The 72,089-nt window shown below is 37.5% G+C and overlaps 3 protein-coding genes and 1 long non-coding RNA gene across 15 annotated transcripts in view; 2 read left to right on the top strand and 2 right to left on the bottom strand.

Annotated features, from left to right (window-relative positions):
- The first annotated feature begins 26,927 nt into the window (after positions 1 to 26,927).
- LOC117624065 (ABC transporter G family member 15-like) lies at positions 26,928 to 37,955 on the top strand. 2 transcript variants are annotated; one of them, XR_004585281.1, is made up of 10 exons: positions 26,928 to 27,487; positions 33,717 to 33,796; positions 34,848 to 35,309; positions 35,603 to 35,719; positions 35,915 to 36,046; positions 36,162 to 36,446; positions 36,541 to 36,813; positions 36,915 to 37,022; positions 37,130 to 37,238; positions 37,346 to 37,461. XR_004585281.1 is itself a non-coding variant. In XM_034355189.1 (9 exons), exons 1-9 carry the CDS (start codon positions 27,139 to 27,141, stop codon positions 37,700 to 37,702), a joined length of 2,163 nt encoding a protein of 720 aa, XP_034211080.1. In that variant the 5' UTR covers positions 26,933 to 27,138; the 3' UTR covers positions 37,703 to 37,955. The 2 variants fall into 2 exon arrangements, 1 of the variants encoding a protein (XP_034211080.1); XM_034355189.1 differs by lacking the exon at positions 37,130 to 37,238 and having other exon boundaries at positions 26,933 to 27,487; positions 37,346 to 37,955.
- Positions 37,956 to 41,140: 3,185 nt separating this feature from the next.
- LOC117624066 (protein TRAUCO) lies at positions 41,141 to 44,970 on the bottom strand. The gene is made up of 2 exons (XM_034355190.1): positions 43,613 to 44,970; positions 41,141 to 41,701 (listed from the first exon to the last, which is right to left on the bottom strand). Exons 1-2 carry the CDS (start codon positions 44,655 to 44,657, stop codon positions 41,436 to 41,438), a joined length of 1,311 nt encoding a protein of 436 aa, XP_034211081.1. The 5' UTR covers positions 44,658 to 44,970; the 3' UTR covers positions 41,141 to 41,435.
- Positions 44,971 to 64,987: 20,017 nt separating this feature from the next.
- LOC117626671 lies at positions 64,988 to 67,281 on the bottom strand. 6 transcript variants are annotated; one of them, XR_004585606.1, is made up of 4 exons: positions 66,908 to 67,281; positions 66,689 to 66,753; positions 65,360 to 66,468; positions 64,988 to 65,269 (listed from the first exon to the last, which is right to left on the bottom strand). It is a non-coding gene; the product is annotated as an uncharacterized LOC117626671 (long non-coding RNA). The 6 variants fall into 6 exon arrangements; XR_004585607.1 differs by having other exon boundaries at positions 65,360 to 66,015; XR_004585611.1 differs by having other exon boundaries at positions 65,360 to 66,010.
- A 2,107-nt stretch (positions 67,282 to 69,388) lies between these two features.
- LOC117624104 (NAD(H) kinase 1) overlaps positions 69,389 to 72,089 on the top strand; it is an 11,714-nt gene continuing 9,013 nt past the window's right edge. For 2 of the 6 annotated variants that reach the window (XM_034355238.1, XM_034355237.1), the window contains exons 1-3: positions 69,389 to 69,708; positions 70,723 to 70,876; positions 70,970 to 71,089. In XM_034355238.1, coding sequence (XP_034211129.1) covers positions 69,682 to 69,708; positions 70,723 to 70,876; positions 70,970 to 71,089 — 301 coding nt within the window. In that variant the 5' untranslated portion in view covers positions 69,389 to 69,681. The remainder of the gene's footprint in view (positions 69,709 to 70,722; positions 70,877 to 70,969; positions 71,090 to 72,089) is intronic. The other 4 variants (XM_034355240.1, XM_034355241.1, XM_034355239.1 and 1 more) reach the window with 3 other exon arrangements.

Raw genomic sequence — 72,089 nt, 5'->3', positions numbered from 1 at the left:
AAGGATGGATCTAAAAAAGATCTTGTCTTTTGCTTCCCTTTGGAGTTGTTGGGTTGCCTTCATTTTTCAATTTTTCATTGAATTTAATGGGTGATTAGCGCGAAGCTTAGGAAGATACATGTGGAGTGTGACAAAAGCACTTCTGTTTGGGTCTAAATTTTGCACGCCCAATCCAAAATTATTGGCCTACAAAAATAAACAATTTCGGGCTCCATGTTTTGAAGAAATTAAATTATCAGTCCAAAATTGAAGAGGTCCATGCCATTTTAAACAGCCACCAAAGTTTACCTTGTGTTTGGGCCAAAACTCTGCACGCCAGCCCATTTTTTTTAAGAGACCTATGAACAAAATATTTGGGCTTTTTGCTACGGGGATCTGGAGTCAAAAACCAAAAAGCTGAAATAGGCCCAGACCCTTTTAGCAGATTGTGAATTTTTAGCCTTATTTTAAATAAACATCATTAACCATTTTGTTAGAAAACTCACTCTACCCAAGGAGGAAGCAAGTCAGCAAACACTTTCTGAAAAAAAAGGTTTCTCTCAAATCCCCACGTGACTTTCAGACCTTGGAAAAATCAAAAATTTCAACTAACACAGGGGAAGTGATGGGAGTTAATAAAAATAGATCTTACAGGAAGACTGCTCCATTTTCAACCAAAAAAAAGATTAAAATCCCTTTCTATATGCAGAGAAATTCTGCACCAGTGCAGGTGTCATTTCCAAGGGATAAGCAGACTACATTTTTTAGAGATAAGTAGAGAGCAAGTGAGTTGTTCATCAGGAAAAGCAAACTAACCATCATGGCAGATTGCATTCTTACAAAAGACAGTTAGAGAGTAAGAAGGGATTAGTTTTTCTTTCAGAAAAGCAAGGAAAAGACAACCATAGGAACTGACTGTTGATGGCTTTCCTTTGCCAAAATAGAGAACTTCCCCTTTTTTGTGGCATTTAAAAAGAAAGATCTTTTGAAAAGATTTGCCGCCCATTATTGAAAGATTAAAAACCCCACTCCAGCATTTCCTATAAAACAAGAGAGAGAGTGAACAGATAAAGGACAGCAAAAAAAAAATCAATCAAGACAAAAACTCTCAAAGTCATAACTGACAAACTCAAAATGATCAATTGATCTCAAAAGCCTCCAAAAACTAGAGCAGCCAAAGCTCCTTGAGCCACAAGAAACAAGTTAGCTAGAATTCGAAACTTTGATTTCAGTTCAATTTAGAGAAACAGTTTTACAAAACGAGATTTCTTTCGTTACAAATTTGATTCAGCACAAGACAAGTCAAGCTGAGTCTGGGTTCTCACAACATGAAAACCTCAACAAATTTATAGAAAGCCCCGATCAAGCAGAACAGGTACTATAGTGCAGCCCCAGCTCAATGATCGTCGAATCCAGCCACTTCTGCCCCTTTCATACCAAAGAGGCTCCAATTCTGTCCGTTCAAAAAGCCTTCCAAGACTTGAAATAGATTAAAGCTTTGCCAAACTCAAATGTTGGTATTGATTTACAACTGAACTTGTCAGTTGAAGGTGTTGATGATCCAATCCAGCACAAACACACCCAATCCAATCCGAATCAGAAGCAGCTACCCAGACAGAAATTGAAGTCCGACGTCCTATTGGCTTTTTCTCTTTCTAAGCTTTGTAATAGACATTTCTGCCTAAAATAATTTATTTTCTTTTCGTTTATTCAGGCCAAAACTACCAGTTTTTTACCCCAAAAAAAAAAATGAGATTGAATTGAACTGGAAGTTTGTACCCTTTAACATGTTATCAAGAAACTTTCTCGTGCTTGGAACATTACAGAATCTTTTTCCAAATCTTACCAACAGAGCAGGATTGAAAAAGTGATAGCCAATTGACTTGTGTCTTCAACTTTTTGGTAAAAACCAAGCCTAGAGACTGGTGCATTTCTTCGGGTTTAGCATTTGAATTGCTACCTACCATTTGGTTTCAGCAAGTGCATTAGTTATTCAGACTAAAAACAAAAAAATAACTGACAGATAACGACGAAAAAATAGTCTTGTGTCTATCCATCCATTGGAATATGAACGAGGTAATTTGCAGAGAGCACGTGACTACCTAAATCACTATTGAGTTTCTAAAAGTTTAAAAAGAAAAGAAATAGAAAAACAAGAAAATAAAGTCACACAACCTCTGCTGTATAAACAGAAAGCCACATATTTTGCACCCATCATTTTTCATCATCGACTTAAACAAAGGGTTATTTACTCAAATTAGAAAGGAAAATGAAGCTTCACCTCATACGTACATCAATCGGCCAAAGTCTAAACAGAGAATGAAAAGTCAGGTAAGTTTTTCTTTAATTTTTAGTTTGACAGCAACATTTATGACCAAAAGGAAGATAAAAATATTGATTTCATTTTTGTTTTTCTAGCTGAAGTGCATGGTATCAATTTCAGTGGGTCAGAAAAGATTCTTGGGAGGATCATCATATTTGGAGTGATTATGTTTACCATTTCAAAGGGATTTGCTGATATATCTGCAACTAAGAACCTCCAACTACCATCCATAGAAGATATGTTTGCATTAGGGCATGCAAGATTGTTGGATGTTGACGTGAGTCTCCTAATTAATTAAGGAGATTTATTTTCTTGATTAATTAAGGGATTTTTACTTTCTTATTTTTATATAATTCATAAATTATTGTATAATTGGGAGATACTTTTCTAATTCTTTATTGTATCTAATTCCTTGTTAAGTACCCTGTAAACTCTTATATATACCTCCTTATGGAGAAAAATAAGATTAACTTAATACATTCAAACCACCTTGTCTTGAAACTTAAGAATTTGTTAAGAAGTTGTTTCCATCATTATTTTCCAGTCTTGATGTTTCCAGCTTCCAGTGTGATACGTGCGAATTGGCTAAGAGCCATTGTGTCCCATTCACATTAAGTTCAAATAAGAGTTTGGTTCCTTTTTCTCTTGTTCAATCTGATGTTTGGGGACCTGCTAAAATTGCCACTCCTGCAGGGGAGCGATGGTTTGTTACGTTTTTAGATGATTGCACACGCATGATTTGGGTTTCTCTTCTCAAAACTAAAGGGGAAGTCAGTTCCAGGTTTCAACAGTTTTATCAAATGGTGGAGACTCAGTTTTATGCTAGAATTTAGGATCTTCGTTCTGACAATGGCGGAGAATTTCTCAATCATGATCTTAACCAGTTCTTACAAGATCATGACATTATACATCAACGCTCATGCCCTTTACTCCCCAACAGAATGGGTGTCTAAAAGAAAGAGCAGACATTTATTGGAAGTCGTTCATGCCTCTCTCTTTGGTGTCAATATGCCACAATCTTTTTGGGGCGAAGCCGTCGTCTCTGCAGCATACCTTATCCATCGGATTCCCTCTAGTATCCTAAATTTTCAAACTCCACTTCAAACACTTCACCACTATATCCAAACACCTCCCACTCCAAACATGGAACCCTGAATTTTCGGCTATGTTGTATTTGTCCACTTACATGATCACCAACGAAGTAAATTGGATCACCGAGTCGAAAAGTGTGTTTTCATTGGCTATGCACCTCATCAGAAATGATACCAGTGTTATCATTCTCCTAGTCAGAAAGTCTATACTTCTATGTATGTTGTGTTCCGGGAAAACGACAAATTTTTCAGCTGCACAGGAGGAGTATTGTGACACCAACACTTCTCAAATTTTCCATTTTTTTCCTCCAGAATCATCCCAATCTAAAAGTGACCGATTGAATGTTGAAAGCGACCGGTCACCAATGACTTGCCTGAAAACGACCGGTCGCTTATGACTCTGCCAGAAACCGACAGGTCGCAGCTTGGAATCGATCGATCGCTCCCCGAAAACCATCCTTAGCCTGATCTGTCGTCTCCTTGTTGTCCAACTTAGGAGGAGGAAACTGATGAGATTTTGCCCACTCCGGAGACTTTTTCAGCTCCAGTACCACACCAATCACATGTTGAGGATGTCATTCAGGTAACATCTTGTCCTGAAACTGATAACACTAATGAAATATCCCATGATAATTTGATTTCAGAAGGCACAGAGCCTACATATCAGCTTCCAGATAGGAAGAACCGTGACAAACCTCGAGTACAATATGAAGCAAATCTTAAAGCTAAAAGGAAATACCCCATGTGAAGCAAATCTTATATATCTCTCAGCAAATTATCAGAGTCACGTGTGCACTATGTGAAGCAGTTAGCCGACATATCTGCCCCCAACAGTATAACTGAAGCATTAGAAGACCCAAAATGGAAAAAAGCTATGAATAAAGAAATGCGAGCTCTCCAAAAAAATGTCACATGGGAACTCATGCCCTTACCTCATGGAAAGAAGACGGTAGGATGCAAGTGGATTTATACTATGAAAGTCAAAGCAGATCGATCCGTTGAAAGATATAAAGCTAAATTGGAGGCGAAGGGGTACACACAGAGATATGGGATAGATTACGAGGAGACCTTTGCCCCAGTAGCCAAGATTAGCACTATTAGAGTTCTATTGTCTCTAGTAGCAAATCTCGATTGGCCACTACATCTGTTTGATGTCAAAAATGCATTCTTACATGGACACTTAGAAGAAGAAGTATATATGGACTTACCATCAAGATGTAACTTAGCTCATGACAAGGGGAGTCAAGTTTGCAAGCTCAAAAAGTCATTATATGGGTTAAAGCAATCCCCCAGGGCATGGTTTGGCAGATTCACTAAATCCATGAATTTTTTTGGATATATACAGAGTAACGCAAATCTCACTTTGTTCTTAAAGCGTGATGGAAGAAGACTTACTACATTGATTGTTTATGTGGATGACATAGTCGTAACTGGAACAGGAGAGCAACTGAAACTGCAGAAGTATTTGTCTAAGGAATTTGAGATGAAGGATTTAGGTGATCTGAAGTACTTTCTAGGAATTAAAGTAGCCAGGTCCACAACTGGTATATTTCTGTCTCAAAGGAAGTATGTATTAGATCTGCTCACTAAAACAGGAATGCTTGGATGCAAACCTGCTGATACACCCATCAAGATGAATCACAAGTTATGTGAAGATATGGATCAAGAACCAACCAATAAGAAACAGTACCAACGCCTTGTTGGAAGGTTGATATATTTAGCCCACACAAAACCAGATATTGCATATGCTGTGAGTGTGGTTAGTCAGCTTATGCATTTACCCAGTGTGTCCCATAGGAAAGTAGTTGATCAGATCTTAAGATACTTAAAGTCAGCAACTGGAAAAGGATTAATGTTCTCAAAAAAAAGAGATCTCGAAGTTGTTGGATATACAAATGCTGACTGGGCTGGCTCGATTACTAATATACTCTCTATTTCATGTTACTTCACTTTTGTGGGAGGTAACCTAGTCACTTGGTGGAGTAAGAAACAAAATATGATTTCTCAGTCTAGTGCTGAAGCAGAGTATCAAGGAATGGCTCACGGAGTTTGTGAATTACTATGGATCAGAAGACTATTGACAGAATTGAGTTTCAAGCAAGAAAAGCCAATGGAGTTACATTGTGATAACAAGTCAGCCACTAATATTGCCCATAATCCAGTTCAACATGATCGAACTAAACATGTTGAGGAGGATAGACAATTTATCAAAGAAAAAATTGAGAAGAAGATTACCCGCCTACCATTTGTAAGATCAGAAGATCAATTGGCAAATATCTTAACCAAAGTTGTTTGTGGAAGAGTATTTCATAACTCACTTACCAAGTTAGGCATTGGTGACGTATATGCACCAACTTGAGAAGGAGTGTTGACGTGAGTCTCTAATTAATCAAGGAGATTTATTTCCTTGATTAATTAAGGAATTTACTTTCCTATTTTTATATAGTTGATAAATCATTGTATAATTAGGAGATACTTTCATAATTCTTTACTGTATCTAATTCCTTGTAAAGCACCCTGTAAACTCTTATATATACCTCCTTATGGAGAAGAATAAGAATAACCAAATACATTCAAACCATATTCATATTTTAGCATTGGAATGGGTGGTTTCGAAAAATCAAGTATTTACTTTCAACCTTTATTTTATTTGCTCAAATCTGTGCCACCTACCACCCGCAGCATAGGTGGCACGGATAAGGATCTTGACAAGGATCATTATTATAACCGCGATGAAGATGCATATACTGGTTTTGATGCTCGTTCATAGGAAGCAGATGACTTAGATATCCCTCATGGATTTGCTGGTGACAATGAGCGCCATGTTAGTGTCAAGCCGATACCCAACACACTCTCTGCTTGTTTTATTTATATATCTTGTGTTGCATGCTGCCCGTTCTAACTCATAACTCATGCCCCGCCTTCCCTTTGCAGGTTGTCGATACTATTGGGAGCATGGTAGACCGCATACCAGGCGCTTTCCCTAGCCTTCCCGCTGCTATCATTGATTCCACACAAGATGTCGACAAGGTATCCGTTGCTTGCTTTTCTTTTCTTTTTTTTCTTTTGCTCGCACCGGCGCATGTTATGCTTCTTTCCACCACCTATCTTTCGATTCTATCTTCTCGCGTGTTTTCGAACTCATTCTTTATCCATCATTTCATTTTTTTTCTCCCTTCCCTTTTCTTTTTTTTTTTTTAGGTTGGGAGTGCCACGCAAGGCGCAGAGGGTACGCTTCCTGCACTTCCTCCTCTGGAAAGGCCTGGCGCAACTACTTACACGGTTCTTGCAGCGCTGGTTCTACCAATGATACATGAAACCTCCCGAAGCGAGACACCTCTACTTCGAAGGGTATCCCCTATTCTGCGGAGTATTCAGTCCCCCCATCCAAGGGCCCTGAGCATTCTATTTTACCACATCTCCCAGCAACGTTGCCCTGCAGTGAGATTACTAATGGTGATTGTTAGATTGGTGGTACCTCTGTCGAGAGCGCTCTCGTGGGGCATTTACTAGAGAAGAGCTTGTCCTGGCTGGATTGGGAAAACAGTTTCATTGCGTTCAAAGCTTTCTTCGACAGTGGTGTCAAGATCCTCAGGTCCATTGATGAACTCCTTCCACTTTGCCATAGGTTTAACAGTTATGTGACGTTCCGGGGTGCTTTTCTGTATCAAGAGACAATTGAAGTTTTGGGCAGATTCATGGATAGGTATGGGGGCTTTATGGAGAGCACATGGACTGTCTCTACTTTCTCGAGAAGTGCGGCCCTCCGGGGTCTTGGCTTGGTGCTTCATGGGATAGATACGATGCAGCTCCTAGACATTATAGATCATAGGCTTCTTTGTTGGCGGGACGCAATCTGCGAAGCCATTACTTTGGGGTTTCATGTGGATTTTCTTCTAGACTTGCTGAGGAACCCAGCACATGCTATTTTTGGGGTGCGAGCCATTTTGAACCTGATGAGGTAAAAGCTGCAGCTGACACTTTGAACCTTAAGCAACGAGAATTAAAGGACTAGCATCGGGAATTGCATGCCTTTCTTCTTGCAAGAGGAGTTTCTGTCGACGGTGCTGAATGTATGGCAGAGGCAACGGCTAGGCTGTCTCATAAGGCTTCCTTTGTTCTCTTTAGGCATATGCCGTAATTTCAAGGTACGTACCTTTTCTGCATCTTTTGTCGCTGTTTCTTTTCATTTATTTATTAACAGGCAACTTCTTCTAGTGCCATCTCATTTTGGCACATATCCTTACTCTATTTTGAAGTTTGTTTTTCTTTGGCTCGGGGATCGACTCAATTGGCGCATAGTTTCCCTATTTTCTAAAACCATAGGGTGTATTGATCTTAGGCATGTATAACTTCATTTTGCTCAGGCTATATTTCTTTTGGATACCCTAAAACTCATGTTGTCGTGACTTTGTGATGTAGTTTTGTTATGTCTGAATTACTGGAATGCTCACGATCGGACGGTCCGAAGAGTTTGGTCTCGATCTGACGGTCTCAATCCAACACATGTCTCGAGAGTTTGGTCTCGATCTGACAGTCAGATCGCTCACAATTGGACAATTATTGTAAAACGCAACTTTAAGTTATTGAATCAGAACATCCTGGACTCCGATTCACGATCCGCGAAATCCTACACGACTCTAGAAATTTCTATACCAACATATATTAAATCAGAGTAGATCCAACGGTCTGAACGTGCCAAACCCAGATAACGCCTAATATGCGATATCTTATCGACAATCAAACGATAACCAAATTCAAATCCGAACACACCTATGCGCTTGTGACCACTAGGGGATCGTATTGGGACACAATGCCCCTTTGTTACAGTGCCCATGCGCATCCACACGCACTGGCAGCGCGTGGGTGTCCAAAGCGATAACACTTCGCCGGAAAACCTCAAAATTTTGGCCCAATACTCCTACTCTAGGTTCAGGACATCGATTGGAGACACTTTTGTTCTTGGGCATCCCCCAAAAAGTGATAGGAAGTGGCCGAAATTATGATCCCAAAATCGGCCGAAATCCAATTCGAAAATCAATCTACCTAGGCTCAAATTGATGAAAACCTACCCGACTATCAGCTACATCATGAAAATAGGTGAGCAAGCATATCTCACTCATCGGAATTGATGGCCGGATAACTGAGAACGAAGTCAGAGAAATTTGAGCTTAAAACCAGCCGTTTCTCTTCGTTTCTTGGGTGAAAACACGGCGGCAGGTGGCGGGAGTTGGCTGGGGTTGGAAAAGGATTGTGGCCCTGTCATTTTGATACCGGCCCCATTAATTTTGGTGGGCAGAGTAAAGAACTGTCGGCCAAAACGTGGCCGACTGGCCCTATCGTCACGAGAGAAGATAGATGTCGCGAGGAGAGAGAGAGAGAGAGAGAGAGAGAGAGAGAGAAAATGAGGGTTTCCAGATTTTTATCAAACCCTTTTCTCAAAAATTACAGTTATGCCACTGGGGGTATTTTGATCGTATCTTTTTTGTTACAACTCCGATTCAAGCCCACTACGTGTTTACGAACTCATCTCATCGTGCTCTACGCAACAGTACAGTCGAAATTCCCAAATCCTTTATGGTCAAAAAGTTAACTTTAAACCTAATAAAATATTATAGGGGCAAAATGGTCTTTTATCTAAATAAATTAATAATTAACAATATTTAGGACCGGGTCGTTACAGAGCAATACTCATATACACATACATATTAATATTATAATAATAGCATACATGTATACATGTATATATGTAATATATATTATATTATATATTAATGTACATATATACACGTATATTATTATTATAATATACTCATATACACATACATATTAATATTATAATAATAGCATACATGTATATATGTAATATATATATATAAGTATATATACATATATTTGTATATATATTATACCCAGGTATGTATTATAATATACATATACACACGTATATACACATATACATTATACTATATGTATATATATATTATAATATACATATATACATGTATATACATGTATATAATTATTATTATAACATATCCATATATATTATCTATTATAATATACATATATATATATATGTATATGTATTATACCCATGTATATATTATAATATATAGATACACCTATTTACACATATATTATATACATGTATATACGTATATATATATATATATTATAATATATAATATATATATACATATATTATACATATATTATATATACATATGTATTTTATAATATATATATAATGACAGGACCCAAACCAAATTCCACTTTGGAATTCGAGTCGAACCCTGTGCGTGTCCGACACTTGGCGAGTGTCGGGCACAATTGACCTAATTGCCCTTCTAATTGAAATTTTAACCTTGACTCCTGCCAAAAATGCGGCAGAGTCTCCCCTGTAATTTGCTCAATCCCAAATTTTCACCTGTCAGAACGAACATAATATCCATACAACCAACTGCCAGCACTTCAATATACAAGCCAAAAGTTCCAATCTCACTCTAGGGCAATATATCAGAGCAATTCTACTAGTTTACAGAGAAATGAACCTTTTTACCAACCAACACTTTTGTAACAATGAAGCGAGGAAGGCGAGATGGCCCGGTGGTGGATTTCCTGTGCACGCTAGAGCCTGGGGGCGCAAAACATTTGAAAATGTGAGTGGACAAAAAATAAAGGTTCATAAAGTATCCTAAGAATATACTAACCCCCATTGTAAAAATAATTAAGTAAAACTGAATATATACTCTGTATTTGAAGTATACTAAGCTCATGGCATTCACATGCTGAAATCAAGGTATTTATATATCTATATAAATATATATATATATATGAACGTATTCAAGATAAAACTTGCATGAAAACACTGTACTCAAACTTGCATAAAAGCAATGTACTCAAACCTTGCTTAAAAGCACTGCAATCAATTACAACTACCACTCGGATGTACCCCTGTAATTCCGTCAATTCCCCTGGCAGGTCTCGGCGACACACAGTCTATCCGAGCCGCAAACTGGCAGGATACAGGGGACTATAGTCAGCCTGATCCGCTGGCAGGTCTCGGTGACACAAAGTCAACCTGAGCCGCAACTGGCAGGATTCAGGGGACCGTAGTCAGCCTGATCCGCAATCCTGGCAGGTCTCGGTGACATGAAAATCCTGGCAGGTCAATTCGAGCCGCAAATCCTAGCAGGTCTCGGGACACCAAGTCAATTAGAGCCAAACCCTGGCAGCCGCAAATCCTGGCAGGTCTCGGGACACCAAGTCAATCCGAGCCGCAAATCCTGGCACTCACGGTCCGAGTGTCCCCGAAACTCGTGAGGCAAATGTCAAGTGCACTGACAAAACTGAGGGTAAACTGGATGTCCATAGACATCAGCATAACTGAGGGTAATAACCATAGTTGGGTACATGGTGGTTTAAAATATATAACATTTCTGGAAAATCTGCTGAAGAACTGAATTTTTATTAAATCAAGAACTCTGAGAAAATATAATATATAAATATTATAATATTTCTGAAAGATCTGATGAATAACTGAATGTTTATTAAGTCAAGAACTCTGCTATCATCAGAAAATATAAGGTTTCTAAAAATCTGATAAATCTATGCATTTCTGTTAAATCTGAAACTGTACTGCCACTTTGTCTGATATAAATCTCAGACTCTGCTCTCTATAATTCTTTAGCATAGTTAACTAAGCAGTACAAAGATAAAGACATTTGGCTTCACAAACCATACTAGGAAAATTCACAATCAATTAAACTTATTCAAGATCAAATATTAAAATTCATTTATAAAATCATTTATAAAAGAAAAGTCCACTCACTCCTGGTCCGAGCTCGCTAGACCTCCTGAAGGTCTCTCCTGCGGGCCTGCCTGGTCCCATGTGCCTTACTCGACAAATTTGGAGAAGAATTGAGGGAGAACGAGTGACTTGAAGTTTCGGTGCAATTTTCGACCAGCGCAGGTCACGTCGCCGGCGGGGAATGGTCGGGGAAGGAAGAGGACGTCTTCCCGGTCGTTTTGGTACCGACCCCGTCCACAGCCGTGGCCGGTGGCCGGAGTTACGAACTAAAGAAGGAGGAGGGGCGGAGAGTTGCAGGAGAGAGTGAGGGAGAGAGAGAGAAAGCTGGTTTTTATAAATCCAACTTCGAAATATTTACAATTATGCCACTGAGACTCTTTTGACCATAACTCTCTCGTTACAACTCCGATTTGGGCCCACTACGTGTCTATGAACTCATTTCACCGTGCTCTACGCAATGGCGCAAGTGGAATTGTCAAATTCCTTCTCGATCAAAAAGTCACCTTTTTCTTAATAAAATATTACGAGGGCAAAATTGTCTTTTCGCAAAATAAAATATTCCTTAATTATGAATTTTTGGTTTGGGTTATTACAATCTACCCCCCTTACAAAAATTTCGTCCTCGAAATTTACACGCCTGTCACTTGAAGAAGGGAAGGGACTGCTCCTGCATCTACTACTTGGGTTACCACATAGCCTTTTTCACTGAAAGCTAAACACTTCCCATTTCAAAATCTGAACTGATTGTTTCCCACAAGTGAAATCAGCCTCCAATTCTGCTGATTACTTGTCTAACACATGAGATGGATCGGATTTTTCTCTTCGGAGCATGGGAATATGAAAAACATCAAGTCACTATGATAGATCTGCAGGCAAAGTAAGCCTGTAAGTTCCTTGGCCCAGCCGCTCTATAATCTCATTGGGTCCGATATAGCGAGGACTTAGTTCCCTCGCTTCTTCAAATCTCACTGCACCTTCCTAAGGTGATAAATTTGAAAAATACCAATATGAAGATCTCTCTTCTACTATCTGCATAACTACTTGTCAATCCTGGGCCACTTGAGTCTTTTACTGATTAATCCAATATATTTCTTTATTTTCTACCAAACTTTTAGATACCAATAATCCTTGCTTACCGTTTCATCTTCATCCTAAGGTGGTCTATACTATGTCTCGTATAAGGCATCAATGACAAACTTGAGATTTGCGATCCTGAGGATGATCAGTTCGTCTGACAACTGTCATTTGAGGCACACTCTAAAAGTGGTAACTTCTCATCCCAATCACCCCGAAACTGCAGTATACGAGCTTTTAACAAACCTTCTATAGTCTGAATTATTCTCTTAGACTGACCATCTGTCTGGGGGTGAAATGCAGTACTAAACTGCAATTGGGTCCCAAAAGCTTCTTTTAACTGTGTCCAAAACGGGAAATAAACTATGGGTCTCGAACTGAAACAATAGGAACTGGTACTCCATAAAGTCTCACGATCTTATCTGTGAAAATCTTAGCCGGTTTGTTCAAACTATACTTGGCTCTCACCGGCAGAAATTAAACAGACTTGCTGAATCGATCCCTAATTTCTTACACTCCATCCTGCTTACTCTGTGCTCGAGGAGGTTGAACACAACATCCATCGTAAGTTACTCCTGCTTCCCTTCAGAAATCGGAAGTGGTTGCAAGAACCCTGATGATTTCTGTCGCTCAGCTATCACTTGCTAACAAACTCTGCTATTTCTTTCCTCATAAGGGGCTACTAATAGAATCCCCATTTTGAAACTTCATTCTTAGAATCATATAATCAACCTCCACTCGCAGTGTGCAATTCCAAGGATCCTAAAATTGAGCTGCGGGTATTCGTGCTCTTAGCATTGATCTTCCCTTAAAAGTGGCTAACAGTGCTTCCTGATTATCCATATCTAGCCCAACTTTGAGTTTCCTCAGTCCTAGCATCACTGATAAATATCTCCCTCGGAGATAAGCTACTGCTCTTGAGGATTTCATGCTGAGTGTATCTATGACCACATTAGCTTTTCCTTGGTGCTATTTGGTGGTGCAGTCCTAATCTTTTATCAGCTCTGACCATCTTCTTTGTCTCAATTTTGATTCCTCATGTGTGAATAACTATTGTAACCTTTGTGATCTGTCAAGATCTGGCATATTTCCTCATAAAAAATACTGCCACCAACTTTTCTAAGCCAAAATTATTGTGGCCCGTTCCAAATCATGAATAGAATACTTCGATTCATGCTTCTTCAGTTGTTGAGACGTATAAGCGCTCACTCTACCATGTTGTATCAGCACAAACCCCAATTCTTGTTGCAAAACAACACTGTAGCTCACGAAGTTCCCACTAATCTCTTGGAGTACTGAAATCGAAGCAGTGGTCGGCCTGTTCTTGAGTTTAACACAACCCTTTTCACACTTATCTGACCACGCCAATTTAACTTCTTTCTTTGCCAAAGAGATGAGCGGTGTTGCCATGGTGGATCACCCTTCCACGGAGCGACAGTAATACTCGGCTTACTTAGAAAACTCTGTACCTCAGTAGCACTGATCGGCAGTAGCCAAATTTACTACTGCTTCAATCTTTTGAGGATCAACAAAAATGCCCTCAGCAGAAATCATGTGTCCCAAGAAAGTCACTCTGTCTACCCAACATGGACACTTGCTGAGCTTGGCATAAAGTTGCTTCCTTCTCAGAGTCCACAACCCAACGTTTAAATACTTCATATGTGCCTTCTGTCTCTTAGAATACACCAAAATGTCATCTAGGCACACAGTCACGAAGCGATCTCAATAATGCCAAAACACTCTGTTCAAGGGGGTCCAAAATGCAACTGGCACATTCCTTAATTCTTATGGCATGACCAGGAACTCATAGTGCGCATACCTCATTCAACACGCTGTTTTAGGCACATACTCCTTTCTAACTCGTAACTGGAGATATCCAAGCCTCATATCACTTTTTAGAAAATCCCTTGGCACCCTTTAGCTGATTAAACAATTCCTTACTGTGAGACAATGGACATCTATTTCCACACTGTGATCTTGTTCAGCTATCTTGAGTCCATGCATAACCTCATGATGACATCTCCTTCCTTAAATAACACTAGAGCACCCCAATGAGAAAAACTAGGCTGAATGAACCTCTTCGCTATCAACTCCTGCAATTGAGTCTTTAACTCCTTCAACTTGCTGGTGCCATTCTGTACATTACCCGAGAAATAGGCTCCATTCTTGGAGCGAGCTCAAGAATAAACCCGATCTCCCAATGAGAAAGTAACTCTGAGGTACGGTATCTGGCCAATCAATCTAACCCTAAGATGACATCCAGTCAACCATGCCAAAAGGGATTAAATCTGTAACTACAGTAGGTAATGCATATGCTTCCTGCTGGGACATGTTATACAGTCTATCTGTGGCCCTGGAACTTCCACCACGTCCCCTCGACTGACTGCTGTCTCGATTGGCTACACTGATCTGGGCCCACCACTAGACAAAGCCTCCATAAACTGTGGTATCTCCTGTAATCTACCCTGCATACTTGTTTCGATGCAGCAGTGATCTTTCTATGCTGAGGGAACAGCGGCAATCCTTTTGAAAAGATCTAGACTGTCCATAGTAATATCCTCCAGTAGTGCCCTTACTGGCAAGGCCCGGAATAGTACCTACCACACCTGGCACATTAGGGGCGACTCCTCCTGTTAGATCCTGACAACAACTGTCTTCCAATACTTCTGGCTACACCAGCCCTAAAGCGGTTTCCAATACTACTACCTTGGCTGGTACCTCCACTGGAACTAAATCCAGGTCGGTAGCCTCCATACTTGCGGCCACTCGATGATCTGGAACTATAATTACCAATGTAGTTACCTCTCTTAGACACTCCCTGACTAGTATCACCTATGTCAAAATGCTGTGTACAGAATTCACCCCGTGGTCTGTCCATTATCTGGCTGGGGCAGACATCACCAGGTCACCAAAGTTAATCAACCACTAACTGATCATAATACCTCGTATGGAGGCCTTTAACCCCATCGTAACAAGGTGATACCTCTTACTTTCAATCTTTACTAGTGAAAAACAATACTTAAACGGTTGAAACTTTTTCTCGTACTCTGATCCAGTATTATCCCTTGTCTAGCTGCAAAAACTCTTGCATCCTCACATTCTGTAGACTTATGGATAGTACTGACTATCAAATGCGGCTCTAAAATACTTGCCACGTACTAGTTAAAGGATCCTGGTATCACTTCTTAACCGAGTCCCACCAATACCCTACTATTCTGTGGAACAGCCATGACCTCCATGATCTGCTCCATCCTTTCAATTCAATCCTCCTTTACTGCTGGGTACCACCATTATCAAAATTTGTAGCCCCCCAATTCTCTTGCTTGATCCGCATCTCCCACAAATGGATTCTCTGGGCTGCCCAGTCCTGGCTAAAGCCTGAGCTAACAGCTCCAAAGTCTACTGGACGTTAGGATCTCCCTGCATACTAGGTACAGCAGGTACGGCTCCTGACGACCCTCGAACAAAAGACTACTCTACCGGTTCAGATACCGGTGCAGTTCCTGCCCGATCTGGGAATCTCATCCCCTTACGTCGAGGCAACTGTCTAGTTTCTCTACGGACACCACCACCATTAGGGCCCAATTTGAAAAGAAAACGAGAATGCACAAAGTGCATAGTCTAAAGGAAGTGAAACCTTGCTCTGATACTAAATTGACAGGACCCCAACCAAATTCCACTTTAGAATTCGAGTCGAACCCTGTGCGTGTCCGACACTTAGCGAGTGTCGGGCACAATTGACCTAATTGCCCTTCTAATTGAAATTTCAACCTTGACTCCTGCCGAAAATTCGGCAGAGTCTCCCCTGTAATTTGCTCAATCCCAAATTTCCACCTGTCAGAACAAGCATAATAACCATACAACCAACTGCCAGCACTTCAATATACAAGCCAAAAGTTCCAATCTCACTCTAGGGCAATAGATCAGAGCAATTCTAATAGTTTACAGATAAGTTAATCGTTTTACAAACCATTGCTTTTGTAACAAGAAGGCGCGGAAGTCAAGATGGCCCAGTGGTGGATGTCCTGTGCACGCTACAGCTTGGGGACGCAAAACATTTGAAAATGTGAGTGGACAAAAATAAAGGTTCATAAAGTATCCTAAGAATATACTAATCCCCATTGTAAAAATAATTAAGTAAAACTGAATATATACTCTGTATTTGAAGTATACTAAACTCATGGCATTCACATGCTGAAATCAAGGTATTTATATATCTATATAAATATATATAAACGTATTCAAGATAAAACTTGCATGAAAACACTGTACTCAAACTTGCATAAAAGCAATGTACTCAAACCTTGCTTAAAAGCACTGCAATCAATTACAACTACCACTCGGATGTACCCCTATAATTCCGTCAATTCCCCTGGCAGGTCTCAGCGACACACAGTCTATCTGAGCCGCAAACTGGCAGGATACAGGGGACTATAGTCAGCCTGATCCGCTGGCAGGTCTCGGTGACACAAAGTCAACCTGAGCCACTAACTGGCAGGATTTAGGGGACTGTAGTCAGCCTGATCCGCAATCCTGGCAGGTCTCGGTGACACCAAGTCAATCCGAGCCGCAAATCCTGGCAGGTCTCGGGATACCAAGTCAAGCCGAGCCGCAAATCCTGGCACTCACGGTCCGAGCGTCCTCGAAACTCGTGAGGCAAACGTCAAGTGCACTGACAAAAACTGAGGGTAAACTGGATGTCCGTAGACATCTGCATAACTGAGGTAATAACCATAGATGGGTACTCACGGTGGTTTAAAATATATAGCATTTCTGGAAAATCTGCTGAAGAACTTAATTTTTATTAAATCAAGAACTCTGAGAAAATATAATATATAAATATTATAATATTTCTGAAAGATCTGATGAATAACTAAATGTTTATTAAGTCAAGAACTCTGTTATCATCAGAAAATATAAGGTTTCTAAAAATATGATAAATCTATGCATTTCTGTTAAATCTGAAAATGTACTGCCACTTTGTCTGATATAAATCTCAGACTCTGCTCTCTATATAATTCTTTAGCATAGTTAACTTGACAGGACCCGATCCCAATTCCACGTTGGAATTCGAACCAAGCCCTGTGCGTGTCCGACACCTGGCAATTGTCGGGCTCAAATGACAATTTCACCCTTCCTGCTACAGTTACTCTTAAAATTTCCTTTGGACTCCTGCCGAAAATTCAGCAGAGTCTCCCCTGTATTTCGACCAAACCCAAAATCTTCCACCTGTCAAATAAGCAAATAAATTCACCCAACGGCCAGAATACATCCAAACAACCATTCACCAGTTCATGTTTCTCACTAAAACTAGATATCAGAGCATTTTCTACTAATTACAAGATTTCAAGAACTTTTACAATAAAATCCTACGTTTCTTGGCGGTGCGGAAGCTAAGAGTGGCCCGGTGGTGGATCCCTGCGCACTTCTACAGCCTGGGGGCGAAAAACAAGTTGAAAGTGTGAGTGGATAAGTAATGTTCTTGAAAACAGTTTATAATCATAATAACCCCCAAGGTAAAATAATTTAATAAGTAAAGTTAAGGTTTGACTGTGTTTAATATAAGGTATTCATCTAAATATCTATAATCGTATGTATATAAATTCGTAAAACTGAACAATTATATGGAGATATAAAACATGCACGAATAATGAGAAAACTGATATAAAATGATTGAAATCAATAGTTGCATGAAAGTGCTCAAATTCCTTTAAAACTATCACCTATTTGCACCCCTGTCAATCCGTCAATTCCCCTGGCAGGCCTCTGGAGACACGCAGTCTATCCGAGCCGCAAACTGGCAGGATACAGGGGACTATGGTCAGCCTGATCCGCTGGCAGGTCTCGATGACACCAATTCAGCTCGAGCCGCTCTGGCAGGATTCAGGGGACCGTAGTCGGCCTGATCCGTAATCCTGGTAGGTCTCGGGGACACGGAGTCAGCCGAGCCGCAAATCCTGGCAGGTCTCGGGACACCAAGTCTGTCGAGCCGCAAATCCTGGCACTCACGGTCAAGTGCACTGACTGAACTATAAACAGACTGGATGTCCGTAGACATCGGTCCGTCTGAGGGTAATCACCAAATAAAAGGCGGGTACATGGTGGTTCTAAAACAACTATTTTAGAAAAACCTGATAATTATCTGTAATCTGTATCACAAATCTCAAGTCTGCTGCTCAACTAAGTAATATAAAAGTAAAGATATTTTACGCTACAATTCATGGTCGGAACACATGCAATAACACTTATTCAAGATCCAATACTGAAATTTATTCACTTATTTATATAAAATCAATATAAAATCATTTATGTAAACTCATTTATATAAATCATTCATATAACTTATTTATATAAAATCCTTTATGAAAGAAAGTCCACTCACTGCTAGTCCGAGCTAGCTGGACCTCTTGAAGGTCCCTCCTGTGGTCCTGGCGGGCCTCTGGTGCCTGATTACCCATAAAGATTAAATTAATAAAACTGCTCGACTGAATTGGTCCGAGCTAGCTGGACCTCTTGAAGGTCCCTCCTGTGGTCCTGGCGGGCCTCTGGTGCCTGATTACCCATAAAGATTAAATTAATAAAACTGCTCGATAAAAGAATTAAATTAAACACCCTGCCCCCGCTTCTAGAAATACATGCACTTATTTGGAAGTCACTCCTATGCCCATTTTAGTCTTTCAGAGAAGTAGAACGGCCTTGAAAGACCCGAAGTTTTACTGAGCGATAAACTGCCAGACCGGTCGATCCGGAACCCCGTGGGGTCCACGATCACCAATGGCCAATCTGGGCTTCTCTAAAGGTTTCTCACGGAAAAAGAACCATGTTCCGCGAATTTGGTCCGAAACGGACGATCGGATTGGCCAAAATCGCGTTATCGCTTAAAATCCAAACCTAGCCCCAGGGTTCGCGATTTCGGAGTATCCGGGACTCCGATTCGCAATCCGTCAAATCCTACACGATCCTAAAATCATGTAGAACGATATATCCAAAATTGAGTGCGATCCGACAGCTCGACGACACTGCACCCCGGGATCGCGTAATATGGAAAATCCGTTCGGGGCTCAAACGGACTCCAAATCGAGATCCCCAAAATCCTACGCGCTCGTGACGACAAGAGGATCGCAAAACTACACAGGGTCGCCTCACCACCCTTACCCACGGGCAGCCACACGCACGGGCAGATTGGGTGTCCAAAGCGATTACGAGTTGCCAGAAAAACTCGAAACCAAGACTCCAAACTCCTATCCTAGGTAAAACACCCCATTTGGAGTCACTTTTGTTCTTGGACATACCCCAAAAAGTGGCCGAAAATGGCCGATCACGGTGGCCAAATTTCGGCCGATTTTCAAGTTGAAAATCGAGTGTTCTAGAGGTGAAATCGATCAAAACCCATACATCCATCAGTTAGAGCATGAAAAATAGCTGAGAAACCATACCTTACTCGATCGATTTGGTAGAGAATTGAAGGAGAACGAAGAGCTGGAAGTTCAAACTGAAAATCGGCAGAAAATGGCAGATTCCGGCGAGCTCCGGCCATGGCAAGGGTGGCGACGGCTCGGGGAAGACCGGCGGGTGAGTGGTGGTTCTTTTGGTACCAACGGCGGAGATCGGCTCGGCCTGTGGTGGCCGAGGCGACGTCGAGAACGAGCGGAGGTCGGGGGAGGAGTCGCGCAGGAGGAGAGAGAGAGAGGAGAGAGAAACTGACGGGGGAGAGAGAGAGAGAGAGAGAGAGAGAGAGAGAAGAGATAAAAATCTGACTTTTTTCCAAATTACCATTTTGCCCTTCGCGGTATTTTGACCGTATTTTCTTCGTTACAACTCCGATTCGAGTCTACTCCGTGTCTACGGACTCGTTTCGCCGTGCTCTACGCAACGGCTCAAGCGGAATTGCCAAATTCTTTCTCGATCAGAAAGTCAATTTTTCTCCTATTAAAATATGCAATGGCAAAATTGTCTTTTTGCTAGAATATATTAATCCTACTTTTTAGATATTTTGTTAGTTTTTGATATTTTGTTTTGGGTTATTACATAACTAAGCAGTACAAAGATAAAGACATTTGGCTTCACAAACCATACTAGGAAAATTCACAATCAATTAAACTTATTCAAGATCAAATATTCAAAATCATTTATAAAAGAAAAGTCCACTCACTCCTGGTCCGAGCTCGTTAGACCTCCTGAAGGTCTCTCCTGCGGGCCTGCCTGGTCCCGGGTGCCTTACTCGACAAATTTGGAGAAGAATTGAGGGAGAACGAGTGACTTGAAGTTTCGGTGAGCACCGTCGGTTCATGCGCGATTTCCGGCGGGGAATGGTCGGGGAAGGAAGAGGACGTCTTCCCGGTCGTTTTGGTACCGGCCCCGTCCACAGCCGTGGTCGGTGGCCGGAGTTACGAGCTGAAGAAGGAGGAGGGGCGGAGAGTCGCGGGAGAGAGTGAGGGAGAGAGAGAGAAAGCTGGTTTTTATAAATCCAACTTCGAAATTTTTACGATTGTGCCATTGAGAGACTCTTTTGACCATAACTCTCTCGTTACAACTCCGATTCGGGCCCACTACGTGTCTATGAACTCATTTCACCGTGCTCTACGCAATGGCGCAAGTGGAATTGTCAAATTCCTTCTCGATCAAAAAGTCACTTTTTTCTTAATAAAATATTTCGAGGGCAAAATTGTCTTTTCGCAAAATAAAATATTCCTTAATTATGAATTTTTGGTTTGGGTTATTACATATATTGTATATGTGTATATACATACATATATAATATACATATATACACGTATATACATGTATATTATTATTATTATTATTATAACATACTCATATATATTATATATTATAATATGCATACATACATATAAATATATGTATATGTATTATACCCATATATATTATAATATACATATATACACCTATATACACTTATATATATATATGTATGTATGTACGTTTATATTATTTAAAATATATAATATTATTCTAATATACTTATATACATATATATATATACATATATATATATATATTATATGTATGTATATATATTATATATATTATAAAATACATATATACATATATATAGATATTTTTGAAAAAATAAAAAAACATTCTAGTCCTAGTCCAAGCATACACCATAAGCAGGATAGGTGTTATCTAACTTAGACCAAGCCAAGCCAAGCCAAGCCAGTCCCTAAGCATAGTCCATGCCAAGACAGTCCTGTGTACCAAACGAGCCCCAGGGGACTGGGCTCACCAGCACACATAGCAGAATCCTTAATACTCGTGCGTCTGTGCATTGCCAAGATCCAAAATCCACTTTCATAAACTAATATATATAATAAAACATAATATTCTCAAAATCCAATTTTCAAATATCCAGAGGTATCCCAAACCCATATATATATAATAATAGTAATGACAATAATAATAATAATAATAATAATGCTAAAAATAGTACTCCCTGGAAATCCCATAATCATATCTTCCGTAACTCAAAATATTGTAGTACGGACAGTAACTCTCAAAAGCATATACTCCAAACCCCACACATTCATAACCTCAAACCAAAATATTAAATACCAACCGATTTGGTTTTCACAATCATAATTGAGTTCCAGATTTACACAGGAATTCTCGTCTTTCAACATCAAATCATGCATCAAAACACACCATCCCCAACGCTTCATTTTATATCAATATAACAGCCAATAACCACAATTAAACAATATTAAAATCTCAAAATTAAAGCACTATAAACGTACCTTTCAAATGTTCAGAGAGTAATGCACCCTAAAACAAATGTCCAAACACTACCAAAACTCGTTATACAGCCTCAACCGCGCATTTAAGATCAACCTTAGTCCCTGGGACTTAACGTGGACCCGCCACCTTAGAAAAGTCCTAAGGCTCTTCCATTACTTTCCAAAGGACGGGACGGTCTCAAAAGAGCCGTGGTCAACGGTTTGGTCAAATTTTTCATTTTTGGTCAATGGGCCCGCAGGGCCCACAACCTCCTATTTCAAATACGAAAGTTCCTAGAGGTCCAACATGGTCTACTGAACACGTCTTGAAAGTTTAGTCTCAATCGAACTGTCAGATTGCTCTGAATCGCATGATCGGACGGTCACAAGTTTACCAAACCTTAGAATCATTGATTCGGAGTATTCGGGACTTCGATTCTAGATTCATAGGTTCCTACACAATCCTAGAGGTAAAGAGAACAACATACTTAGAATTGGAGCCAATCCAATGGTCCGAACATATCGAACCAGGATATCGCCTAATAGGCATAAATCCGTTCGACTGTCATGCAATAACCAAATTCGAATCCGAGCATATCATTGCGCTCGGGACGACATGGGGTGTTAGATATATGCCCTAGAAGCCAATATAAAATGGATAATTCTAATAAAATAATATATAATAATCAAAAGGGCAAGAACATTGATTTATATACATAACGTACACAAAATAACAAGTCCATGGATTAAGATATAAATGGAAAGTGGTCTAAAGAAGTTATATATACAAGACCTTTCCTTACATATAAATATCGTATCCTAAAATGTTTCTGGACATAGGATCACCAATTGGAATGGTGACCGCAAAGACTGGTACACATTAAAGACTGGTACACATTATGTCTGCTCAATTGGGAGGATGATTAGTCTCAAGTCATTCGTGTAGAGATACTGAGAGTAGGTGCTCTATAGAAGATGAAGTCCACTGAACACGATTTACTCTAGAATTCTTGTATGGAAGTCTTACTCACAAGTGTCAAACAAAGAATTCTAAATTGTGATAATGCAAATTAATCCTTAGACTTGAGACATCACAGTTGTCTTGTGTATATGTTGTTTCTCTTTGAGAGCACTATACGGTCGTATCAAAATGATGTGACTTAAAGGTGTTCCTCAGGATTCTCAGCGTGTATGCAGAGACAGGTGAATGTACAACAAAGAATCTCTACTCTTAGTAACAAGAGAGAATACTCTAAAGATATGATTCGTGAATCTTTGGCCAAACCATTGGATGGAAATTGAAACAAGAACATTTGGAATTTCATCAAATTGAATCATATAATCTAGACATGTCATATTAGGGATTTTGACACAAGTTTACCATATCCCAAGAATATGACATAGAGTATTGAATTAGAGAATGATCAAATTGCATTGTAATCACAAACTGACTAGGTTCTCTAAATGAATTCTTTTTAGCTTAGGTAGCCATGACATACTGCTAGGTGTCACTTATGGCTTGTGGAAGCCCTGTAAGGACTAACCATAATTAGCTTTCACCAATAGGAAGAATTGTATGGAGGGATACAATTCACACTTGATTCAGAATAAATCATTCATACCTACTTCCTCGCTAATTAGAACCTATGATCGCACACTGAAAAGAAATCGATTGAGAAATTATGAAGAGATTGAATGATTTTGTGATTGGGTCAAAGTCAATTTGAAAGTCAAAGGTCAAAGTCAAAAGTCAAAGGTCAAAAGTCAAATGGTTGACCTGACACTTGATACGGTCAACTAAGGATGACCTGGACTAATACTCGTTAGACAAGTGAGTGATTGAATTAGTCAAGTCACTAGAGTAACAAAATTGATTAGATTAATTTAATTATTCAATTAAAGTTATGAAACTTTAATTAAATGTCCCATATGATTTGGAAATTCAAAAGGGATTTGACCATATGGACTTAGGCACATATGTGACACATTATAGGATTAATGTGTTGGACCAAGATAGCAAAAGATGACACACAAAGGAGGGAGGGGGTGTGTGTGTGGCTATACTAGGGTTTGGGGGCATTTTTGTCACTCTTGTGACATTTTTGATCCTATAAGTGTCTAGCTATGGAATCCTATCATCCTGGGGTTTTCAAGTTGGTGAAATTGGAAGAGAGAAAACATCAAGCTCTCTCTCCCTAACCCCTTCAATCTATCACATCAAGTGAGGGTTCTAGCACCACTCTTCACTTGTTATCTACTCATTCTCTCATCCCATTCAATCCTTGGTGAAGAGTAGCTTTGGGGAGGTGCATATCTTTGTACCTATTTGGAGAGCTACAAGGTGGAGAATCAACATCAAAGGGAGAGCCAACAACAAAGGGACCACTTCCTCTACTTGAACACCATTCTTGGTTTCAAGATTCGCTCCAAGGGTATGAACATCTTATCTTTCTCTCAAATAGAATTTAGAGAGTCTTTGGTGCACACTGTCATAGACTTATAAAGATTGGGACCAAATGAGACTTGCGTGAATCCCTAGTTTATTTAATGCTTCCACTCTTACTTTGATTTCATATTAGATATGGCTTGCTAGGTGATTTATAATCTCAACACTACTACAAAAAGTGTAGAACAAAATACCGTTGTTGTGTTTAGAAAGACGATGTTAACATAAAACCGTCGTGGATAAGTAGCATAAACACCTAAAAAATAGAGATCCGCTTGGGTATTTTTAAAACACGATGCATCGAACAAAAAAAGCAACGTCTTATTAAAAAGGTTTTCTTCGGACTTAAACTCTGACCCCAAAAAAAACTATAGCAGGTATGAAACCACCGACGTAAAAGTTAAGACGACGGTCTACCAAAACAGTCGTCTCATAAATAAACACAACCAGCTGCTCTTAATCAGCGTCGTATAATTTAAACGGAATTATCAATTGTAGATCGTGATGAGAAGATCAAACTTTATACCTAGGTCAAAAGCATGTAGAAGTTACTCTCTTCTCTTGGGGTCATGTTAGATAATGCTTGATAAAGCAACGAGCTTGGCCAGCTTGGGCATGTGAAATTAAAAAACGTTACAAGTTCACCGTGCCACATGCCCAATTATACTCTTGCTTGGCATGACATGAATATCAAACCTTGCGCACGCACCACAAGTCGAATGAGGATAATATAATAAATTAATAGTTTTCTAAAAATTAAATAATAATAAAAAAAGAACATATGTCCTTTTTTTCTTTTTCTTTTTTAAAGAAAGCGATAGATTGTATTTATAATTCTTGCCTAAAGCCCATGACACAAGGAACAATACAAATAAACCACATAGGATTAATACAAATACGGAAGCACGGTAACTACAAATGATTAATCCAAATAATACAAATGAGTCCACCGGTAACAGTAAACGCACAAGGTGTACCTTCACTCATAGCCACACATGGCCTAAAGAAAGATGAGCCTAGGAAAACCAGATGTATACCTCAGTGCACCAAACTACAACTACAACCCCTTTAAGTCTCACAAGTGCAAATACAAGTGGAGATTGCAAACACGCAACAAACTTAGAAGGAGTTGATGCACTTATAACAACAACAACAAAAAGAATTGCAACACAAAACAACTAAATAAGAGCCAATCTGCTACCACGTTGTCACCAAGACAGCCAAACAACCACCACCAAAATTAGCCAAGACGGAGGAGGGTCTAGAGGGGATAGGCAAGTAGTAGAGATGGAGAGGAGAGGGTAAGAAGGGGAGGGAGGGGAGGAGGAGAGAGATGAAAGCCACCGAGCCCAAGGGGGAAGACTCAAACAGGTTATATCGTCAACATAAATCCTATTTTTATGAAATACAATTATTCATTTTCTCTTTCTTATCGTTAAAATTTAAAAATAAAATGGCAAGAGTAAAGTCAACAATTAATATTCAAACTAAAAGAGCAAATAACTTAAACGAATGATGCCACCAATGAAGACTAGAAAAAGTCAGGACCTTGACTTAGAAAGGGAATAAATATGGTACAAATAATATTGTTGATGACTTGAACAAAACGAGCAAGGGTGTGCAGGAAGTGTGGTGCAACTTTTCTCTGTTGTAGCGGTAGTTTCGTCGTTCCTTCCCATTATCTAATGGGCCACCTCTATGTTTTTCTCAAGGTGGACGGGGTTGTGTTGTGTTTTGAATGACGCGCCTGCTTTGGCCTTCGGACTTGGCATTTGAACTAAAGTCTCAACCACCCTTCTCTCAAATATTTGATTACATGATACTGCGAACTCAAGCTAATTAATAGTGCAGTTTCCTGATAATTGTTAATGTAAGGGAGAAATCTTTCAAGAAACTAAAAACAAAAATATAACTCATCACCTGTCAACACTTAGCAAATGGTAAAATAATAGTCAGTACAATAACAGTGGAGTCCAGATTTTTTTTTTTTTTTTTCCTTCCAAACGGTGTTTTCAGTGTCTTTTGTTATGAAAGGGATATTTGCTAATTTTTATGATAACAAGTTTCTCATATTGTCTGCTAAAAGAACATGTATAATCTATATACTTGACTTTTCATATAGATACATGATACATCTTTTCTTTTCCTTTTTTTCCAAAGTGAAACTTACACACACGGGTATCATGAGGTTTGAATTCAGAACAACTTAGGAGCACACCAAAAGTCTGAGCTAATTTAACTAACATCCCATTGGTAGATACATGGTATCTTGCTGAAATAAATTTGTTCACACTCCATTTGTCTTCTTCTAGACTAAGGTTCGAAGAGGTGCATGTACATCTCACAATACAAGAGCCATTTTTTTTTTTCAACGTCTTATTACAACTTTCTTCACTCTCATGGGTCATGGACATCTCTTATGATAGTATTAATGGTAGTTTGGTGAGCACACTTACTACATACTTACGATAGTAACTCTCTCACCAGTTCCAAAAGCAGGTGTCAATCGACCAAAACTTCAAAGGCATAGGACCACCTTGCATGTTTCTCTCTCTACATTTTCTGCAATTTGTTGGCAAATTTATTCACTCCCATATGGAATATTTTACTCCAGGAACAAATATATTCATGTAGCGACCGCCTTTTTATATCACTCCGGCCAGTCACCTTAGCTATATATGCTAGCTAGACCGCCTTCTTTCCTTTCTCTGCCGTTCTGTTTATATAAAACAAAATTTGTAATTGGATATTTGCTATCTATGGAGATAGAAGAGCATAATAATGGTGTTTGTGTGGATTCAGAGAGGAATTTATCAGCTGGTGGAAGAGAAGATATTATTGGTCATCTTCATCATCTTGGCATGTATTTGGTGTGGGAAGATCTGAGTGTTGTGCTTCCAAACTTTGGGAATGGGCACAGCAGAAGACTGCTTGATGGACTGAGCGGGTTTGCTGAGCCTGGTAGGATCATGGCTATTATGGGTCCTTCTGGCTCTGGCAAATCAACCCTTCTTGATTCTTTGGCAGGTTTGTGTTTCATGTTTGTTTGGGTTTCTATATATTTATATGTTTCAATCACATGAACAAGTTGATCAGTTTCAAAAGAAAAAGAAAAAAAATTCAACACTTCTGGGTTCTAATTGGTTTAAGAAATAGTTGTCTTCTTGATTCATTTGCAAAGTTATGATCTTATCATTTAGCAGAAGAAGTAGATATATATAGTTTGAGCTGTGCATGTGTATATGTAATAATCAAGGTTGAGAATTCAAATTAGCTCCCATTAAGGGTTAAATGAGTTTTCTTGGTAAAATGTTTTGCCTCTTAAGAAGGTTTTCTTGCACGAGCAGATGAAGGCTATGCCCTGTTTGGTATCTTACTTAATAATCAAGGTTGAGAATTCAAATTAGCCCCCATTAAGAGTTAAATGAGTTTTCTTGGTAAAATGTTTTGCCTCTTAAGAAGGTTTTCTTGCATGAACAGATGAAGGCTATGCCCTGTTTGGTATCTTACTCAAAAAAGTAAATTCAAAAACTATAATTCGTTTTAAAAATATGAGTTTTCAAATAGTATTTTAAGATCTAAAAACTTGTTTGGTATTGAACTCCAAACTATTTTTAAGATCTAAAAAAATTGAAACTAAAATCCGAAAATTAGAAACCCTAGATTCCAAAATTGAAATTAACAAAAGAAAAGGAGAGAGGGAGGAGAGAGAGAGAGAGAGAGAGAGAGAGAGAGAGAGAGAGAGAGAGAGAGAGAGAAAACTATAAAACCTCACTTTTTTTGTTTTTAATAATGGGAATGTTTTTTAGTTTTTCTTAGGTTTGAATTTTTAAAAATAGACCTACTAAACGGGATTTTATAGCTTTGGACTTCAAATCTATATTTGAGGTTATAAAATTGGATCCAAGTTGGATACCAAACAAGCCCTCTTCTGTCACATGATTTTTGTTTTATCTACAGTGCACCAATTTTCAGTTTACAAAATTTTAAATATCAACTTATGTGATAGTGCCTTTATTTTTATTTATGTTAATATTTTTAGATAGCATATAGTAGTTCATGGGCTAATATACGAGAAGAACTTACATGTAATGGGGATGACACGATATTCCAAGCCTACCACACATTGTCATGTCAGAAAGTTGCATTGTCATGTCGGAAAGTTCAAACACATGACAATAGGTGGTTGACTCGAATAGCGCCACAATGGTATTTCTGATATAGATAAGTTTTTCTCATAATATACCAAATATGGATAAATGGAGTTTGTTAAGGGTTAGTAAATTGGGGAGGTTGGTTGTTAAATAATGACCGATGACCATTTAACATAGGATTGGCATTTCAAACCTGAGAGCACAGAATATGTGCACTATTAATTCTCTGCTCTTGACTTAAAGTGCACGTTCTGCCTGTCTGTTACATTGATAACATTTTAAAGCCAAAGAAAGAGACAGCAATCTGTTGCATTATTATATCATCTTGTTTCAAATGAACACATTGTGGAGAAAATCTTGTTACGAATGTTCGTGTCACGTGGTAGTGTAGAATGATAAATTGATTGAGTTCAATGTATTCAAATTTGATGACTAGTTTTTATTTTTAAACACATGTAATTTTAACTGAACTATTTTACCACTAAAATATTTTTACTGGTGTTGAGAGATGTATAAATGGAGCATGAAAGATCTAAAATTGGCCGTTCCATTATCATGCACTAGGCATACAGGACAGGACCACTCAGAAACTTTGGGGGCACCCACATGATAGTTTTTAAGTCTTGTCTTCACTGTTTAGGACCTTATTTCTTTGGTGCAGATACAATGAATGACACAGCTAAAAAAGTCATTTCCATAGTTGAATATTTCTTTAACTCCCACAAAGCCTCAACTACTCTTCTAGGTAAGGAGGTGGGATGTCCATACCCCAAGCCTAATTACATATAAACACTAATAGTGTGTTTACTAATCAAGAATTGGAATTCGAATCAGAAATTGAATTCCAATTATGAAGGATTCTTGTATTACTTCATATTAAAGAATTAAAAAGTAAGTGAGGCCCACACAAAATTAGGAATTGAATTCCTGATTTTAGAGGAATTCAATTCTCGAGTGGGAGGTGGTATTCTAATTCATGGAGAACTAACCCATTAGGAATTCATCTTTTTATCCATTATTTCCTCACACAATTTTAAAAGTTCCAAATTTGTCATCTACTTTAACCCAACAACGATGACATTTTAGTAATTAGCACTACTCCTACCTCAATTCTATATGGTTTAGTAAACAACTTCAATAGGAATTCGGAATCTAACTCTCTTCAATCCATATGTTGTAAACAACTTCAATAGGAATCTAGAATCTAATTCTCCTCAATCCAACTCCTCCTCAATTCAATTCAATTCAATTTATCCTCAATTCAATTCCTCCTAATCCAATCACGAATTAGTAAACATTGTTGGCGTGACTTGTGGACCATTGATTTACTTTCCTTTCACACAAAGAATTCCTATTATAATTGTAATTGATTTCCTTTAATTCATGATTTCCTACTCTAAATAGAAATATGAAATTATTATTTACTTGCCAAAGTTCTTTTGTATTATAAATATGACCTTCTACAAGGAGAAAAATACATAGAAAATTCCCACAAACAAATATTCTCATATTAGGTTTCATATTTTAGCATGGTATCAGAGCGGCACACTAAGGAGATTCTTGGTCGTGGTACTAAGAGAGGGGGGGCTATATTATGTAGATGACTTCAGTCCCGGCATGCCTAACAGTGTGACGCATCTCTTTGATAGCAAACAAAAGCAAATCTGGTTATGGCACTGTCGATTGGGACATCCGTCTTTTAGTTATATGAAGCATCTTATACCAGATTTATTCTCAGGTTTCAAGGACTCTGACTTCACATTAACACTTGTATTTTGGCCAAAAGTCATCATGTGCCTTATCCGTTGAGTACGAACAAGTGTACTACTCCGTTTAAGTTAATTCACTCTTATGTCTGGGGGACCTTCACCTATCACTGCTCCTTCTGGCATTCGGTGGTTTGTCACATTCGTAGATGATTGTACACAGATGACATGGCTTTATTTGCTGAAGAATAAAAATGAAGTGTTTTTCTGTTTTCAGTTCTTCCACAAACAGATGAAAACTCAATTCAATGCTCAAATACAGATTCTTCGCTCAGACAATGGTGGATAATTTGTCAATCATGACTTTCAGGCTTACTTCCAACAACATGGAATTATCCATGAGACGACTTATCCTCAGACACCACAACAAAATGGTGTTGCTGAACGAAAGAATCGACATCTTCTTGAAACTGCCTGAGCACTTATGATTGGCGCTCATGTTCCTCGCCATCACTGGGATGATGCTATTGTCACCGCAGTTCACCTGATAAACTGCATGCCTTTTAGTGTATTGACCTTTAAAGCTCTCTTACAAGTGCTTGTGCAACACGGGTCCCTGCCCTCTGTTTTTGTACTCACACCAATCTTTGGATGTGTGGCCTTCGTTCATATCCACAAAAATCAACGTAGCAAACTTGATCCCTATGCGCTTCGTTGTGTTTTTATGGGTTATGCCACTCATTAGAAAGGCTACCACTATTATCACCCTCCTACCCGATGTACTTATGTCACTTTGGATGTGACCTTTCTGGAATCTGAGATGTTCTTTCATGATCCATCATCCAATTCTACGCTTCAGGGGGAGATACGAAGTGAAAAACAGAATTGGACCAACTTGAAAAACGAAGAAATTCACCTATGTACAGAAACGATCGATCATCCCGAGTTTGGAGCACGAGATTGCTCTCTGCTTAAAAGTGATCAATTCCTCATTCACAGTAATCAATTGTCTGACCCGCCTGACCTCAGCGAAGATATTTCTAATCCGAGTCCCATACCTACAGACAATACAAAACAACGAGATGAAGACCCCCTTCTAACTCAATAGTACCAAAGGACCAATCTCCTGAGAATATCCTTGAGGTAACTACTCCTACTACACTTGTGAATTTAGAGGATAAATCTATTGGTCACCAATTACCTTTCAGGAAAAATCGTGGGAAGCCACCAAACAATTATTTACCTGATATTGGCAAGACATCAAAGTATCAAATTGCGAATCATGTATCCACTGAGAAACTATCTAAACCTCTCAAGGCCTTTGTGCATCAGTTATCTACTATTCATATCCCAACCAAGGTTGCTGAAGCATTGGAAGATCCTAAGTGGGTTTAAGCTATAAAGGAAGAGATGAAAGCTCTTGAGAAGAATCAGACTTGGACACTGGAAACTTTACCACAAGCAAAAAGACTGTCGGATGTAGATGGGTGTTTACCATAAAACACAACACTGATTGATCTATCGAGCGATACAAGGCAAGACTTGTGGCGAAAGGGTATACACAGACTTATGGTGTAGATTATGAAGAAACATTTGCACCAATTGCAAAATTGAACACACTCAGAGTCTTACTGTCCCTCACAGCTAATTTGGACTGGCCACTACACCAATTTGATGTAAAGAATGCTTTCCTACATGGAGAACACACAGAAGAGGTGTATATGGATATTCCTCCTGGATATAATACTACTCAGACTGGAACAGTATGCAAATTAGGAAAGGTGTGGTATGAACTGAAACAATCACCATCTGCATGGTTTAGGCGGTTCACCATGGCAATGAAGAACAATGGTTTTCAGAGTAACTCAGATCATACTCTATTCTTGAAACATCATAAAGGGAAGGTAACAGCTTTAATAATTTATGTTGACGACATGATTATTACTGGGAATGATAAACATGAAATATCTCAGCTACAAGACTATTTGGCTACTAAATTTGAGATGAAGAATCTAGGTAGACTCAAATATTTCTTGGGGATTGAGGTGGCCCGATCACAACAAGGCATATTTCTCTCTCAACGAAAATATGTCTTGGACTTGTTGACAGACACAGGAATGCTAGATTGCAAACTTGTAGACACTCCTATTGTTCATAATCATCATCTTGGAGAATACCCGGATCAAGTTCCAACTAACAAAGAAAGATATGGGAAGATTGATCTACTTGTCTCATACTCGGCCTGATATTGCTTATGCGGTGAGCGTCGTCAGTCAATTTATGCATTCTCCGAGTGAAGACCACATGAATGCAGTTCTTTGAATACTTAGATATTTGAAGTCTGCACCTGGAAATGGACTTATGTTCTCAAAACATGGTCATTTGAATATTGATGGTTACACAGATGCAAATTGGGCAAGAAGTATAACAAATAGGAAATCCACATCTGGTTACTTCACATTCGTGAGAGGTAATTTGGTTACATGGAGGAGAAAGAAACAAAAGGTGACCGCCTTATCCAGTGCAGAAGCCGAGTTCAAAGGTATGACCAAAGGAATTTGCGAACTCATTTGGTTAAAGAGGTTGCTTACTGAACTTGGGTATAGACCTACATCTATAATGAATCTCTTTTGTGACAATAAGGCTGCAATAGCTATTGTCCATAATCCAGTTCAACATGATCGCACCAAACATGTTGAGGTAGATCGACACTATATCAAACAGAAGCTTGAAGCTAAAGTGATTTATTTTCTTTCATAAAGTCGGAGGATCAATTGGCAGATATTTTGACAAATGCGATTTCCAGTAAAGCATTCCACAATTCATTGAATCAGTTGGGCATTGGCAACATCTATGCACCAACATAAAGGGGGTGTTGGCCTGACTTGTGGACCATTGACTTACTTTCCTTTCACACAAAGAATTCCTATTATAATTGTAATTGATTTACTTTAATTCCTAATTTCCTACTGTAAATAGAAATATGAATTTATTATTTACTTGCCCATTAAAGTTCCTTTGCATTATAAATATGACCTCCTACAGGGAGAAGAATACACAGAAAATTTCCACAAAGAAATATTCTCATATTAGGTTTCATATTTTAGGAAACATGCCATAAGAGCATCTTGGAGATGCTAAATTTAAGGTCACATTTTTAGCATGTAGAAAAAATAGCAGAGATTCACTCCAACCGAAATGTTAAATTCTATGTGGAATTAGGATTTAGGGTTAAAATCTATAATGGTAGTTGCCCCAAAAAAATATATATGAAGAAGAATTTCTGTATTGGTAATGTCTTACTATTGTTTTTTTTTTTTTTTTTTTTAAATCCAAAATGTCTTGCTAATGTTTAAATTTTATAGTTTATAAAACTTGAATTTTGCAACTTGACAGGTAGACTTTCAACAAATGTTGTCATGACTGGAAATGTACTCGTGAATGGAAAGAAGAGGAGACTGGATTATGGTGTTGCTGTAAGTACTTCCATATTCTTGCAAGTGCACCCCCCACCCCCCACCACCCCGCCCCCAGTGTTTTTCATATGACTTAAATGTTAAAATGGTCCCTGTGTTTTATTTCATAGGCCAATTTAGTCCCTGTGTTATCAATTTGGCCAATTTGGTCATTGTGTTTGTATATGTTAGTCAATGTGATCTATTCCTTTAAAAATATATAATTAATTATAAAAAAACTGTAATTGATTATAAAATTTTAAACTCAAACTGAAAATGGAATATATTTCTTTTAAATTTCACCTTTCTCAATTTCGCGCACACACCTCAACCACCTCCCAAACCCAGCCACCCTCACCACCACCACTCCAACCCCAAAACCATAGCCACCCTCACCACCATTCCAACCCCACCTAAACTACAACAACTCTCTCTCTCTCTCTCTCTCTCTCTCTCTCTCTCTGTGACAAATCATGAAGATCATCATAGCCAGTCACCGTAAGCTTGACGGCTCTACTACCAATTGATCATCTTGGCTGCAGCAAAAGTCGACGACGTTCAGACTAATGGATCGGAGAGGAGAGAGATGAAGGGTAGAGTATGAGAAAATCTTAAACATAAGATAGAAGAAAATTTGCAGCAAGAAAAGAGTAGGCATCAATTCTACTAAGAACCCTTTTTTTTTCTTCCTACAGGAATCGAGACCATTGGAGGTTGAGGTTGTGTGGGTTTTAATCATTTTAGCATTATTATTATTTGAGTTTAAATCTTTATAATTAATTACAAATTTTTAAATTAATTTTAAATGTTCTTTTTTTAGGTTTTAACATAATTTTGACGGAAATGATCAAATTTGTTAACAGATACAAAAACAGGGACTAAATTGGCCAAATTAATAACACAATGACTAAATTGGCCGATAAGATAAAACACAGGGACCATTTCAACATTTAAGCCTTTTCATATTTTACAACATTTAATGTGCACATAATGTCAGTTTCTAGCAATACATATTAATGTGCACATTTAATATGAATTAAATTTTTTACCACCCCTCTATGTAAAATTTCAGGCTTATGTGACCCAAGAGAATACACTATTGGGAACCCTAACAGTAAAAGAAACCATAACTTACTCAGCTCATTTGAGGCTTCCAACTATTTTGACCAAAGAAGAGGTAAATGGCATTGTGGATGCAACAATTACAGAAATGGGTCTGCAAGATTGTGCTGACAGGCTAATTGGAAATTGGCATTTGAGAGGCATAAGTGGTGGGGAGAAGAAGAGACTGAGCATTGCCCTTGAAATTCTTACAAAGCCCAAGCTGTTGTTTTTGGATGAGCCTACAAGTGGCCTTGACAGTGCCTCAGCTTTCTTTGTTGTTCAAACTCTCAGATATATTGCTCTTGATGGCAGAACTGTAATCTCCTCCATTCATCAGCCCAGCAGTGAAGTCTTTGCTCTCTTTGATGATCTTGTTCTGCTTTCTGGTGGTTTAACAATTTTTTCTGGACAAGCAAATATGGCTCTAGAGGTACAACAACAATATATCAAACCATTAACAAACATATAAAGATTTCATGGTTCAAATTTTGAACACTTCTGGATATAACTTTCCATGTTTCATCTACATAGATTTCTTGTTCTTAGTCAAGCTGAAATACTTTTTTTCAAATTATGTCAAAATAAACTCAATGGCAAAATTCTTTTGGAACGCATAGCTTACTTCATGCACAAGTATACTAATATGAAAGTGTCAAAGTTTCCAAGTTTTAGAGAGAGTTTGAAGCTAGTTGTGCTGATTCTTTTATTTTTATTTTTTTACAGTTCTTTGCCAGAGCAGGAGTTCCATGTCCAAGTCAAAGAAACCCTTCTGATCACTTTCTTCGTTGTATCAATTCGGACTTTGACAGAGTAACAATGAATGACTCTCAAAGAATTCGTGTACGTAAATTGTATAACTATACGGGTACATATGTTTTGCTTAATTGCTCTTCCATTATAATTGATAATCTTTTTGTACTGAACATGGTTCTAGCTCATAAATTTATGTCCAATCTCCCCTTTTATCTACCATCTTGCAATATTTGAAGCCTTGGTATTCACTTGATAATATACCTTCTTTGTTTTCAAATACAGGACATCCCAAAATCATCAGATCCTTTAATGAACTTAGCAACAGCAGAGATACAAGCAATGCTTGTTGAGAAGTACAAGAGCTCTGAATATGCAACAAGGACGAGGGCTAGGATCCGAGAGATCTCATCCATGGTAAGGATGTAAGGATAGTTTAGGTTTTGAACTTTACATGACACTTTCTGTCACTTTAAGGGAAGATCAATTTTGTGTACATTTTATTTACAAAAGTCAAAAACTTGTTTTACAGGAAGGACCCATGATAGAAAAAAGGAGTGGGAGCCAAGCAACATGGTGGAAGCAACTCTCAACATTAACAAAGAGATCTTTTCTGAATATGTCAAGGGACATGGGGTATTACTGGGTAAGAATCATCATCTATCTGCTGTTATCTGTCTGCGTTGGTACGATATTCTTCAATCTGGGAACAGATCTCAATTCAATCTTGGCAAGAGGAGCTTGTGCTGGATTCATTTCTGGTTTCATGACTTTCCTGTCCATTGGAGGCTTCCCATCCTTCCTTGAAGAAATGAAAGTAAAAATCACTACTCGGTTTTTGTGAGCATGAAAATAACTGATTTTAAAATAAGTAGATTGAAATTCGAAACTCAGAGTTTTTTGTATAACAGGTTTTTCATAAAGAAAGGCTCAATGGGCATTATGGGATTGCTGTGTTCATTTTGTCAAATTTCCTCTCTTCTTTCCCATTCTTGGCTGTGATGTCGATTGCAACTGCCAGTATAACTTACTACATGGTGGAATTTCATTCTCAATTTCCTCGTTTCGTATTCATGTGCCTCGATCTTCTCAGTGCCATTGCAGCAGTAGAGAGCTCCATGATGATTATAGCTTCTCTTGTTCCCAACTACTTGATGGGAGTAATAGTTGGAGCAGGATACTTAGTAAGAACAACTGCATATAATTTTTGCCGAGCTTCTCTCATTCATCTTCATCTTAAGTTTACTTAAGGTTCTATTTATCACTAACTACCATGCTTATTTAGGGAATCATGATGATGACTGCCGGATTTTTCCGCTTGCCTCCTGACATTCCCAAACCGGTTTGGCGGTATCCAATTTCATACGTAAATTATGGTGCATGGGCATTACAGGTACCAGGCAAAACATATTTTAGTTTTTAACTAGCAAAAGTTTACCCTTCTTTGCAAGAATACCAGTTTTTGTTACTTCCCAAGAATTGTCAAAAATTTGGGTGCAGAAATCGGCACCATGCTAAGAATTTTTCTTGCTACGACCGGTTGTGCCTAAGAATTCCAAACCGGAGTTCTTGAGAAGTTTCTCAAAGCTGTTATTGTTGAAAAGAAAGGGTAAACTTTTGCTAGCTTTGGTAACAACTCTACATATATATCAGCCAAAACCGAGTACAATCACTTTTAACAATTTGAACTTACCACTGTTATACTGGCTTATGCAGGGAGAGTACAAGAACGCATTGGTTGGCCGAGAATTTGATTCTCGTGAACCAAATGGCCCAAAGCTGAAAGGGGATTATATCCTTACAACTATTGCCGGAATTAATCTGGATCACTCGAAGTGGTGGGACTTGGCTGCTGTTGTTGCCATTCTTGTATCTTTCAGAATCATCTTTTTCATCATCCTTAAGCTCAAAGAGAGAGCTTCGCCTTATTTCCGGACATATTATGCCAAGCATACACTGAAGCATCTCAAGAAGCGGCCTTCATTCAGGAAAGAAGCTCCTTTTCCTTCCAAGAGGCACCAACCTCTCCACCCTCTGGCTTTTCAAGAGGGCCTCAACTCTCCACTGCACTAGAAGCAACAACAGAAACAACCCACAGTTTTTTTTCTTCAGCAAATCTTGCAAATACGGCTTCCATCAACTATGTAATTTCCTTGCATTATTCTGCACTCTGATATGGTGCAGATTGACTAGTGTGCATGAGAGTATTAGGGATACTGAGCCCTATGCAGCATAACAAAACAAGAGCAGTAAAAGTTTTATCATCAGAATCTCAATGAAATAAATGTTTGACATGAGGAAGAATGGGACTTACAAGGTGCCAATTAAAGATTTCTAACATTTCAGAACTGCTCAGGATGGACAAATTTCCAAAATTAAAATGATAACTTAGCAAATGAATAGATTTGAAGTATGAAGCTTTAACTGTAAATGCAAACACGGCTTTTGATAAGTAGGCATCATAATAGTCTCTCACCCACCCGGGTAACCCCCACTGATAGTGGCATAGATGCTTCTCCTCTGTGCACACAGAACTTCATCAAACAGTAAACATCATGTTGTAAAGATTCAGAATTGGACAACTATATTTATCTCCATCGAAGGACACGTCAAGACCCAATAATAATGAAAGGGGCCAAGTTGTTAATCTCAAATTAGAGATAAATGATGAAAGTAGAGAGGCAGTGTCCCCAGTGAGAACATACAGTCTATACAGAGTGATCTGCAGGACTCTGTAATTCAAAATGTGGTCCAGGAGACTACTTGAGAACTGGATGATTTTTGTTCATCTCCATTGGAGGTATATACCGAACTTGCAAGGCAAAATTAACTAAACTAGGGACAATGATTCCAAAATCAAGCGAATTTCATGGTGATTACAAATTACAATCAATTAAAGCTAAATTTAAGTAAACCATACATGTACAAAACTTTGAAAAGGCATAACATGAGAACAACAATAAAACACAAGACTTGTATGGTTCAACCGTGCACTTATATGTTTTAACATAATCCTTCTATGCTCCAATAGTATGCAAATCAGCCTACAAAAGAAACAGAAATATCTACATACTTTCGAGTTTAAAGACCAACCATGTTCTTCACAGTTAAACTTCAGGGTGATTCAAAATACTTTTGGATAAAATACATAATTGGATTATGCATTTGTGTTTGGGAAAATTTCTAATTATAAGAAATCAGATCTCTTAATTTAGGGAATGCGCTGATTAGCAGCCTACACTCAGGACACTCCCCTAAAGCTGGAGAGTAAATATCAATATTCCCCACTTTCTGTTAATAGAGCTGAAAGCATGCTTAAGAGTTTTATGAAAAAAAATTGGTCAGCAAGATAGTGAGACGAGAACCAAGAAGAGATCCAAGCAAAGAACAGAGACGAGATCTGAGTGAGACAGTAACCCAGAAGAGATCTGAGCAAGACAAGAACCCATCGAGAAAACTGAATGATACATATATATATTGGATAGTAACAAGAGATAAGTTGTCCCCCGTTGTCCCCCTTTTTGCTCTTCACCTTCTTCATTTCTTTTTCTCCAACTAGCCCCTTAAATCAAGATCAACTTACCAGGGTGTAAACAGACTTTAAGCACCACATAATTCAAATAGAGATGCAGCATACAAGGACCTAAAAGGCAACTGGATCACCAATCGTAAAACTTAGGATGTGCTTGTCACAAACCATTCTTAGAAAATGACCGAGAAAACCTAAAATACTTCTCCCTTCCTGTTTATTTAGTTGAAGATAGCCAAGGAGGCTCTTCAACCCAAATCCTAGATTCAGAGAAATAAAGTGTAAATCTTTTGATCTAATGGGCAGCAATTTTAGCTAAGCGTGATCAATATGATTCCAGAAAACCTAGCCACTAAATATTCCTCTCTGTTCTGTAGCAAATGTACATGACTTCCTTGACATCTGTTTCAAGAATCGATAAATGGAATCCATATCCAGAGCTAAACGCAATCCTGATATTACGTTACACCTATAAGGTCTCTAGTTTTTGGTGTAAGATTTCAAGAAATTTTCCGCACCATGGCCACCACAAGCTCATCACCATCCTCTTGTGTATCACCACACCCAAGCTTGTCCACCACTTCACATCATGTGATCCATCAAAATTAGTTTTGTAGAAATGTAGTAGGGCTGCCTCCCATACTTGCCAGTCCCTTACTCCTCATTATAGCTTGATATACGTTGATCATGGGTTGTCTAAGTCTAAAGTCAGGAAACTAAAGCATGATCTCATCTCCTAACTCTAACCTAGACAACCTGAAGAACTAGATGAAGCCAGGCAAATCTCATGTATCGACTCTACCTCTAGTTTTTAAGCTCTTGAGTCTTCAAGTAACCCCATGGGCTGTCTTCATTGTTGCGCCTTCTCGAATCTCCTATTCGTGATGTCTTCATTTAAGCACAATACAAACATAATGTCATGAAATATGCCAACCTAGTATCAACAACAAAATGTTAGATGTGACCCTTTTACTTTTTACATAAGGCATCATATTGAAACCCCTAGAGTTTATATATTTGTTCAATATCTGTTATGCAATAACCTATTTTGAGTGGTCAAAAGATTAACAATAGATACAGAAAAAGTAAAAGGGTCCCAAGTCATTCTTAAATCACTATTAGTCTAGGCATAACCCTCAGTGTACCTTTGGATCTAGTCCATCATTTTAGTTGCCTCTACAATACAGTTGAAGTCTACCAATTCTAACAAAGTGCTCATGGGCCAACAAGATACGAACCTCCTGTCACAAGAGGAAATTTCCAATTAGATAATAAGTTAGCCACAAAAGAAACCACCCCTGCTAAGATCTAAACTACAATAATAAAAAGACACCACAATATGCTATGGCCAAAAACAAAAAAAGATGGACAAGAGGTCATTATAAGTTCTGATTACCTTAACGCTCAACAACTCTATGTGCATTGAGCAGTATATAATTGTTGCAAATTGTTTCTTATAATTGGTATAATTGACTTTAAAGAATGTCTGTCCAGGTGTGTGTGTGTGTGTGTGTGTGTGTGTGTGTGTGTGTGCGGGCACGCCCAAGTTTGTCTCTGTGTGTGTGTGCGTGAGAGAGAGAGACAGAGAGAGAGAGGTCACATTGACGTATGCACTTCCAGTTTAGCTCCCCAGGACCAGAAGAGAAAAATATGAGCACGTTCAAGAATCCATCTCTTATCAACCAAAAAGGATCAGTGACTGGCACTAACCAATCCCAAGTTCAGAACAGAAGCAGAAAATCCGAGATGGAGCATTCTAGGAAATATGCTAGGTACTACAACAGTAAAGTTAAAGTTGGAAGAAAGTAAAATTCCTAAACAGAAAGCAAAGAAATAAAATAATAACAAAAAACCATAGACAAGGCATAATTCTGAAACAGGTAGCTAAGTCCTTGAGAATCTGGAAATAAGTGTATCCATTCAACCAATGCAAAAGTATGTAGAATCTAAAGCTTAATAACAGTAATTATAATGAACTTACATGAGACAAATGCACAAGCACAAAGAACCAGAGATATTTATCACTCAGAATAATCAGGACAATATCAGGCCATGCAATATCATTCTATTTTCCATCAGAACTTGTCAGATAAAGGTCAAGAATACAGCGCTTGTCAATTCATTTTTAATTATACTCTTAGCACAATCCAAATTACAAAGGGAAGTTAAACTCATATCATTCTCCCAAATCCATGAAGGTTTCCTTTTCTTGTTTTTTGTTGGCTTTAGGCAACTCCAGAACACTTAATAGTATGGTTGAATTGGACTGCTTGCTGGCTATTGTTTCTTCTCATCGGAGACTCCATTTTCAACTCGGTTTTCAAACGCATGATAAGGAACTTCAACCATGGGCTGGGGCTCTGGACGTCCACCAAAGTCTTCTGGAAAGAATTCAAATTCAGGACCAAAGTTGAACTTGACCACACAATTTGGTTGATGGGGAAGGGTATACATTGAAGCAGCAGGATAGTAACGGCCACCATATAGATCCTTAAAAGCAACTCCTTGGCATACCCCGTTTTTGAAGAAGGATATCTCACTTCCTGCACAACAAATCAATAATCACTCCAATGTTACCCTTCCAACAAAACATAGGTTATTATACCTTAGCAATCTAACTTTACAGAATGAGAATATAAGCATTCTTTTAGTTGAACAGAAGTTCAAAAATGCTAATAGAACCCTGAAAAGGCAACAATTAAATAGCAAGATGATGCAAGAGGCAGCACGGAAGGGGCAGCATTTTGAATTACAACAAACCCAATAAGTCAAAGATGCTCCCAAATGAAATGTACATGTGGCATGCTTATATCCAAAAGCAATTATACTATTGCACACAATATAAGGCTACCAATGAGTTGATAAACCAAAATAAGTAGGACTTGTAATGGAATTGGTTGGAAACAGCCTATCAAAATTCTGTACTTCTAATCTCGAGAAAAAAAATTAATTAACAAGTTGGTGAAAAGGAAGCATTTTTCAACCATCAAAGCCATTAATCAACCGTGCTCTCAGATACAAAGCAATTGTATTTTTTGCACACAATAGAGGCCGGCATTTAGTTGATAAACACAGGATAGATAATAAGCGGTGGTTCTGAAATGGGGGTAGGAAAACCCCACTCAAATTCCCTAGTTTTAATCTTGGAAAAGAAAATACAGAATACAGATATCTTCAACTTCATAATAGCTGAAGCTTTTCAATTGTCATTAAATGGTAGACTATGGCAGCCTGGATGCAAAAACTCAACATCCTGTCTTACACAAAAATTAATATCCTGTGTCATTCAAGTAGAATATGTCCTTCACTATTCTAATTATATTGTAACTGGATTGCACATCCCAAGAGTCAATGCCTGCATGGTTTGTAAGTATCTTATAAACTTAAAATAATCCTAATGTAGTGGAGACTCTCAAAGCCTATAATACCGCTTAGTCAAAACTCCCAACTCTAAAGGGGGTAGACTCATGCATTGCAGTTCAACCCCACATCTGCAGAGTCAATTGTTGAAATTCAAGATCCAAATTCCTCATTAATAAATTTTCCCCTTACCTAGTTTTTAACTCACGCTATGACTTCTTGAACAAGGAAGGAGAGAAGAAGGGGGGGTGAGATTAAGATTCATAACTAATTTGGCTAAATACTGATATATGAGCAATAATTTCATCACCTTCAGGAGACTGGCCGGATGCCAAAAGGCACTAAGATCACTTCTCCCAATATGTAGAGGCTTCTCTCTCTTCTTCACAAGCACACGAATCTATAAATTCTCTCTCATGAATTTCTTTACAATCACATTTCTCAACCTTTGCTATAAACTTTTATAGTCTATCTCACAAAATAAAACAAACTCAGAATTGCTGTGCATTCTCTTGGCTAATGTGTTCCCCTGAATTTTGATACCCATGAGATGTTAATAGAATTCAGAATTGCAGGTTTATGGCTAGAAAAGTCATTCTGAAATAGAGATGTAATAAAGACTTCAAGTGAAAGCATTGTCCTTTCAGCCTCTACAAGCCTCGCTTGAATAGCTCTTCAGTTGTTTTGATTATGTTTTTGTTTGAATAGATGTTAATAGGTCTCTCTTTAAGTTAAAGAATGTTTTATCCTATGTTGAGTGAGGTCTATCTTCTATTGACTACTGGTCCACTTTGATTGTACCTCTCAGAAAAAGACCTTCATTCTGTTTCCTATCAAACAAACAGCTGTTCAGTTTAACACATTCACAATGCCTGCCAGCATTTCATATCCATATTCACAGAGAAAGAGTGCCATAGTGGTTGAATTGTGTAAGCATATTCATATCCATATTCATAAAATGAAACAAGAAGGTAGATTCAAGAAACACAATGAAACTACAATAATTTTCACACCAAACACAATTACAACCACGAAAGCAATGAAACTAAACACTTGAAAAACATAAACATTACACAAACCAAACAACCACTCACCAGGCACAACTTTAGGAGGATCCTCTTTCGTGTCGGGGGCGCAAGCATATCGCTGCCCCTTATACCAAACTAAGTGAGGCGGTTTCGGGGCATACGACCCCCCATCCGGCAAATTTATATAAAACCCAATAACATCACCTTCCTTATACCCTTCCTCACCATACTTCTCCCTCAAAGCCTTATGCACCTTACTCCCATCAATGTCCCTATACCCAAAACTATTCCCATCATACCCAACTGGAGCCTGCAAGTCCCCTTTCTCAGTGGACCACCCCAGCCTAGTGTGCCCACTCTCTCCCAAATTCACCACCTTTATTTCAAAATACCAAGCACCTTCAACAACTCCCCTAGTGGCCCTAACCATTCTATACCCTTTTGTACTGCCAGCACTCATTCTGTCCTCACTCACCTCGACTTTTTCTGCCTTGTAGACCTTGGAAAGGCAGATTGTCATGTCCGGGGTGTCGTCGGTTTTATCCGGGAACCGCGTCACCGGAGTGATCAAAACGGTGTCGTCTGCAGGGGCATTGTGGTTGTTGTTGTTATTGGCCTTGCTCTTCTTTTTCCCCTTTCGGGTCGACTTGGTGACCCATACATTGTTGTTCTTCTTCTTCGATTTCTTGGAATTCTGGGCGGTTGGGGCCGGGAGGGCGACTCCGTTGGAGCTAGGTTGGGGCAATGGGGTTTGATCTTGGTCTGAAGAGAGCTGGATCGTGAGGGAAGAGAGCTGCTTCTGCTTCTTGGGAGGTGGGTCTTCGTCGTCGTTGTCGTTTTCATTGTCGTTGTCGTTTTCTTGGGATTTCAAGGACTCGGAGAGGTCTTCGGAGGCTTCAGTTTCGGTTTTGTTGCCGTTTTGCAGGTCGTTGGATTGTGGGTTAATGGGGTCGGCGTCGGGCTCGTCGGTGGTGGGTTCGCTTGGGTCAATGGCTTCGCTTGGTTCAATGGGTTGTTCGGTTGTTGTGATTGTGGCGGTGGCGGTGGTGGTGGGTTTCGATTCTTCGTCTTCTTCGTCGTCTTCGTCTCTGTAGCCTTGGAGGTTGTCCATGGCTTGGGGAAGAGAGAGAGAGAGAGAGAGAGAGAGAGATTGGATTTTATTAAAACAGAGTTTCAAAAGGGTTCAAATGTGATTTGGAGGTGGAAAATTTGAAATGGTGAAGAAAGAGTGGGTTGAAGTGGGTTCTGTCGATAACGCAGGTTTCTTGAGTTTCTCTTTACGGGGAGTTGAACTTGACTAGAGAGAGAGTTTAATCTGGGATTTGGAGAGTAGTTTTTGTAATGTCTCAAAGGCAAATATGGAATTGAGTTGGGCTATGAATTTTAGCCCCAAAGAAGAGACGCCTGGGCTTGAGGAGCACTGCTAGATGAATTACGATTGGGCTACAAACTGTTGACGAATCTTGCTGGCGAAATTCTACGATGAGGGTTGGTTTGGTATGTCAGACAGTACTGACTAATTTATGTTGGATAATATTAATCTGTTTCAAAGAGTACTGACTGTTTATTCATAATATTATAAGGCATTTGGTGTTGTTCTGGATAAATAGCTTCACTAAGTTATACTATGTTTGATGATGTTCCGAATAACATCAGAGCAGACTATTATTTTTATAAAAAAAATTGATAATTTAAGTGGAAATTGAAATTTAAATGACATGAATTTTTTTTTGGTAAGATTCATATGACAATATTTGTTTTTCAATTGTTTTTGCATATAACCCATTATCATAATTGTAGTATCTCATAAAAATTCCAACATACTCGCATACGTTAATAAAAACAGTACCAAATAATGTATAATTCAAAGTGATCACATACTAAGGTCCCGTTTGGGATTGCCTTTTTTTTGCCAAAAACCTGCTTCACTTTAAAGTTAAAGCAGTTTAAAGTGTTTGGTAAAAATAAAATATCCAAATTATTTTAAAAGCAGTGGCCTTTTAACAGCAGCTTTTAAAAGCAGACTTAGGGTTACTTTTCAAAGCTGCTTTCAAAAGAAGCAAGGATGAACCTTTAATGAATTTTTTTAATTCCCAAAATACCATTGTTCATTTTTAAAAATGACACCACCTCCACTTCCACATCCAACTCCATCACTTACACCACCACATTCACTACCTCCACAACCACAACCACTGCCACCATCACCACCACCATCACATCCTCCTTCTCATTCTTCGCCTCCACCACCTCCTCCACCTCCACCTCCACCTCCACCTCCACCACCACCACAACCACCACCTCCTCCAAAACCACCACATCCATCATAACCTCCCACCTTCACCACCACCACCACCACCACAACACCCCAACAACAACCACCACCTCCCCCACCACCACCACCACCTCCTCCAAAACCTCCACATCCACCACCTCCACAACCAACTCCATCACCACCACCATGCTACCACTGTGACCACCACCACCACTTCCATAACAGCCATCCCCACCACCACCACTACCACAACCACCAACTCCACCTTTATCACCACCACCACTACCACCATATGATTAGTACATAACACGTTCAACATCATGTCTATTTTAGTCATTATTTACAGTTACAACAATTTTATATTAAAATTTACCAAACGGTTTTGACACTTCTTTTTGTACTAACAGTACTTTAAAAATATTGTTTACCAAACATGGAACTTCTTTACTTTACAGCTAATTATTTTCAAAGCACAGCAGAAGCAACTTTTTTTAAAAGTGACAGCAATCCCAACTGGCCCTAAGGTGATAAGAGGAAAAGGGAAAGTTGTTCATAAACTAAAGGGTAATCTATTGTAGACATCCCTAAACTTGACCCCTAGTTGCAATTGGGTCCGTAAACCTTTTTTTTGAGGCAATTACATCTGTTAACTCGATAAATAGTTCCAATTGGGTCCTACCGTCCAACTCTGTCAATTTATCTGTCAAAGTGAGAGGGTAAAAATGTCATTTCGGGGTCGTGTAGGCCTCCGTTGGCGTTCTTGGGCTCTTCCAAGTAAAAGACGGCAGAATCGACTTGAGAATGTCGTTTGGGCTCGGCATGTACGGCGAGGCATTTTTGTTGTGAATCCCATTGTTGTTCAGAGGAACGACGGAGATCTTCTCCCTAGCATTTGGACTACACTTGTTACAGGAAATCGACCCGTCGTCCGCTTCTTCCGTGGTGACTAAATCTGCAGAGTCGGAGCATTTTATGTTTTGGCGTCTGCTGTTTTTGTGATGAGGAGGAGGTGTTGGGTGGTGGTGCTTTGGAGTGGTAGTATCACTCCTCTGTCCGTACAATCCCCATCTTCTTGCCTTCTTTATCACATTCTTGAATCTGCAACCAACAAACCCAAAAACAAACAAAAACAAACAAACCATTAATAGAATAACTAACTAACGGGTATTTTTAGTTAGGCATGAAAGGTGAAAATTTTCTTTTCTTTTCTATCATTTTCTCGATATACAAACGCATTTAACACTTACAAGGGTGAAATGGGTTGGTGGAGGAGGAGGGGACTTGGAGGAAAGAGGACGAGCCATGTTTGATTTTAGTGTGTTGTTTTGTTGTGCCATTTTTGGGTTGGTTCAGTTGAGTGGATGCCATGGCCATATATCTATATACGTGGGTTTTTTATTTTTTTCTCATTATTATCTTCCTGAGTTTTGGTTTGTGCTTGCTTTGCTTGTGCTCTGTTTCTGTGTTTCTATCTGTTTTTGTTTTCTTTCATTTTCACTTTTCAATTAAAATGAATGGTTTTAGCCCTCAAATTAACAGCCAAATTGAAAGAATGACTCAATTGGAATGGATGAGAGAGTTGGATAACCTAATTGACTCAAAAAAAAAATTCGGGGACCCAATTGCAAATGAGGGCCAAGTTCAGGGACGTCTACAGAGATAACCCTAAACTAAACTACATCAAAGAGTTATTCACAGCTCCCTCACCCAAGTAAGAGAAGAACAAATGCTTTTATCGTAGCACCATCCAATGTCAAATAGGAGTGAGCGCGGTCTGATTCAGTCTGATTTTCACCTCAATTTGGAATCAAAACCAGTATTATTTAACCGGTTTAGTTTTAGTGAAATTTTTTTTTTCAAACTGGGCAGTCCAATTTGAACCAATTTCGGTCCAGTTTTCGATTTTGGACCCGATTTTTATTTTTATTTTTTGAAACTTTTTTTTAATACAAATTCAAACTAAATTTTAATTTTTTTGGGCTTGAAAATTAACAAATGATCTAATTTCATAGAAAGAGAGACATTGGGCCTAAAAAAGAGAGATGTTTTGAAGTTGGGCTTGGAGAAATATTAGTTATGAGATTAAAAATGTAGCATTAGAGTTACATAATTTTGTATAAAAAAAAAAAATTACATACAACCAATCAGGTCTAGTTTGGTGTGGTATGAAACCAGAACCGAAATCGATTGGAACTAGTCTGGCCTGGTTCTGTACCAATTTGTTGACTTTTTTAGTCATTCGGTTTTTTTTCCATCCAACCTGATTCGGTGTTCCAATTTTCCAGTCTCGATGCCCACCCCTAATGTCAAGAATGTTCTCTCATCACTTGCTTTCTCCAAAATTAGTCGTAGTGCCTTAATTTGGTCATTAATAGACAAGTGCATCTTTGCCAATTCAGCAACAATGTCAGGTCTTAGTTTTGATCCTTTCATCAAACTATTAGTTATAGTTTTCAATTGGTCAACAGACTCAGAAATCATCTCACCAAATGCTTTAGCCATTTCCTTTTGAATATCAGTATCTGCATTTCGTTTGCAGTTTCGATTGCTTAAGCTAGCTGAGTTTTGTTGATTTGATCTTGGCAAAGAGGCAGAATGATCTGGTTCAACCTTAACTTCCTCATCATCATTATTGACATCAATGTTATGCACATGCTCATTCATCATTTCAGTGGGAGTTGCAGACCCTCAACCAGTTGCTCGGTCCTTCCCAAATATATTCTTCAACCTATCATATATTAGACATTGTTTCCCCCTTCAACCATCAGCATCCTTGTTACACTGCATCAAAATGAAAAAATTATAAATAAAACTGTAAGTATAACAAATATAAGAATTACATATTACTTAACAGATGTACTAATCTGCGCATAAGTGTTCCATACTTCATCACTGTCAACCTCAATGCATTTCAAAGAATCATTCCAATCAAAACCACTTTTGTCAATCATGTCAAATATTATCCCACACATTTTTTTCCAAAATCTCATCTTGGACTCAATATGTGGGACTACCCTTAAATCAGTATTGGGAAATTTCTCAGCCAATGATTTTTCAATTGGATCATTGTTCCAGATTTAAAGAAACCATTATCACATCGTAACCCATGGTTGACTACATCCTCAAGTATGGTCAACAATGTTTCTTCCTCATGTGCTTTCCACACCCTTCTACTTCCTTTTGGTTGACTAGACTGTCCGCTCTCCATTCCTATAGCCAATATAGACAATATAATTTGCATATATATAATTAAGAAAAAAAGTTGGAAGATCAAATAAAATCACTACTACTTATCAAAACAAATAGTCTATTACAAGCACATCCAAATAGTCTACTACAAGAAAATATAAATAAATTATATGAACTACAACTTAATGTCTGTTCCTATTCCACTCATCATACATTTGCATAGCCAGGTGGAGAAATTACACTATGATACGTATTATCACGTGACATTGCCAGGTGGTAATACAAACTAGGATATTGATATGTGGCATGGTTGCTAATAAAGTGAGAGAGCTTTCGTTTAGTATTAATGTCAACCTTATTAGGGAACTCTTTTCATGTTCTGTTTTGTTCCTTTTGTTGTTGGAGTCTGCTCCACTTAAGAGAAAAGAACACCTTTTGCAGCCAGAAAACTATGGATAATGGTAGATCAAAATCAACTATCCTTATTTATACTTCTCCTTTCTTCTTTTTTTACGATCTCTGCAGATTTTTTTTCCTAATTTTTGTAGATTTTTTCTTCTTCTTTTTTTTCCTTAGTAGTTCTTCGATTTTGTTTTACACTAAGAGAACTTTCACTCATTTGTCATGGCAAAGGGTAAAGGCAAGCAAGAGCTATTACTATTCATGTGAATGATGCTTGCCCTAGCAATTTTTTTTTTATACTTTCCCACCCATTGCCATGGCAAAGGGCAATCACTATTCACATGAAATCAATTTTATCTATTATACTTATGAGATTAATTTTGATAAGATTTTCGGTTGCCATGTGTCCATATTTATTATAAAATGCATATCTCAAATTTCGAATAAAATATTCTGATAAGATTTTCGATTGCCACGTGTCCATATTTATTATAAAATTCACATATCAAATTTCGGATAAAATATTCGAATAAGATTTTTGGTTGTCACGTGTCCATATTTATTATTAAATTCACATCTCAAATTTCGGATAAGATTTTCGGTTGCCATTATTGTGCCATGTGTCATGTTTATCATCTAAATCCTATTATAAAACCACACCCTCAAGTCACACCAATCATCCATATCCTCTCTATCCTTTCATTTATCAAATTTTACAAAACACATTCTACTTTCAATGTCTTACACGAGGAGGTTGTTGGAGAGAGCCAAGTGAGAAAATGAAGAAAGAATGCACAAACGTGCTGAAGAAGAAATGGAGTGGGAAGCACATAACAATCTAGTTGTTTTATCAAAGGGTATGCTCGATTAACGTGGATAGACGTAGGCACTCTCGAGGTGAGAATCTCTTGGAAGATTACTTTATCCTAAATTCGTTGTACTCTAGTGTTGATTTTTTAGGCTGATATAGAATGCAACCATATTTGTTCAGTAAAATCATGCATGATGTTTGCAATTACAACTCATACTTCGTTCAAAAGTGCAATGCTGCTAAGGTTTTGGGTCTTCTTCCAGGGCAAAAACTTACAATTTCCTTACGAATGCTTGCGTATGGCACATCTGCAGACTAAGTGGATGAGATTGCTAGGATGGGGAAATCCACTATCCCAGAGTGCTTAGTCATAATCTGTGAGGCAATCGAAACTCCTTACACGAGAGATTACCTCCGCAAACTTAAGCTTAGGGACCTCTAAAGGTTTCTGCGAAAAGCTGAGGCTCGAGGTTTCCCAGCATGATTGGAAGCATCGGCTGCATGCGCTGGTAGTGGAAGAATTGGCCAACTGCCTGTCAAGGAGATTATGGGAATAGGAAGGGCCAAAAAAGTATCATTCTTGAGGTCGTTGCATCATTTGATACCTAGGGTTTGACATGCCTTTTTCGGAGTTGTGGGATCTTAAAATGACCTTAACGTGTTTGGTCAATCTCTGGTGTTCAACGATGTGTTGAGAGTACCTTCCCCTTAGATCACGTATCAAATCAACAATACCATCAACTCGGATGGGTACTACCTAGGAGATGGAATTTACCCGAGGTGGACGACATTTGTCAAAACAATTATGTTAGATATGTGCCCTTAAAGCGAACTATTTATGCAATAGTTAATGTTAATGACATCTTTTGTAATGACTTATTAAGTTATTTATGGGCAAGACCAGTTGTTTTAATTCATGATTATATGTTATCTTAGGAAATACAAAATAACTATAGTCCTAGGAATATATATGCGGACATGAGAACTATGTATTGAGATTGCATACATTAAGACTTATCATGATCCCTAATCCTAAATATGTTCCTAGTCATAGGAGTATCAATTGGGTAATGATATTCCGCTTTGACTAGTATAGCAACATCTCTATATATAGAGAATGACGACGTCTCAAGTCATTTAGTTGGCGACACCAAGATATGTATGTAGGTGCTTGCAGGAGAACAAGTACATTGAACTCGATCAAATACATGAGTTCTAGAATGAAAGTTTTTATTCACATGTTAGACTAGAACTCATATATTGCAATGGTGCAAACTAATCCTTAGACCTGAGACGACATAGATGTCTTGTGGCTATGTTGTTTGTCTTTGAAATTACTGTACCATTGTGTTTAAGAAGACATGACGTAAAGGTGTTTATTAAGACTCTCAATGGCCACCTTCACGAAATATGGCATATGGATGTGAAGGTGGCTTTTCTGAATGGCCACCTTCATGAAAAGATCTACATGGATCAACATGAAGACTTCATATTTGAAAATGAATAAAGGAAAATATGCAAGCTTCAAAGGACAATCTATGGATTGAAGCAAGCTTCAAGGAGTTGGAATATTTGTTTTGATAAAGCAGTCAAAACTTTTGGTTTTGATCAAAATGGAGATGGACCTTTGTATACAAGAAGACTAGTAGGAGCGTAGTCATATTCCTCATTCTATAAGTAGATAACATATTAATGTTTGGAAACGACATAGGCATGTTGACCATAGTGAAATTATGGTTATCAAAGACCTTCTCAATGAAGGATATGGGTGATGCATCTTACATATTAGGTATCAAGATCTATAGGGATAGATCAAGAAGGCTAATTGGATTATCTCAATCCCTATATGTAGATAAGGTGCTCGTAAGGTTCCGTATGGAACAATCCAAGAAGGGTTATTTACCAGTTAGACATGGTATCCACCTATCTAAAAGTATGAGCCCTAAAACCCCAGAGGAAGTGAAGCAGATGAGCAACATCCCATATGCCTCTACAATTTCTACTATACGCCATGTTGTGCATGAGGCCTGATATCAGCTAAGTTGTGAGCATCACAATCAAATATCAATCAAACCCAGGATCAGAACACTGGATTGCTTTGAAGGCTGTGTTAAAGTACCTCAAAAGGACCAAGGACATGTTCCTAGTCTATGAAGAGAGCCCAGAGTTGCTAGTGGAAGGATACACAGACTCAGATTTTGAATTTGATGTTGATGACCTAAAATCCACTTCTAGATATGTGTTCACATTGAACGGAGGGGCGATCAGTTGGAGATGTTCCAATTAGAGCACTACTGCAGACTCCACAACTGAAGCAGAGTATATAGCTACATCAAAAGCTATTTGGATGAAGAAGTTCATTATTGAACTTGGAGTGGTTCCAAGTATTGAGTCGCCCTTTATTTTATATCGTGACAACAATGGGGCTATAGCACAAGCCAATGAACCAAGGTCTCATTAAAGATCCAAACACATTCAGAGGCATTTTGACCTAGTCAGGGAATATGTTACTCATGGTGAAATAAACCTACTCAAGGTTGCTTCAGAAGACATCATATCAGATCCACTGACAAAGCCTATGAGTTGGTTTCAGCTGGACCACCACATGGAGAAAATGGGTATTAGATATATGTCAAATTGGCTTTAGAGTACAAGTGGGAGATTTTCAGATATATGCCCTTAAAGCCAACTGTTTATGCAATAGTTAATGTTAAGGACAAATTTTGTAATGACTTATTAAGTTATTTATGGGCAAAACCAGTTATTCCAATTCATGATTATATGTTATCTTCTGAAATACAAAACAAATACAGTCATAGGAATATATATGTGGACATGAGAACACTATAATGAGATTTTATACATTAAGATTTATCATGATTCCTAATCCTAAATATGTTCCTAGTCATAGGAGTATCAATGGGGAATTGATATTCCACTAAGACCAATACATGCAGTATCTTCTCTATATGCAGAGAATGACGAGGTCTCAAGTCATTGGGTGTGGCAACACCAAGATATGTATGTAGGTGCTTGCAGGAGAACAAGTACAATGAATGCGATCAAATACATGAGTTCTAGAATGAAAGTTTTTACTCACATGTTAAACTAGAACTCATATATTGCAATGGTGCAAACTAATCCTTAGACATGAGACATGACGGGACCTGACCCGAATTCCCCCTCGGAACTCGTGTCAAATCCTGTTACATAATCCAGCACCTGAACGATGCCGGACCCACTACTAACTTTACACCTCTCGCCCGTACTTTAAGAAAAATCGGTCGAGACTTCTACCGAAATTTAGGCAGAGTCTCCCCCGTAAAATGAACTTTTCCCAAATTAACACCTGTAACAACGACAATCTAATAATCCCAATTGGCAGAACATGCAAGATAAGGCACACACAAATTTCACATGGCCTCCAACCTTAAATTCAGTTCTAAGTGGGAAATATCATAGCAACTACTTGAGTTAAATTTACAAAGTTAGTTTCCAAATAAACAATGAAAACGGAAAATGAAGTTTCCTACTAGGTAGAATTACAAGGACTTCACCGATGTCGGAGTAGTTTACGTAATCGTTCGAATTCTGAGCTATCTACTTCCTAGGGGAGCAAAACAATAAAAGCGTGAGTGGACAAAAAGAAAGTTTTTTTCAAAGTAATTATACAAAACATACTAACCCCTTTGTTTTCGTAAACCTTTGAAAACTCACTAATACAATCTTTATTTCAAAACATCAATCCAAATCCAACACATCAAACAATCGTTCAACAGAAATCAAGTTTCAAACCATTCTTTGAATTCAGTCAATCAAGCAAGCTCAAAATGCAATTCATCCGAAATCCAGTCTTCATACAAAAACTCTCCACCCAAGTATACCTATGGGGAAAACTAGCCAACCTTGTGTAGTATATCGACAGAGTGGCAGGGGAAAATCCTGGCCAGACACCCACATAAGCAGGTACAAGCAATTCACTGGCCGGACACCTACAGAATAACCTTACTGCAGGTACAGGCAAACACAGGTACATGCGATATACTCTAGCCAGACACCTACAGAGTAGTCTCTATGTAGGTACATGTAATTCTAGTCATGTGCATAAACTTTACCGAAGGCAACTGATATATTCCGAAGGCAATCGATATATTCCGAAGGCAACTGGTGATGGGTACCTAGGGTGGGTTTGAAATACACTTCTCGACACTTAAATATAGAAACTCCCTTATTCACAAATCCCTTTTCCAAAACTCTTACCCAAATCCTTTCTAAACCATTCAAAATTTCAAGTGTGTATCAATAAATAATTAAATAAACGAAACCACTTTTTTATACTGTTAAAAAAACCCCAAATTTCGCTATCTTGATTTCCAACCAATAAAAATTTTCAAACATTCTCGAAGTACTATTGAATAAAAACCCACAAATAAAATCCTTACTAAATAACTAGTCGACAAACTCACATAACTGCCACTTATAAATCCTCCTGAAACATATTGTAAAATTAAATCATGTAAAAGCATTTTAATATCAACTTCAAGTACTAAACAACAAATAAACTAAATAAAAATCATTTCAAACAAACCCGAACGCTCAGAAAATAAATACCATAAATAATTTATTAACTTAACTCAAGCCATGCAGAATCCTTCAACACCGTTCCCAAACCAAATTCAAATATGCATAATATACTATTTAGAAAACTGGTAACCATAAATCATCAATTCCATAAAACAACACAAAGAATGATCACAATCCAAGAGTTTTATAAAACTATTTAGAAAACAAATGTCCACTCACTCACGGTCCAAAGCACAATTAACTCTCTGTGGTTTCGTCCGGAGTGATTCTTTGCGCCTGAAAACATATTGAGAGAATACTAAGATTAACTTGGTAATCGAACCCAAATCTGAACTTTAAAGATCAAACTCTAGTTCCCAAGACTCAATAGTGTAAGCACGTCTTTTAAGAAAACTCCTAGGGCCATTGTAGTGTTTTCCAAAGGATAAGATGGTCTCGAAATACCCCAGGTCAACTGTACGATCAAACCTCCCATATTGGTCAACTGGGCCCGAGGGCCCACGTCCTCAGAACTCCAATCCTAAAGTTCTATAGGTCCAACAAATTTTCCTAAATACATCCTGTGAGTTTGGTCTAGATCGAGTGGTCAGATCGCTCTCGATCACATGACATCAACAAGTTCATACAGGATCCTAGAGGTACGGGGAATAACATAATTAGAAATGGAACCGATCGAAAGGTCTGAACCTATCAAACCTAGATATCGCATAATAGGCGCAATATCCATTCAATAGTCAAACGGTAACCAAACACTAATCCGAGCATACCATCGTGCTCGGGACGACGTGGGGAGTATTTTAAAACTCAACGGGCTGCCACAAAGTGGCCCATGGGTTCGATCCGGATATTCCTATATGTTCACAATTCTACTTAACTTTGGAACAATTCAACAATCCACAAAACCTCAAGCATTTAACCTCTAAATAGATTCCCAGAAATAAAGCATCTTAAATATTTACCTCACTCCTCTGAATTGGTCTGAAATCTTCAATTCACCTCCCAAGGAGAACAACCGCCAAAACAACACTTGGAAACAAAGAAGCTTATTTCAGTTTGTACCACGTCCGACAAGGCCAAACTTGCTGGATGACTGCGAATATTGGATATGTTGTAGATGACAAAATTCTCAACAACTTTCATTAAAGAACCTTTCTCATCTGAGCAAGGGAAATCAACATGTAAGATAGCATCCGAGCCTACATCAATAGATCAGACAAGGATGAACATGTTACACTTGGACACGTCTTGAGATGGCTATACTTCTTGGATGAAACTACAATTTTGATATATTATAGCCAAGACATAGATGAACAACGTTGATGAAGGATAATATTCCATTAGAGGAGAGAAAGGCTACATGCAAGAGTGAATATTCACACTAGTGTGGAGCCAGCAAACATGAAGTAAGAGAACCCTAGTCTCACCTTGAACACAATTTAAGGTAGATAGACATCTCAGATTCCCTTGATGTTTGGATATGTTGTAGCACTCGACCTCAGAAACAACTTTCGTGAAGGAATAGAAGTGGAAATCGTAACAGAAACTCGCATGCAAAGACAAATTCATGCATAACATAGAGTATCAGACTGAGATGAGATGTTCGTCCTCCAACTAGGGTTTGAGGTGTTTATATTTCTCCGATTGGGCTAATTGTTGGATATGTTCAACTACAGAGTAGAGGAACAATTTTGAAGAAGGAACTATTTTGTTTTAAGCTCAGGAAGTTGATGCTTTGGACCTGTGAACAGGTCTGTATGGTTTTGATGAGGTTCTGACAGGTTTGGGAATTATGATGAGTTTGTGGGACTTTATGTGGGGGAATGAAGAGAATATTTTTGGGACTTGAACTGACCAGACTTGGGACTCACCAAATACTGGTGTGGGAATGTCTGACTTGGGGTATTTTAAATTTTGACTTCTCCCAAATTATGATTGTGTGCAATTCCGTAGATCACAACTTCCTCGTTAAAACTCTAATTTGAGCTCACTATGTGTCTACGAACTCGTATTGATGGGCTCTACACAACAGTGCCATTTACTTTCCCAAAATCCTACCGGATTAAAAAAGACCAAAAATGACCCTACCCCAAGGGCAAAATTGTAATTTTGCAATTAGGTAAATTTAAATAAATTAAACAAACAGTTAAAATTGGGTTAGGGTGTCACAAGACAACATAAATGTCTTGTGGCTATGTTGTTTGTCTTTGAAATTACTATATCGTTGTGTTTAAGAAAACATGACCTAAAGGTATTTATTAAGACTCTCAATGAAGTCATTGAAGCAAATGAATATATGACAAGGGATCTCTACTCTCAGTAAAGAGAGTGAATACTCTGAAGATACGATTCATCAAATCTTTACACAAAGTAGAAGATAAGATTTGAAAGAATAGGTCTTCAATTCTTATTAGGATAATCATATAAATAAATAATTCACATTAAGGTATTTGACATTAGACTCCTTTATCTAACAATGTGAATAAGGAGTATTGTATAAGAGAATGATTCAATTGCACAGTCATTCCAATTTGAATAAGTTCTTCCCTACACCCTATTTAGCTCGGACAACCATGACATGCTGCTAGGCGACAACCATAGTTTGTGGAAGTCTTGCAAAGATCAAACTCAATTGACCTTCATTAATAGAAAGAATTAAATAATAAGATTTAATTCACAAGTCAACTCAAAGAAGTTGAGCCCACCCACTAACTTGCTAAAAGGAACTTATGGATCATATACTGAGAAATGAGATTAGAGAAAGAAATGAAGAGAAAATAAACTATGAATCAAAATTCAAAAGCCGAAAGTCAAAACTTAAAGTCAACGGTCAAGTCAAAGTCAACATAGTTAACTAAAGCAATTGACTAAGTCTAATAGTTTGACCAAGTCAATTAGGAAGACTATAATAGTGATTTAAGAGTTAAATCATAATTTATAATTCATAATCAATTTTGGAATTAACTTTGACATACGTAAATGGATTGGGCTTTAAATGTGATTTAAAAGAAAGGGCAAAATACCCAAAAGCCAAATGGGCCCAAGGAAAAGTGTTGTATGACAACACAAATCCAAGGACCGAACTCAAGCCCACCCATCTACCCATGGCCGGCCATGAGAGAGGGATCTCTCTCTCTCTCTCTCTCTCTCTCTCTCTCTCTCTCTCTCTCTCTCTCTTTGTGTGCTTTTCTTATAAAAGCCAAAAGATGACCCAAACCTTAGTTAGGGGTTTTTGGTATTCCATGGTGGTGTGATGTGTAGGTGAGACACTATCCCTCTCATCTTCCTTAGCCAAAAATTCGGACCAACCTACAAGAAGTCTAGCATCTAAGTCTTCTAGGTTGTCTTCTTTCCATCTCTAGTCCATTTGGTGTGGTGAGGTAGAGGACTTCTACTTTGGACCTCTTGGTTGAGGAATCTACACAACAAGGTGATTATTCTTGGTTCTCCAAGAAAAGTCTACAAGGCTAAAAGCTTCACATTTCTTCTCTTTTCTATTTTGTGCTCAAAGAGACTAGATCCTAAGATACTTGAGTTAAATGGAAAATGCTTAGCTCAACTAGAATAAGCAAGATTAATCCCCCATTATGAATGAATTTTGCTACCTATCAAGAGGGTCATAAGAAAGATGTGGAGAGGTGTTTCGGTATCCTCCAAACTCGCTGGGCAATCGTTAGGGGGACTGCTCGTATGTTTGATGAAGAGGTTCTTCGGAGCATTATAATGACATATTGTGGAGGATGAGTATGATTATGATGAACTGGAAATGTTTGAACCCGATCCCATGAACACGACATTGACACAAATTTATGAACGACCCGTGGGAGAAAATGGACCACCACTGGAGCACGAACCGTTGATTAGGGACGGTCGTTACAACAACCATATGATTGACCGTTATATGAAAATGCAATCTTCTTATATTCACGAAAGACGTTAAATTGACTGGATCGAGCACTTAGGGGGGGCTGAAAGACAATCATGGTCAATGAAGTCTTTGTTTTGAATTATGCTTTATTTTGATGTATGCAATGTTTTAATACATTATTGAATGCTTTCTTTATTAAATAAAGACAATTAATACAACTAATTAAGAAAGAGCAACCCTATTAATATAGCTTAATGATTTTCTTATTTAACCAATTCGTGGTGCTAGGACAATCGTCACAAAAAGCCTTCTTCTCATAACATCTCTTCATTCTTTTTTCCAAAATGCCTTTATTTTAGGGGAACTATGGTTTGTAACCATGGTCATGCTTTCCCGATCTTTCTTGTCTATGTCTTGTTTATGTGCATACTCTCTTTCTCTTGCAAATGCCTCATCTCTTGCCTTGTCAACCTCATCTTTTTTTTATGTCTCTCTCCATTCTCATTGCGCCTTGAAGACCAATTTGTTCCAAGAATTTTGCACTTTCATTGTTCAAAGTGCTCAAGTGCTCCATCTCTTGGCCTTGCCGCCTTTCTCCTAATACGATTCAACTCCATTTGGATCGGTGAGTCTTGAATGACCGAGGAGTCGAACGGCAATTTCGATGCCCATGAATCGTGGAGCGGCTTCTCATTCAACAAAACGCTCGGACCTGTGGTGATAATTTTGAATCTCGGCCAATTCTTCACAAGCTCCCAACATTGGTGATTGTTGAAAGATTTTGTGCCTTGGCCAATGGCACCAAACCACATTTGTGCTTGAATAATCTATAATAAAAAAATAAACTGGAAATGCAAGAAAATATCAAACAATATGACATTAAATATAATAAAACGGCAATTACAAAATTTTTACCTCGTTGCCAAGATTTTTGCCGCTTTGAATGTTGTACCTCACTTTTGCCAACACATCTCTCCATTTCCCTAACTCTTTATTCAAAATTTTCCACCTACTAGCCAATGTCATTTCCGTAAGAGGAGAACCCGATCAACTGGAAAATTCTCCATGATTTTTCCTCCACATATGAGAATCCTTCATCTCATTGCCCATAATCAAGCAATGACCAACTTGTACCCTCACACAACAAAACATCTTCCAAGGCTTTGACGGAAGAGGCCATTCGTATTTTTACACAAATGAAATAAGAAAGTAGAAAGTAAAGATATGATATGAGGAGAGGAATTTGTATGAAGTTTTGGTGTGAAAAATTAAGAGCATTGCTAGGTATTTATATTTTAAAAAAACAATTCTAAATTTTTTTTGCAATTTTTTTTCAATTTTTATTACACAAAAATTGGCAGTCATTGGATAAATGGAAAGAGAAAAAAAATATTTCTAACTCCCTAGGTAGCACCATGTCACTTAATTCCGTTGGAGAAAAGCAGTCGTTGACACCAGCGAATAAAATTCAAATTTTTTTACCGTTAGCTGGCGTGAAGAGCGCTCACCTCTCATGTGCATCACGCGCTTGCCTCAAGCGTGCATCATGCACCTGCCTCGCATGTGATTCATGTGGTAACAGAAAGACAATTTGACTTTTCGTCGCTGACTCCAGCCTGGCATCAGCGTGACATCACTGCCCTCAGGCAATAGCTTGGGCTGTTCTTGCCTTCGGGCCTACCCTGCAACATCCCGAGTGAATTACTCTAGGGTTACGTAAACCAATGATCGTCCGATCATGTGATCGAGAGCGATCTGACTGCTCGATCGAGACCCAACTTGTGGAACTTGTTAAGGAGACTTTATTGGACCCATAAGAACTTTCAGATTGGAAATCAGAGGTCGTGGGCCCCATGGGCCCGATTGACCAATCTGGGAGGTTTGACCGTACAGTTGACCTGGGGTCTTTCGCGACCAACTTATCCTTTGGAAAACACTAAAATGGCCCTAGGACTTTTCTTAAAAGATGTGCTTACACTTTTGAGTCCCGAGAACTGGAGTTTTGATCTTTAAAGTTCGAAGTTGGGTTTGATTATCAAGTTAATCCTAATATTCTTTCGTATGTTTTCAGGCGCAACGAATCGCCCTGGACAAAATCGCAGAGGGTTAATTGTGCTTTGGACTGTTTGTGAGTGGATATTTGTTTATAAATGATTTTTCCTTCTACGATGGTTTTATGAAATGTTTGCTAAATGAATTGTTTATGGTGTTTACTTTTTGAGCATTCAATTTGGTTGAAAATGAGCTTTGGTTGCCTTTGCGATTGGACAATGATTGATTTCGTGATTGCTATGAAAGTAATCAAATATAGAAAGAAAAAAAATGCTTAAACACGTTTGGTACTTCTGCATTTTTTTGTGAGTATTCCTCTAAATTTTAAATTGTGACTTCTTCTTTTTTTCTTTTTGGTTTAATATTGGAATTTTAGCAGCTTGGTTTTATTTTTATTATGTTCATTTAATTTGTGCAAGCCCTTGTGTAAAGCTTTGGTTCCCTTGACAATTCAAATATGAAGACTTGTTCCTAGGAACTTATAGTAATTTTACGTATATTTTTATGAATTTTAAAAATTATAAATTTTACAAATAATAGAGAAATGAGACAAGTCATAATTGCAATGCTACATCAGTACTTGTTTGCCACCAAAATTTCGTAAACGCTTCAAAAGGATTCGCCAGAGCTTCAACATCGCTTCATTTACTATTCACTAAAGCTTCATAATATTATTTTTATTTTTTGACTTTGTCTTCATTAGTGCTTTTATGAATGTTTTAAGATGAACTCAAAAGACTTGGAAAGTGTCACATTGAGTTTGTAGAAGAGTGCATCATCAGTGCTTTTGCCAAGCGTCATTTCATGTAGCGCCACGTGTCAACAAGGTTTCATTTTGTGTCTGTTTATCTTTTAAAATTCACAAACAATTAAATTTTTTTTTTAAATCCTTAATATCTACAAATTTCATGCGACATTATCTTTAACTATTATGTGCGAAAATCAAAATTTGACTTTAGAAAATTTGAATTAATAATTGAGGAAGAGTTGTAGTAATCATCTTAAACTTGGTGTGTCGTTAGTATATAAACAAATTTGAGTTTGAGAAATTATTTGAAAGTTTTTTATCTCAAAATTATATTTTAATGCTTAAAAGATGAAGAAAAAATCAAAAAGAGTTCGTAGGATATTTTCGTACATATTTATGATTTTTTTATAAATTTTTTAAAATTTTTAGAAATTAAAGCATCGAAAAATAGTAATTAATGGAAGGGAATGACAAGTGGAAGCAACTAAATGTTGCATTATCAATGCTTCAGACGGGTGTCATCCTCGCCTAGCACCACAAGTCATTAGCGCTGCCACTTCTCATTCTCTTCCACTTATTACTATTTTCCAATGCTTTAACTTCAAAAAAGTCAAAATAAATCTGAAAAATACACCAACAAATCCTATGAAATCCTTTCAACATTTTTTTTCGTCTTTTATGTTTTAAAATATAACTTTGACTTATATAAAATTCAAATAATTTCACGAAGTCAAGTTGCTTCCATACTAACAATAACACTAAGTTGAAGATCACTAGTCTTCATCACTACAACTCTTCCTCCAATTATTCTTTCAAATTTCTCAAAATAAAATTTTGATTTTTGAGTATTGTAGTCGAAGATAATGTTGCAAGGAATTTGTAGGAATTTTCGGTTTCTTTTTCTTTTTCTTTTTTAATGATTTTTTTTGTGAATTTTTGAAGATAAACTCGCAAAAATGAAACATGAGTGACACATGGAGCTATGAGATATCGACACCTGTTGGAAAAGCTAATGATCAACTGCTGCCATGTGTCATTACCATCCATTTATTACTATTTTCCAATATTTTGACTTCCAAAAATCATAACTAATTCGTAATAAATTTGAAAAATTCACCAAAAAATACCCCCGGAGTCCTTGCGACATTTCCAACATCTTTTGAGACTTAAAATACAATTTTGACTTAGAGAAAAATTCAAATAATTTCACAAAGTCAAGTTTGCTTTAATACTAACAATAATATTAAGTTGAAGATCACTAGTCTTCATCACTACAACTCTCCCTCCAATTATTCCTTCAAATTTCTCAAAGTCAAATTTTAATTTTCGAGTATTATAGTCGAAGATAATGTCACAAGGAATTTGTAGAAATTTTCGGTGTATTTTTCTGAATTTGTAATGATTTTTTTGTGAATTTTTTAAGATAAACTCACAAAAATGAAACATGAATCACACGTGGAGCTATGAGATACTGACACCCGTTGGAAAAGCTGACGATGAACCCATCAGCCGCTGCATTGTGTCATTATCTTCCATTTATTACTATTTTCCTATATTTTGACTTCCAAAGATCATAATAAATTCATAAGAAATCTGAAAATTTCACCAAAAAATACCCCGGACTCCTTGCGACATTTCCAATATCTTTTGAGACTTAAAATATAATTTTGACTAAGAGAAAAATTCAAATAATTTCACAAAATCAAGTTTGCTTCCATACTAACAATAACACTAAGTTGAAGATCACTAGTCTTCATGAGTACAACTCTTCCTCCAATTATTACTTCAAAATTTTCAAAGTCAAATTTTGATTTTCGAGTATCGTAGTCGAAGATAATGTTGCAAGGAATATGTAGAAATTTTCGGTGTCTTTTTCTGATTTTTTAATAATTTTTCATGAATTGTTTAAGATAAACTCACAAAAATGAAACATTAATGACACGTAGCACTATGAGATACTGACACCCATTGGAAAAGCGACAACGCACCCATCAGGGGCTGCCATGTGTCATTCTCTTCCATTTATTACTATTTTACAATATTTTGACTTCCAAAAATCATAATTAATTATTTAAAAAATCTGAAAAATTCACCAAAAAGTGCCATAAACTCCTTGTCACATTTTCTTCATCTTTTCAATTGTAAAATATAAATTTGTCTTCGAGGAAAATTCAAATAATTTCTCAAACTCAAGTTTGCTTCCATACTAACAATAACACTAAGTTAAAGATGACTAGTCTTCATCAATATAACTCTTCCTCCAATTATAACTTCAAAATTTGGAAGTCAAATGTTGATTCTCACGCATTAAAGTCGAAGATAATGTTGCAAGGATTTTGTAGAAATTTTTTATGTATTTTTCTGATTTTTTAAATAATTTTTCTTGAATTTTTAAAGATAAACTCACAAAAAGAAACATTAATGACGTGGCGATATGAGATATTGACACCCGTTGAAAAGCTGACGATGCACCCTTCAGGCGCTGCCATGTGTCATTCTTTTCCATTTATTACTATTTTACTATGTTTTAACTTCCAAAAATCATAGTTAATTCTTCAAAAATCTGAAAAATTCACTGAAAATTGCCACAAACTCCTTGCGACATTTTCTTCATCTTTTCAGTTGTAAAATATAAATTTGACTTAGAGAAAAATTCAAATAATTTCTTAAACTCAAGTTTGCTTCCATACTAACAATAACACTAAGTTGAAAATCGCTAGTCTTCATTACTATAACTCTTCCTCCAATTATTCTTTCAAACTTTCCAAAGTCAATTTTCAATATTCATGCATCAGAGTAGAAGATCATGCAGCAAGGAATTTTTAGAAATTTTCGGTGTATTTTTCTAATTTTTTTAATGATTTTTAATGAATATTTTAAAGATAAACTCATAAAAATGAAACATTAATAACACGTGGAGCTATGAGATAATGATGCCTATTGGAAACTCTGATGACGCACCCATCAGGCACTGCCATGTGTATTGATTTCCAAAAATCATAATAAATTCATAAAAATCTCAAATAATTTATCAAAGTCAAGTTTGCTTATGTACTAACAATAACACTATGTTGGAGATCATTACTCTTCCGTATTACAACTCTTCCTCCAATTATTACTTTAAATTTCCCAAATTCAAGTTTGGATTTTTCTCGCATGATAGTCAAAGATAATGTCACAAGAAGTTTGTTGTTGGTGTAATTTTCTGACTTTCTTTTGGTCAGTTTTTTAAGATAAAGATATAAAAATGAACATCTCATGACACATGGAGCTACGCGAGAATGACACCCGTTAGAAGCACCGACAATGCATTATTCAAGTGCTGCCACTTGCCAATCTCTTTCGTTTATTACTATTTTTGAATGCTTTAACTTTCAAAAATCATAATAATTCATTAAATAGCATAAAAATACACACCAAAAAATTCTACAAACTCAATCTGACACTTTCTATGTCTTTTGAGTTCATCTTAAAAAATTCATAAAAATACTAATGAAGACTTCTTAGTCAAAAAATAAAATTAATATTTTGAAGCTTTATTGAATAGTAAATGAAGCGATGTTGAAGCTCTAGTGAATCCTTTTAAAGCTTTTATGAAACATATTTTGGTGGCAAACAAGTGATACTACAGCATTGAGTTTCTAACTTGTGTCATTTAACTATTATTTTATTGCATTACTTATAAAATTTATAATTTTTAAAAATTATAAAAATATACGTAAAATTACTATAAGTTCCTTTGGTTTTTGGACTGCGATTTCCTCACTAAGCTTTGCCATCTTTTTTCTTTTCCTCGCCTGTTGTTTGTGCAGAAGAAACACAAATACCCTTTAGTGATCAAAAGAAAAGTCTTGAATTGAACTCTAAAACATACAAAATGCAACTACCTGATCAGTGACATCCATCCCCATGTAATTTATACCAAATGTCTCTCATGCCTTGTTGAAGACGGGCTCCACATATATCAAAAATGTTTTTGACCCAAATAATGGTGTCTCAAATGTAATCGCCCTTTTTGCAGGTAACCTGTTTTTCCAGAACCTCCTTGAAGTCTTGAGATTCCTTAACGCCGGCCCCGGTAAAAATCTCAACATCTGTTCTTCCTATAATGTGCTGGCAAGAAGAAAGAACATGATATAATTAAGGTGGTTTAGTGTCAGAGTGTCACTTAAGCAAGGCAGTAATTACCTCCTTTTAAATTACATTGAAGTTATGCAGCAATCCTACCAAACCTTGAATAAGAACTTCAGTGGCAATTAATTACCTCCTCTTGCAAACTTGGGAAGTGATTATAGATAAACAGATACAGCAATTCTTGATCCTAAAACAGAAAATTATGAACAAAAATTAAAAAGTGATCAGTGAGGTCGTGCATTCTGCAACACAAAATGCAAGAAATTATTTGCTCTTTTCAAAATCTGGGACAATTCTTCCACTGGTGAGGACTGCCTTTCAAGACTTTGAATGCTTTCCTGCAATTAATTCACAAGTATCTGCTCTCTCTCAACACTCCTCCATCAACTTCTCCAAACTTTTCCCTGCACTACTTCAGTGATAAAAGTAAAATCAAATTAAGGTAGGAAAAGTATGAAGAAGCCAATTCTTGTAAAACCTGATGCCAAAAATAAGAAAGTAAACCAAATTGAGAATTTTCTCTGAACTCATGAGTAAACAAAGAATATGGGTTTATTATGATGTAGAAATAACAGAGGAAAATTGAGACAAATGTCAAGATTACATTGGAAGACCAAGTAGCATGTATGTACATTGTATACCTCCTCCAAGTAATAGAATTTGGATAAAAATAAAAATTTCCAATTTTTTTTTATACATCAAAAAGTTGAAACAAGGCAATAAAGAATTTAAATTCAAGAGAAGAACTGAACTCAAAATAAACATAATTAACGAACTTCATTCTTAAAAACAATAAACTCAAACATTTGTTCTCAGCATAATAATTTTGCAATGCAAATGCAAATTGGAGGGGAAAAACAACCTGCACAGAGAACGAAGGAGAGCATTAGAAAGCCAAATAGTATACAAAAATCCATAATTAAAAAACCAAAGACATTTAGTTGCACATATTTTTTCAGTAACCATAGCAATTAAGGCAATCACAACAACCAATACCAATCATAATCATCCATTTAACCATACACTGTATAACTATACATACACTTACAGATTAAGATTTTTTTTAAACCTTGATTACTAACCTCTACAGAATCACGAAAGCCAACCTTTGTCCAATCTCAAAGCCAATTACAATTTTAAAAAAGGCCTGCCAAATTTAATTAAAGAGGACAAAATCGAACCAAAACAAAACAGACCAAATTAATTAATGAAGAAAAGAAATTGAAAAACAAGTAATCAAAAATGAAAAAAACAAGTCATAATTAAAGATATTGATGCAGATAGAGAACGGCAGGAACAACCAGATGGGTAGCAGTAAAAATCCAATCTTTGAGCACCAGTATGACTTTGCGAGATTACTACCTTTTCCTCCACCACCACGAAAAGAGAGGGACACAACGAAGAGGAAAATGAAAGAGATATCAGATGAGAGTAGTAAATAGGGCTTTTGGGCCTCGATTTTTGAATTGTTAGGGAAAGGGAAGAGAGAAAGAGATGAGGAGGAGGAGGAGGGAGATCGATGCAAAGAAACTGAGAGAGAAATACAGAAAAGGAGTTTGAAAGAAGAGAAACTGAGAGGGCAGAGAAAGAAGAGAGGGAGCGTGAAAAAATTGGGAGGGAGCGTGAAAAAGTTGAACAGCTGTTTAGGAAGGAGGGAGGAGAGAGAGCAAGTTGAGGGACTCATCCTAGTACAACCTAGTACAACTGTTTCATTTATAATTGCTTTTCACGGAGTCGTTGGATTATTCAACGGTGTTCTCACATAAGGTTCTCACTAGATAACTGCCTTTCTCTCTCATGTTTACTCATATGTTTGGACTCAAGGAGTGGGTTTGAGTTTTGGTGCTTCTAAGCAGTCTAAAACTTCCACTTCTTGGACCATCAATAGGCCTCATGAATATTCGTAATCATTTATATTACAACCCGCTTGGGCCCACTTAAGCTTGTAGTGTGGCTTGGTGCAAAAATAAGGATTTTTCGCTTGGCGTGGTGTGTTTTTTGGAGTGTTTGTGCTTTGCCTTTTTGTAAGGGCTACAGCTGGGCCAAAATGGTGTTTGACGGGATAATGAGCATGGGTTCATAGAACCAGTACATTTTACAAGCTTGTTACGATCTTTCTGAGTGACATGTTGCATATTTGCTTGGTGTGGCAAGTGTGCAAGCTCATATGACGAACTCTTGCGTACCCAAGTTGAGTTTTCTCCCGAACTAGAAATATATTTGGGTCCAACCTTAGATTTTTTGGGCCTCAACAAAGTCATATCCCTCAATTCCATTAGTTTGAATCCACATGTTGCGTGTGTGTATGGGCAAAATTGCGTGCATTGGATGAGCTTCTTCCCCTATTGAGGCCACCGCCATTGTTGCTGTTGATAGATGTTGTTTTTCCATTCATCGAAAACGACTTATTCGTGGAGGGGAACACGTTCATGATGATGAAATTGAGAAAATTGAAATTGTAGTGGCCAAAACTGTTTTTGAGGCTAATCCCAGTGACCATAAATGTTTTTAACTCTTTATTTTATTATTAATGAAGGCTGAAAATTATTCAGGTCAATGATTCCATAGTAACATCCATCATACTTCATGTGTCACATGTGTATGATATAATATTTAGCATTAGAAAGTAATGTGATGCATTCCTTTGATTTTTGTAAAGAATTAGTCAACAGATTTGTGTTACGTAAGAAAAAAAGGACAGAGCTGAATTACAATCAAAGTAACACATCACCAAATGATAGGAAATTGGCATGAACCTCACTCAAAACGTATTAGAAAGCATCAAGAAATTTTGTAACAGTATAATATTGTTGTTCTCAATTATTTCCATAAAAAATAAAAATTTAAAAATCGCCCATAATGGAAGACCACACCCCATAAAGAAAAATATAAATTGCCTTGCCACGCCTATGCTTACGTCAAATCCATAAGTTGGACCATCCGGGCCGTCCTTACTTACCACCACATCCACACCTGTGTGATGTCCTGCTTGCTGGGAGTAGAGAATTTATAAAAAACAGTCAAAATTTGATTTTTAATTTCAAAAATGTTATTTTTTGTAAAATATTTTAAATATAGTAAAAAATTCACTTAAATAAACACAAATGCCCTCAAATTTAAAACTTGTACAAACCTAAAAAATAAACCTTATTAAATAAAACTTTGGAATATTTTTAACCCGCGTTTGTACACAAGAACATAAGTTGAAATATATCATCCTATTTATCCGGCAACAAGTCTTTCAGTCATTTGCCAAGTTGGTCTTTTCAGCCTCATTTGTTACAGAAGATTGTCTTGGCATGAACTATTCTCAGAAATTGTCTTGGCTTGAATTGGCTTAAGTTGAATAACACTAAACCGATGTTTGGTGATGCTTGGATTGAGACTAAATTTAAATTGATTAAAATATCAATAAATAAGATGATATATTTCAATTTCTGTTCTTGTGTACAAACGTGGGTTATAAATATTCCAAAGTTTTATTTAATAAGGTTTATTTTTTAGGTTTATACGGGTTTTAAATTTAAGAACATTTGTGTCTATTTAAGTGAATTTTTTGTTATATTTAAAATATTTTATAAAAACTGACATTTTTGAAATTAAAGATAAAATTTTAGCTATTTTTCATAAATTCTCGTGGTTGGTTGAGTAAGTTATGGTAATGGCCCTTGTGTCGTGGAAGGTGGAAAGGAGATGTAAAGTTTATTACTTTATTTCCTACACCAAGCTTTGACTCGCCACGCGTTGTATGTGGGGCCTACGCCTGAATCCCACTCTCTCTCCAGACGGTAGGTGGGTTCTTTGTCTGGGTTGTGCGTTGTGCTTTTGGGGCTGAGAGGAGAGAATAGAAGAGGAGAGAGGTGGTCAATCTCTGATTCTCTTTGTTTTTCTTTGCGGGTTTTTGTTTTTTGTTTTTTTCACTATAAAGGGAAGGAACCTCTCTCTGTTGAAAACCCAAAGATGGAATAGAATTCTCTCACGCCAACTTCTCTTGGTTCTTGTAGAAGGAGAAGGAGAAGAAGAAAAGAGGGATCCCTTCCTTTTTCTCAACTCAATTATCTCTTTCAGCTCAGCTATGGCTCCCAGCAAGGTCAATTCTGCTGTAATCACCTCTCTCCCTCGCTCTCTCTCTCTCTCTCTCAATTACACTCTAATTAATCATTATTCACTTGGAAGGTTTTTCTTGAATTTTGTGGACTTCAATTATGTTTCTTCTTCCTTTTTGTTTTGGTAATTAGCTCTGGGAAATGTTGTGGAAATTTTGAGCTTTGACTTGTAGTGCCATTGTGGGTTCATGTAGCATTTCTAGGTGGAACTAATGTGGAAGAACTTTGGCTTTTTGATGAGAGAGAAAATTTTAAGCTCATATGTAATTCTGAATTTTGTTGGATAATCTGTTATTGTGCCTAATTTTGCTTGATTATTGGTGATCCCCCTTAAAATGAAGACATTTTTTAACTGAATATATTGGCCATTGTTATCTGGACTTTGGATCAATCCAGTCTTTGAAGTAAACTGATTGATAAGTGTTTTTTTTTCTTAATTTTTCTCAATTGGCAAGATTTGGATCAATAACCTATCCCAATCCCACCACACTCGACCTCCATTCTACCTGTGCCAAGCCCATGGGTTGGTTATATAGGTAAACTGAAATCTGAAGAAACTAGATTTGAGTGTATCAAGTAACCAATGTGCTGATGAGGACACAACTTAAAGATGATACATGCGAATGAGAAAGCCTAATAATTTAGTTTTCCAATTATGCAACTCTTGAAATAATGTAAATAGATATTAAAATTTAATTGTACCCTTTCCCAAATGGGATTACTTATAGTCATAGCTGCTTCTTGTTCTGAAGTAGTGGTAACATGATTCTTCTGCATTGTTTCATGACTTTATGCTGATGTATTAGTTATTTCTTCATGGCCTGGAAACTAGGACATATTTCCACTGAACTCAATTTATCAACTGATGTGCTCTTGTTCTTCTATGATTTTATTGAACCCTACTTACCTCTGCTTCATGCAACTAATAACCATGCTAACTATATATTGTTGACAAGATATCTCGTCTTATACCAAGCTGCGCTTGTTATCTGATGTGCTTCTGTGGACAGGGTGATGCAAGTGTATCATGCTCACAGCCAGAGAATGGTTTTCTCAATTCACTTTCTCTCTTAAGTTCAGAGAAAGCAGTGCAGGAACTTCTGCAACAATCTCCTGTACAGAGCACAGATGACCACCTCATAGAGTTCTCAGACGCTATGAGAAGTATGGTCATGTTCTATTCTCGAGTGCTTTCTAAAGTCAGTGAAACTATTTATCATTAGATGCATTGCTTATATTACATTTAACTTTCTCTAGCTGTTGCAAAGGCCCTGAGACGGGCTGCTGAAGGAAAGGCTTCTGCGCAAGCTGAGGCAGCTGAATGGAAGCGTAAATATGAACTGGAGAGGGCCCGCAATCTCCATTTGGAACATAAAGGTTTTTTGAATGATTCAACAACATTCATTAATTGTCACATGCTGGGTTTGTTCTTTCATATATATATATATATATATATATATCTTCTTTTTTTCCAATTTGTTCTTTATGTGTTTGATAATGTACTTTCTGATGATGTATAACATAGTTTTTCAGATATTTTCTGATGTTATTTCTAGGGCAATTAGAAGCCTTAAACAAGTACTTGAATTCATCTAAAAAAGTGTCGAGCCATGTTATCTGTATACTTCTTCCATTGCTCCCTTTGCAGCTTCATTTTTCCTTTTGACATTTTTTCATATTTTGAACCAATTTATTTATGCAAAATAAATCCTTCTTAGCACTATGTTGTTGGTCTTCATTGTACGTCACTTAATCAACCATTTAATTTGACTTTTAGCTTCTTGTATGCCTTTCCATTGCTCGCTATATCCTATGTTCTTATCAATGTCTGCATCTGGTGTAGATGTTGTTTAATTAATAACCATTAGTGTAAAAGGTCACAATCTGAAGTCCATCTAGTGAAATTTGGAATTGCTTCCTTGGCATTGTTCCTTCAATTTATACTAGAAGGGCCACACACACACCGTGTGTGAGGAGTTAAAGAAAGAGAGAGTAGAGGGAGAAGTTTTCTTTTCCTCTTAAATTCTGGAGAGATTTGTGTTCTTTTTTGTTTAAAATGTTTGCTAATTACTGTTTTACCCTTATTTTATTAGGTTTTTTTTTTTTTCCTTTCTTTCTTTTTTCTAATGTAAGTAGGGGTATAATGTGGCACTTTGGCAAAAGTGGTTGACAAAGTGGTCTCTCTATAATAATAGGATACATGTGTGCGCGTGTGTTTAGTCTTGTAGGTATCCTATATACTTAAGAAACAGTGTAAAAGCATGCCTCTTATTTTGTATAGAAAATATCCTTAATTTCTCTTCTCATTGATGAAAGATACCAAATGGGGTGATGCACTTTGGATACTCAAGACTAAGCCGAGTGGGCAAACTTTGAG

Source organism: Prunus dulcis, chromosome 4 (assembly GCF_902201215.1).
Source record: "Prunus dulcis chromosome 4, ALMONDv2, whole genome shotgun sequence".
NCBI lineage: Eukaryota > Viridiplantae > Streptophyta > Magnoliopsida > Rosales > Rosaceae > Prunus > Prunus dulcis.
The sequence above is the reverse complement of the archived record's forward strand: the minus strand, read 5'-3'. Positions and strand labels throughout refer to the sequence as shown.

Excerpts from the sequence above, each read along its gene's own strand:
- LOC117624065 (XM_034355189.1), top strand. The coding sequence starts at position 27,139 with ATGCTAGCTAGACCGCCTTCTTTCCTTTCTCTGCCGTTCTGTTTATAT. Across the intron at positions 27,488-33,716 it reads CCTTCTTGATTCTTTGGCAG|GTAGACTTTCAACAAATGTT; the intron begins GTTTGTGTTTCA and ends GCAACTTGACAG. Across the intron at positions 35,720-35,914 it reads ATGACTCTCAAAGAATTCGT|GACATCCCAAAATCATCAGA; the intron begins GTACGTAAATTG and ends TTTCAAATACAG.
- LOC117624066 (XM_034355190.1), bottom strand. The coding sequence starts at position 44,657 with ATGGACAACCTCCAAGGCTACAGAGACGAAGACGACGAAGAAGACGAA. Across the intron at positions 41,702-43,612 it reads TCCTCCTAAAGTTGTGCCTG|GAAGTGAGATATCCTTCTTC; the intron begins GTGAGTGGTTGT and ends TTTGTTGTGCAG.